The sequence below is a fragment of the Nothoprocta perdicaria genome, unplaced genomic scaffold (genome assembly GCF_003342845.1).
Source record: "Nothoprocta perdicaria isolate Ctin4 unplaced genomic scaffold, notPer1 scaffold_15, whole genome shotgun sequence".
NCBI lineage: Eukaryota > Metazoa > Chordata > Aves > Tinamiformes > Tinamidae > Nothoprocta > Nothoprocta perdicaria.
This window is the reverse complement of record NW_020454649.1, coordinates 1,385,081-1,457,169: the sequence shown is the minus strand read 5'-3', so window position 1 is coordinate 1,457,169 and position 72,089 is coordinate 1,385,081.

The following is a 72,089-nucleotide window of genomic DNA, read 5'->3' as shown; positions in this document are numbered from 1 at the left end:
GCTTACACCCTTTCCTGAAACAGCAGGTATGCRTGACCAGCGCAGGTGAGATTCTTATCTCAAAAAGTTGTATCTTAAAAGTCCTTTCTTTCTTTTCTCATGTAATTTTAGGCTGATACTTTCTAGAAAGACATGTGACAAACTAACCATTTATCTTAGTGTACTTGTCCTCAGCGCCCTTTGTCAGAGGAGATGCTACATTTTCAGTTCAGTTTCCAACTCTCATTTAAAATAAAAGTTCAACATAGTTGATTGYATTTCCCCTAGTCGGTGATCAGAACATGCAGCTATTGATATCACTGAGGCAAAAAACTCTWTGGCTTTTTAAATAGGTCTTATCCACCAAAGATGTTTGGATTCAGAATTTTCTAAGTGGCAGTTCAATTGGGATAACCTCTTTTTTTTTTTTATCATTGATGCCTTCCGTTATAGTTAGGAACATATTTTTCTGCCATCGATAGCAATAAAATTATTTATTAAATAACAGCATTATATATAAAAGTAATTAAAGAGAATATGCCATGCTGCAGTAATAGAATACTTTTCCTTYGTGTGACTTTGTAAGTTGTAACATAAGGCATCTTGGAAATATGTCTCCTTCTCCTCAAATCTTCTTTAAGATGCTCTCTCAAACCGCTCTCTTTTTCATTCACAGTTTTCTAGCTGAGCCGGAATGCCACCTTGCATATCTTTATACTGGGGTTTGCATAAGGATGCATTTCCTAACTTAGTTCAAACAATTATGTTTCAGGACTTCTGTGGATGGACCAGTAGTSCACTGATGGTCCAGCTTTATAGCTCCAGGTGCTAGTTGGAAATTTGTAGAGTCAGTAGAGTAAAAACATTGCAGAGACTGTCTCCAAATTCCTTTTGACTGGTCTGCAGTCACTGGAAACTGGAATACATATTATTTATATAGTAGGAGCTGGCAGGAATCAATTTTTACCTCTGTTGGTATGAAAAAACTGATGATAGCATTCACCAGTGGCTGCCCTTTTGGGAACATTCAAATAGCATATGAATTCCTGCAATTTCTGAGAGAGTTCTGGTAAAGGCTCCAACTGTAGTTCAAATTCAAGTAAAAGTGCTGTTGTGTTAGCACTCCCTGGTTACCCTTGCCTGCAAAATCAATGACAGTAGGAGCACAAAGGCTAGTCAGGGCTCTGCATACACCACTCCCAAGGAAATACACTCCTTTAGTAGTGCCAGGGTGTGCTTTTTTTTTTTTTTTTTTTTTAATGGATCTGTGCTCTATCTAAATTGTGCATATTAAGCATAATTCCTTGTTGAGGAGCCCAAAGCAGAAGGGAATTAAAACCTGAAGTTTCTATGAAATAATGTATCCCATGATACATTATTGTATCCTGTAACCTGGCTTGAAGAAGCCAGGTTACCTTCTAATGGTCTTTGCTCAGTCTGAAGAGGATGGACTTGCTCATGAAAGACAGAATTCATTCTCCCTCTCCCTCTCCCTCTCCCTCTCCCTCTCCCTTGTTTGCTGCTGCTATGTTCTTTAAGAAAGTGCATTTTGGATCCTTAGCTGCATTTCCAGCAGCTTTTAGTGGTATTTCCTGGAGAACAGTGAAAATTCTATCAGTACTACGACTTACAACTTCCTACATTCTTGAGGAGTGCTCATTTAGAAAGTACTTTTGCAAGGTCTCAAAATACTTTGTGAGCTCTGTCTATTCTCCAGAAAGAGGTTTATTTACTCAATCATGCAGACACATTCCAAGGGAGTAATTTCAAGAAACCATATTGTTGTCACCTAACCAAARTGATTCTGTTTGTTTTTCACAGTTGTAGCCTAAGGGCTGTGTCAATACTTCTCTGTGTTTTGAGTAACAATTAACAGAAGGCAGTTTATCATCCTCCAAGGTCCTGGGATGCATATCACACATGGGATAACTAAAGTTCACTTCTAAGGAAAGTAGAGTGTATTCAAAAGGATAAGTTATGAAGGACTCTATTGTGATCATCTTCTTGCACATACATTCTTTTTGTTTCTTTCAAGTGGGCAATACTGTCAACATAATTATTCTTTAGGCAAGGCAGAAATGATTTCCACGCTAATCTAAGAATTTTTCAGTGTATCATTTTGTGGAGGCTGACTGCACTGTCCTTCGATTACGTGTGCATAGCCCCTTGACACCTTGTGTTTCAAACCTACAATTAGAAACTGCATATCCTGTAAACTGTGAACAAGTGCTTCACACTAGGCTAATAAGAGCAGCAACAGCAAATTTCTGGAAAACAAACGCAATTCTGTAGAATCTATCTTGGAAAAACAACAGAATTTGAAAGTTTACCATAAGAAAAATCACATGAAACAAGCCAGACAGAGCCCAGGAAGATACGATAATCTTCCTGTCTGAAGATTAAAGTTTGTAAGTGAATCTGACGTAAGAATGTGCACTTATAGCATAAATTGTCTTTATAATCCCTGAACTTGAAGCCAGTTTGGTGAGCAATGTTCCAGAGAGATGTTATTCCAGAGAGACGTAATTATACTTCATGTAATTCTCACACAGGAAAGTTTTTATTTCTTCTTTCTCTGTTTARTAAGTGGAAGAGTTAGAGTGGTCAGACTATTCATGAGAACTGTAGCTTGGCTTGGTAAGGAGATCTAGTATCTAGGTTAAATTCACCTTGAGGTTTCCCTAGGCAACTGAAAAATTAAATTGAATCTGAGTCTTGATCCACCATTTGAGTGAATTCTGGCTAAATTGTGGATAAACTTGTGTGAAAAATCAGATATACTTGGCTAACTTCTGTTGTTGGATCCTTTTAAACATGAATTTTTCACTCGATTATAAGACAAAAATCTGAGTATAAATAAACAGTACTTGCAGAGTTTAGCTTGTCCAGGAAGAGTGAATCACTATTTGAAAAAAAAGGCTTCCTAGATAAATGAGTTATCTGAACCCATAGTGGTTTTCATTTCTTTCAAGTTCCCAATAGTCATGTGGGCTCTGCTGCATTAATGTGCAGTTGATTTAATGAACGAACGTGATTTTCTCACATAATTGTTCCTTTAAAAACCATTTTTAATGGAACTTGCTACATGAATTATTATAACAGTAAACTTGCTTAGCTGAAGAGGCTGACAGCAGTCTCTTGCTGAAAAGTACAAAGTCTAGCTAGTTAGTTTTAAGGAGCTGATGGTTCACTGGGTTAGTTTATCTATGGATTTTAGTCCTTGAGAAAAAATGCACCAAATAACTAAAATGCTTAATTAAATCTTAACTAGAAAGAAGGAGAAATAAAAAAAAAAGTCTGAAGTTTATCATAGGAAAGATACCTACTTATGAATTTGCTAATAGGCCTAAACACTAAATAGACTGAAACAGATTGGAAGGGGTCATGTTGAAGTCAGGCATATGTTCGGCTGGAAGTGAGTTACCCATTATCCACATCTGCTACGTACTGTAATTTGTCACTTTCCAGATAATCAGAAATCTTCAAATAATAATTACATTCTCCTCCCCAGAGCCCAAGAGTCGTGGTGGAGGTTTAAACTGTGATAGCCTGATGTATATGATGTCCTAATGACCTAGGACTTAGGACCTATGTCCTAATTGAGTGCTGTGCTTCTATTAAAATGAACTATTCTGGTAAAAGTCAGTGCTGACATTTAATAAAAAAATCAACTGAAAGTGTCTCTGTAAAGGTAAATAAACATAAGCATCTTCCATTTTGTATGTGATTAACTTTGAGATAGGTATATTTATTTTGCCTTAAGTACAAATAGAATTTCTGTTACTAGTTTGTAAGCCCTTATTAAGTATATGTATGTTTAAAGGATTATAGTAAGTACTTAAGAATTATTTATTTATATATACATCATTCTACAGAATGTATATGGTGGTAGAAATAAAACAAAACCTTTATTCTTAACAGCACTGAATTGATAGTGGATTTTGCCTTGTGGAAAAAAAAAAACCTTCAAAAACCTTCATGAGTGGTTACTACTGGAGCAACATTGGAGAAAGGTCAGTGAAAATATTCTTAGTAAATACATCATTTATAGTTAACCAGCATCTACTCTGTAGAAGTGTATGCCCTTTTGCATTTGTGATTGTGTTTTCTGACCTAAGAAATACATTTTATAATGATGAGAATAAACAAGTAAGTAACAGGAGGCCTTCCCCCCCCCCCCCCCCAAGTAATTAAGAGGCAGGAGAAACATCTGATCGTAACCTGTGGAATTCTTTGCTGGAGGGTTTCAATAATTCATAGTCACATTTTTCACAAAATAATTTTAATAGGATTGGATAATTCCAGGCCTAATAAAAAATGTATTTTATGCATGATCAGATCAAGATAATCAAATTTCATGCTTCTGGATATAGGCAGACCAATGCAAGAGTAGAAAAATTATCACTAYTCTTGTGATGGAAGCTATTGAGAATGAACTTGGATACAGTTTGAATTTTTGGGTTTATTTTCACATTTGGAGAGAGGGGAGGAGATTGTCCTCTCTACCAGTATAACATTTCACCATAAGATTGTCTGAGAAGACTTTTAGATACTGAATTATTTTCCAGGATAGTATGGCTTGATATATTTTAGCATGCCAAAAAGCAAAAGACCAAGGCGCAGCTAAAGTGCTGAGAAATTGGATTGGGATTTTTTGAATTCTAGTCTAATCATGGTTTGTTTGTGTATTTTATATTAATATTGACATATGAATATTGACATAATAAATACAGGGCTTTAGAGAAGTTGAAATTGGCAAGTTTTTCAGATTCAAAGAGCTTTTATTGTTGTTATTTTTGTTGTTGTTATTCCCTTCCATTACACTTAAGATGTTTTTCCACTAATTTTTTTAGACATTTAATTTGTTTGTTTTGTACCCTCTGCCCTCTGAACCTTCTTTCTCTATTTCATTTTTCTAACATGTAGCCTACACAAGCGTAAATCCTCCTGGGGAAGAAAGACTTCAAGAATAATGACCTGCAAAGTCTCACTCAAAACTGACAATCCTGGCATCATAAATTACCTGCCTTGTACCCTGGTCCCACACAAGCAGGCAGGAACGCAATGGCTGCGTTGTTTTCAGCAGATTATTTCCGTGAATATCTGACCCAAAGTGTTCATTACATGGGTGATGGCACCAGGTTGGCTTGCTGTGCTCAGCGACTCCTGCATCCTGCTGGTCTGTGAGCCACAGCTGAGCCTCTGTGAAGCACCAATTGCTGACACGGGCCCTTCTTGCAGTATTAGCAGTGGCAGCATACGGATGGGTTAATATGCTGCAGTACCAAGTAATGACTGGTTCTTTTACAAGCTTAACATGGACAAAGTATGAATGCCAACAGAGAGAATAGTTCAGCTTGAATACAGGGCATCCAAGCAAGAATAAAACTAGCTCAGGCAAAATTACCCATCTTCATAGTTTGAGTGAAATACTCCTGAGACAGCATGGCTTATTATTTTCTGAACTGAGCTGGAATTTGTCACCTGCTCATTATTAATTAGAGCTCTAAGCTTATTGACTCTTTTGGGAGGAAATCTGTCTTTGTAGGCATTTAGGGCCATGAGAGATCATTATGATCATCTGGCCTCACCTTCTGTATATCCAGAGCTGTAGTTTCTCATATCCAAATTTCTRTGTCTTTCTCAACAGCATACACTCCTTATAAAAGGTATAAAACCACTGGTACTGAAATTGGATTGCATTTTTAAATGTTATAAAGATGTAAGAGTTTGCTTCCTATAAAACTATAATAGCTGCCCTTATTTATAGAGGTGGGGAACAAAAGTGTCTGTCTTGCATAGTGATTGTGAGGAAAATGTCTTCTTAAATTATCATCTTCCAGCAATAATCAGTAGAATGCTGTCAGTGGAAAGGGATTTATTGGTCTTAGATTTCTGTTCAAATTAATGCAATAACATTATCACTAACTTAAAAAGTACTGACTCAAATCTCACTCTGTTATTCCTTCCTTTGAGCCCAAAGGTGTTATATGTTACTCCTCCATTTTTTGCAGGTTCAGTAATGTGAAGAAATATATTTTCATAAAGAGAACACAGGATCCCCATTATGTCAGTCAGCAGAGGTACTGTAAAGTCTAGAGGTAGTTGCAAATAACAGATAATAACACTAAAATCAGTTTATCTCATTACACCATGGACATATGATGTGTTCCTATGCTTATAATTACATTTCTTCCTACACAATATTCCCTGAAATTTTTCAGTGTTGTCATCCTCTGACAAGACAAAATCAGAGCAGTCAGAGTATCCCACAGTATCTTTGGATTTTCCCCATAGAAATAGTAATATAAAACTCTTCTAAAGTAAATTAAATTTTAAATGCCCCAGTTTCTGTAGGTCTTATTGCTCTAATTAGATTGCCGTGTTCCAATACTGGGGATACTATTGTAATTAAGATGCTGGACCTGAATTTAGAAAATCTGAGTTCATTCACAGCTTTTCAAAGYACTTTTTCTAGCTTTGAGGAAGTCAGGCCTTGTTTTGTTTTTTTTTTCCATTTGTACGACAGGGAATGATTTTTATTCCTAATACCTTTATATATTCAGGCTTTAACAGTGGTTAAAAACACAGGACATCTTGCGTGTTTAGAAGAAACTATAAAAAGTCTGTAATTGTTATGCTGGAGAGAAGATTAAACAGGAGACATTAGTGCCCTTAGCCAAAACCGGCAGCAGTTGTGTTAGCTCAGCAAGCAATAGACCTCAAAGCCACCTCCTTTGAAACAATTTTATCTTTTCCTCCTCTCACCCTGTGATGAGGTTACTGTGGCTCTAGAAGGAAGAAAGCAACCTCACTTTTAGTGCCATCCTTATGCCACTACTCTAATGAGCAGTAAGAGGAGTATGAAGCAAGGAAGCTGACCCTCATGCCCAGGAGGCACTATGCAGGACTAGAGACTGTGGCCCAGTTACTGTGTATTGGTATCAGGGCTCTGCAGTGACCAAGCAAGCCCTGTGTTGATTTCTGGAACAGAATATGAGCTCTTTCCCTAGCAGTGGACTTAATTCCAAATAAAGAAGTAGAGCTATAGAATAGAACRATGTTCACCAAAGCGTTAGAAAGTCTTTGGTGGCAGGAAAAGAACCGGGCAGAATACTCTTAGCTAGTCCTAACAAATGATCCCCATGAAGAAAGTGGCAAAATGAATGCCATCAATAACAAAAAGAGCTTGGCAGCATTTTCTTTAGAAAAAAGTCCTTCGTGATCTGAAACACTAGTTCAGCCTAAAGCAAAAATGTGCATGGAGTAAATAAACACAGCTCTAATTTCAAAAGCTTGCTTCAGACAAAACTGCTCATTTGCATTAATGGAAACGTAGTCTAACTACRGACTTGAGAGTATGGGGTCAATTCTGGGGTTCTGTCTACCTGTAGCAACCCTCAAAAACCTTTCTGGCTTACTTGGTGCATTTCCTATTGTTTGTAGTTTAGATTCCCTAAAATCGCTCAGCATGTTGAACTATCTTCAGAACTGATCATTTATTTCAGTTTTTGTTGTCCAAATCATTTTTTTTATGCACCTCACCACAACTACATGCTATCCAAAATGTTAAGTTAAATTAATTAGTAAAATAATTGGTTTTATTTCGTCTGATATGTCATGTTGTAGCAGTTCGGAGAACCACCAAATCTATACTGAATTTATTCAGAACTGGGTGAATAAGATGAAAGACTTTTGGTGTTGCTATTACGGACATTTCTGAGGCATGCAGTATAAAGTTTGCAAGACAGTGCTACATAAATATTCAGTTTGGAATTTGCTTTGTTTTGTAACTACTGTTAAACAGGCTTTCTTTAACCCTCAGTGAGGTATACAGGTGCTATTACAGTCATTCAGGCTCTCAATGTCTCTGCTAAAGCCMCTTTAAAAGAAAGATGGCAGCCTCAGCCCATTGGCAGGTCATTGCCCATTTGAAAATACAATGCATAACCTAAAATTAATACAACTTTTTATTTTTTTATTCAAAATACTACTTTTCTTTCACACTGTGTCTCCTTTCTGTTCTTTGCTCTGCTCTTCTTTCTTTGTTGGTAGATAGAACATGCTTAGAATTCTTAGTGCTGTCTATGCATATTGTTTGAAACTTTTTTTTGGTTCAGTCCAAACTGGTATTTCTAATCTGGTCAAATAATGCCACAGGTCTGTGCACTTGCAAAGGGCTTAGTAAGCAGAAAAATGCTAAAGATATGTTTTAAAAAGAAATCATAGTTTGCACAAATATCCAAATACTGTAAGAAAGTCCCTTGCTATATCTGTAATCTTTCTAAAAGTATCAAGAGATTCGACACACACATCAGCATCAGAAACCAGACCCGTTTAAATTTCTTTTGAAAATTACACTAGCTCTGAGATTCAAAGGCACAATTGTATTTTTATTGCAGTCAATGAAAGCTTAAAGTGAGCAGGAAGAAGCAAGATCTCTGTGTAAGTAATTTACTAGAATTTCCTGAAGGAGGAAGAAGGGGGAAGGAAGAGGAAGTTTTAAAGGAAAAAAATGTACACAGAAGGAGTGCCCAGAGAGAAAGGATAAAAGTAAGCACCTTATTCAAGAATCAGGCTGGAACTGTTTTTCAGTATTCAAATCTGCCCTCTCCAACCTTGATTCAACACTGTAGGAACTCTTCAGCTTTTGCAGCCTGCCCCAGCTCAAATCAACACTGCAGCCTCTCCTGCCTGTGCGCTACTTCCCAGCGGTACGTTACTTGAGTATATCCTATTTTTTGTTCTCTTTTTATTATTATTATTATTATTATTATTATTATTATCTTCCACACACTGTCTATGTCCTGTGGCTAAAAAGGAAGTAATTTTATTTATATATTTAGATTAAAAGGTAGTAAAATTAAAGATGAGCCCAAACAAAAGCCAAAGCTTCATCTCTTGTTATTAGATAGAAATTAACTGTATCTATCTTGGTATCAAAACCCTACAATAAGCTAAATGAACCACTGTGTATGAGTCTGAACTTCACTCTGGGAAGGTAGCTCCATCTCTAATAAAATCAGCTTTTTCTGGTAGACAGGAGAAAAAGAATATAGTCACCTTGAATATGAAAGTAATGTCATCCTGAAAGACTTTTGCCTGACAGACATTTTATCTTAATGGTACAGAATAGGCTGCTATGACTACTGAAAAAATCCATTTCTTGTGCGGTAAGTGCCACCAGATCCACTTTCAGGGTGGAGATTTCAAAACAGAAAATATTCAATAGGGCAAACCCACTGCAGTGCATTTCTGATGCATCGCACCGTGTATTATCAACAGGCTTAGTGGTTTCCTTTGAATAGATAGTAAACTCTGCATGGGTTTCATCACTCTCATTCTTCCACAAAAAAAGAAAAAAAAACGAAAAAGAAAAAAAAAATCCTTCTCGTGCCACTGTGGAATACTTTAGAGAAAGAAACTGGCCTTGTTATCTACATGTACTGCAGTGTTTATTAATATAAGTACCAATTTCAAACACTATAGAAACTTCTAAAAACTTATTAAATTACAGCAATAATTTTCTCTTAGACATGCTACTGATCTCATTTGGGTTTAAGTTATGGCTTATTGTGTTTCACATCTGCTTTATTCACACTGTTTTCTCATTATGAATAAATCAATAAATCAATAAATCAATTAGGGGCAGTGAGCTTTGTATAGAAAGGCGGGAGAGAAATTGAGGATTTTGTGTTAGTTAACCCACGATGCAAAAAGTAACTCTTTTCCTGTCACAGGCCTATCTAGAAAAGAGGAAAATACTGATATGCAAGTTGAGAAAAATAAGACATGTCAGTGAAAGGGGAAGAGTTTGACATATATCTGAATTCGATTCCCAGGCTATTGGCAGGGAAATCTGGAGTAGAGATTCTGGGATGAATAACAGTGCCTTAAATCCACATGAATAGATGAGGAAGAGTATGACCCGGAAGACCTTTCCCATCAATATAGATGTGATAGCTTGTGTGTGAAATGTAGTCTGGAAAGCAGTTCAGTGTAAATGGATAAAGAGTGGCCACTCAATAGGGGACTGTCTCATGCAATGTACAGGGTAAAGCTCAGTTCCCTGTGTGGTGTAATTGCCCTGGCTTGGAAGGTTTGTTTAGCATGGGGTTGAAAATGTGGTTGAGAAACTTGAGATTTAACTGGCAGTGTTGGCCCCTTTCCTTCAGCCTGCCTGGGAAAGGAGGTGCAGAGGAGCAGAAGTTGAGCCTCAGCAAATTCTCAACAAAATGTCATGGATGGAGCACGATTCAGTCTTCAGCTGTTAAATAGGTAGTGAATTTATTTTCATTCAATAACTTTTAAATATTACAGCAACATGTTACAAGACATTTCTTCCTATATCAATGTGTTCCTTCATTGCTGATTAAGATACTCTGAATTAATTATTGAAGCATGAACATTGAAGAGATCTCTTATTTATTATTTCAGAAGATATCCTAAAGTACTATTTGTTGAGGGTTGATAAGTGCTGCTCATCACTGAAGAAGGCTTAGTGAGGATCAGAAGGACATTTGGCCAGGGATATTAGGAAAGGCTTATTTCTTGGAAAGCTCTGTGGAAACCAGAATGCCTTTGGAGATTGTATGCACACTTCAGATTTTGCAAGTTTAAAGCTAGAGGGTGAACACTGCAATGATCTAGTCTGAGTTGTCATACACTGCAAACAGTGGAATTTTGTGTAGTATTTCTTGCAAAAAAAGCATACATACTGTTTAATAATACATAAAAAAATATATTTGAAAAGGTTATCAGATGATCTCAAATAAACTGAGCATCTTCAGAAGTATATATCAGGTTGTTAATAAAGGATAAGGCACAATCAGAAACACTGAGTGAGAAAGTTCATAGTTCCAGCAAATATTATCTCTTTATTTGCAAACACAAACAAGGAGAAAAGRATGTTAGAAAATTATTCAGATAATAAGAATATAAAAATATATTTAAATGAATGAGTAAAAATCATAAGCACTGCAGTAAATGTGTAGTATTCATGGCATGTATCACATTACTGAAAGGCTTATTGGACAAATTCTTGAAGTGATTTAGAAAGTTATTTGTCTTCTGGTATACACAGATGATGGCCATATGGGGAGGTATGATGGGTGGGGAAGATAGAACTACAGAACTGAAACTATATTGTGACAATTGTACAAAAATATCTGACAAAGTGAAGATGACTAATGAACACGATTTTAAATTATTATTTTAGTACAATGAGGAACGCAACACATCCAGCTCCCCACCAAAGCAAATAGTCTGCAATGCATTTTCTTGCTACCAGCTTCTCAGGATTATTCTGGCTTGAGCAGATAAAAGGGCTGGAGTTATATTGGCAAGAATCCTTACACACTCCAGCTTTCTAGGGAGGCAAATTTCTGCTCAATTACTGCTGGGTTGGTTTGTTCTCCTTCCCCCCGCTCCTTGATGTTTCTTTTTGTCCCTGAAATCCACTTACAATATCAAAGAAACAAGCTTATAGGTTCAGGGACATTTTTAACATTCATAAAATGAAATTCCATTTGAAGTCCACATAGGAAAATGTTGYAAGAGTTTATTAAAATCCCTGATACTAAAACCTGAATGGTCTCCTGATGTCTRTAGTGTACCTATCGCTTTTTCCTCTGCTCAGATGTCATGGTGCTTCCTGGGAATCAAGAAGATCAAAGCAATTTTTGACCTCAGGTAACTCTTGTGTTTGTGAAYTATGGTAACAACTACAGCTGCCTCAGAGACTGCCACATTGCCTGGAGTTTCAATTGTGAATTTAGTAGGATAGTAGAGGAGAGGACAGAGGAGAAGGGAATAATGCTCATGGGAAGAGGAAAGCCTGTGAGTGAGGTTCTTTCTGAGTGTTCAGCTTTTCCTGAACACTTTTCCTAAAAGAGATTTAATGCCTTAAAAAAAAAGGACTTGTTTTGAACCAAATCTTACGTAGAAATGCCACTTTCCACAAACTCCCTCATATTTCTGAGATCCGAAGTTTTCTTTTTGTGGGCTGAAAAATTGTATTCTCTATGTAGCTATAGAAACAAATTTACTTGTTATTACCYATTCTTATCAAGATTTTCCATTCAGTCTAATGAGATAAGGTTCCATTCTAGACTTCATCTCTTATAATGCCGCAGATCTATGTGAGGAGTCTGCCATGAAATCAGACTCCGAGGAAGAAAATCTGGTGTGCTATCATCAGTGCAACTAGACAAATGTTCCTTGGCTTCAGAGGAGAAAGCAAGTCTGAGACACAAAATACAGTGCCATAGAGCATAACAACCACAGAATGACTCTTTAGCATGCCAGAATTGAAATATTCTATTTTTCATTTATTTGTCAGCATTCAGATATTTTCATGGGGAAAAAAAATCTGAAAATCTGATTAACCCATTGCATATTGATTGTTTGTTAAAAGGTAGCACAGTTTGTCTGAGCCCGCCAGTTATGTATTTAAATGAATCAGGCACCACTCAACATATTATAGCTAAAGCTATAAACAGACACATTCTTCTGAATGTATGATTAGATGAAAATAACAAATCAAATGAGCAAATCCTGTTGTACATTTTTTTTTCTTTTTTTCTTGAGATATATTGAAAAAGACCCACAAATTATGTGGACAGGCATAAATTAAAAAAAAAAAAATCTAAAAAATTATCCCTTCTGTCCTGTTCTCTGTCTCTTTCTTTCCCATGAGTTCTGACATCAACCTTATCTGAATTCAATAGTATTCAGCTTTTTGAAAAGCAGAAGCTCCAAGAACAGGACTAAGAACATCTGTTTACTATCTTTAATTTGTATCAAATATTTGCAACGGGACAACCAGTTCACCATGTAAAAAGGAAGAGATTATCAATATATTGTTCAAATAATTTTGCACAAGACATTTTGTATAGGTTCCTTAAAGAAAACCAAAAAATACATATCAAAACAGTGTTTTAACAGCAGTAGTTTTGCAGAGTACCTGTTAAGGGAAAAAAGTAGTAGTAGTATGATTTTGTAGTATATTTGTAGTGTAGTAGTGTAGTAGTGTGTAGTGTAGTGTAGATATTTTGTATCATTTTGTATCATGATGTAGTATGATTTTGAATGCTAGTGAAAAAATGTGCAATGACATAGAATGCCACTGAATTCAGTGGAAAATACAAGCTTTTATACTTACATTATCAAAATGTGCTGCAAAATCTATCTGCTGTTTTTTAAACTATCATTTAATTTCTTGATTTTTTTCACTGTCTTCTGCCTGTAGCCATGCAAAAGCCATATTTGCATCTGGCTGTGATTTCAAAAAAAAAGAAATGATGTGTTTCTCTTGGTAGTCCTAAGTGGCATGGGGCAAACCATATGCTTAAAAAAGGAAAAGAAAAAGACATTGTCCTGGATTTATGACCAAAAGTGGTGATATGGGTTATTTTAGCATCACTGGTTCTTTCCTTATTTCTGTAGTCTGTGTGATGACCATGAAATATTAATCAGCAGCTCTCAGTACTGATGAATAATAATGATCCTTCCCTTAGGATATGTTCATTCATCCATCCATCCATTCATTCATTCTCTATTCTGGCATGCATCAATGTTTGTTTAGAATAAAAAGGCACTACCGGAACTGATAGTCAAGACAAATTTAAATATTCAAATTAGAAATAATAAAAGCACTTTTAACAGTCGTAGCAATTAAAGGTTGGAACATCTACAAAAAGAAATACTGGATTCACCATCGTTTCAAGTCTTATCAAGCCTGGATACTTCTCTAGAAGTTTTGAGGACAAAGACTATTGTATGAAAATACACTAGTTTGTTTAATAAAATAATCCTCAATAGATGATCCAGGATTTTTTTCTAACTTAAGTGGTTAAAAACATTTCTGTGATATATCAATGAAGGACTGTATCACTCAATTTCATATTCCAAACAGAATTGCTGGCAAAATTCAGAGAACACTCTGSCTCCTTAAAGTTGAAATTACTATATTCCTAGTGTAATATTTGTTAAATGTTTGTTATATTGATACTTAATCTTGCTACTATTCCAAATTTAGCTCTTGTTCCCAGTATCACAAGCTATGGGAAATTAAGAAATCTAACCTTCTACTAATTTACTAATTTTGTCTAAATTATATGACTACACTTTAAATTCAGCATTATATGTATTATTTATTGAAAAAAAAAATCAAAGCAAGAGCTCATACGAGTCAAAATATCTGAAGAACCAAAATTTTGTGTGTAAGAGGACACAGACTAACTGGTTTGGGCTTTCCTCCATCAGGGATGCATGTGTGCCTCTCCATCATGCACAAGAACCTCAATATTGACTGAAACCTGAACATCTGGGCACTGTTTAAAGTATAATGAAATCAGCTCTGTTACCACTCCATATAGGTAACCATGTTTAGTGTTTCTATTAAATACTTTAAGAATGTTGGATTAGCTGATAAGAACATTTCCTTGGGTTCATTTTTCTTCTCTCTTTTTGTAAGGCAACTTTGCATTTACTTATGCACAGAATAATATAAATTCAGGATATTTGGTACTTATTTCTTTCCCTTTTCAAGACTGCCTTTAAACCCCTCACTTTCTGGAATTGCCAGCCCCTAGTCAGCTGAGCAGAAAAGATCCCTCCTTCCCACCCCCTGCCAATGATTCATCAACTCAGTTCCCTGAAGCAGTTCTGGAAAGTTTGCATGATACAGGATAGCAGAAGGCTTGTCCTCTTCTTAAGTTCTGTAGGCACTTTTTAATGTCCTTCACATTGTTGCAACAAAGCTCCTTGGTCCTGGCTTACAACGCAGTTCTCCTTCTAATTGATCAAAACTAATTGGTATGTCAATAAAGACAACTTAATTTCTGTTGTAAAAATAAGTCTGAAAGTAAACACATGAAAAGGCATATCTGGGGTGCTTGTTAATTAGAAAGTTTGAGGGAAAACTATGGATTTATTTTTTTTTTTCCCTCCTCTTTTTTCTTATCTTCTTTTTCCCTCCTCTTCTTTCTTATTTCTAGGTCAGGCAACCCACTTAAATAAATATTATTCACACATGAGCAGAAATACATAATCTAGATGGATCAATTAATGTGTATAGATAAATCCATCTCCTGTGGGCATGGGTCATAGTTCTGAGAAGAAGCAATTCTATTTACTACTAAACCAATCTGTCAGTTTCTGTTTTTTCTCTACCCCTGAGGCCAACATGATGTGAACACAACTAGCACAAAAGGACAAAGATGTTCCTGTAAGATGAACCATACATTGCAGTAAAAACATCTAATTCAATCTTCTTCAGAATCACATTTCACACTTGTAATGGGAAAAATTAAGACTTGTTCAAAGCAAGAACTGAGCGGCTTAGTGTGGTGTTGTCAATTGAACATACACATWAAACCTGATTTCCCAAAAAGTAATGGCATTTTCTATCCAGAGAGAGATATTAACAGATGTCTATCAGGACTGTCCCAGGTAGAACTGTCCTTTTGAATATTTCCAGTATTTATCTATTGTTGACATTTTATACACATTTTGCTTGAAGAATCCATTAGCCAGCTCTGTTATCAGGGAAAAAAATCTGTTTGCATTAAAAAAAAATCACAATATTAAGATAGATATCATTGTTGTAAGGAATGAAAATGAAAAATATGACAGTGAAGAAGATCATCTGTGTGAAACTAGTTTCTATTGGAGACCTTTGCACAGTGAGTGAATAAATATTTGACTATATGTTTGTTAGAGAAATTTTTTTTCTTCTGGAAAGATTTTCCAAAGCAAAGAATCTTACTGATATCTCCTTAAATATAGAAATTTTTCTTTAGGACTAAATTTATTAATCTAACACAGACTTTAAGCATTAAGACTTAAATTGCTRTCACTACTTTTTGGAGAATTGTTTAAAAGAGTCTGCTCTGCACTCTGCTTTGAAATAAAAGCAAAAGAATGTGCAAAACCTGTGTTATTTGTCCAGTACATTATGAGTCTAATCTTTCTCTATATAGTCAGATACTTTCATCAAGGGGCTGAATCAGAGCACTTACACTGGTTTCCTGTTTTCTGTCTTTTTACTGTTGACTAAATACGGAGYTTAAGAGATGATGTGTGTCCGAGGATCTCTCTACCTTTCCCTCTCTAGTCAGTGACTTCGCTTTTCATCCATTTTGAAGCCTGCAATGGGAGATATAAAAAGTCTTCTAATATTTATTAACACACACATGAGAAAATGGAATTCTATAGCTAATGAACTTACATTCATGTTTTATTAGCAATAATCCTAYATCTCATTATCATACAAGAGTCTGATAAGATATGTAAAAATATCAGTTCTGATTAGTGTACCTTACATCAGCCAGGAAGACCATGATAAACAATATAATGGCCATTTTCCTTCAAAACAGGATGACTTTCATCATTCTCCCATCTTTGTGTTATCTGCCTTTTCCCAAAGACACCTTCTTTTTTATGTACTTGGATCCAATTATTCTGCTCAGTGACCAGATCAACATAAAAAAGCTAAATATTTGTGGTAGGCATTTTTGCAGGCTGTGAAACTAGCAGTGCTCACATCAGCATCCTGGTTTCAAAAAATCCTCTTTTCTTCAAAATGCCACCTCTGATCCACACATATGAACATAGCTGATGTGGCAGAATGGCTTTAAATGAAAAAAAAAAAAGGCAAATAAGATCATTTTTTTAAATGTCTCATTGAACTGCCATTTTAGTTACCCAATGTACATCACTCCATAGAACAGCCTGGCAGCCTGCCCTAGGGCAATGAAAGCTTGAAGCCCCAGAAGTAAATCTCTGAGGAGTTTCCTTTCTATTTGCAGTCTCAAACTGAAGCTTTTTTTATCTGAAATAGGAGTAAAATCAAACTTTGAACTATAGAGTTGTTTCATAACGTAAAATTCAAAGATTCTGTTGATCTTTGAAAATGAACAAAGTAGCAAATACACTACACTAATATTTCTATTAAAATTATATTTTATATATATCATATCAATTATACAAGATTATATATATTACATATTATATTAATTATATATTTTATATATGAATATAAATATTTTTAAATAAAATAGTTCTTTTAGAAAATTAATGAAAGCCTTACATGTGTGACTTTCTGTATTTATTTAGCCTAATCTAATATTCTCTGCAAATAACAATGTACAGGAAAATATGGGCCTGAGGTTAGCGCGCACACAGAGCATTTTTACTGCAAGACATACTATAGAGCTATAGTTTCCTTCTTTGGCAAGCCCCAGTTAAGGAGTTCCCACCTGTTCATTTCTGCTCACACTCAGCCAGAGCTACAGCTTGATCAATGATATGATAACAAGAAAAAAAAAATTGAGTTCATCTATCTATTTTTTTTTCAGAAGATCCGGTTTACAGTACGATCCCACAAAAAGTAGTCTGGGTGCAATTTGGACAACACAGCATCTGCAGCATGGTTTGACATTTTAATAGGTGACAGAGGTTTAGCTTAGCTGGCTTTTCTGTCAAAGTAGGATTATTTAGAAACTATGACCTGTTTAATTTTCTCTTTGTGCTCCTCAAATTCAATTTCATTCAACAGAAATTTAAAACCGGTAGAAATCCATATAAAAGAGTTTCTGGCTGTTAATAGATATCACTATATGTTATAACTTTATATATATCTCCAACTTTTCTTCCATTTAAGTGTTAAATGCTTCTACTAATAACAATCTGTGATACAAAGCAGAATGATAGGAGTAAGACAGATGCAGTGGTGATATCCATGTGAGGAATTCAAGAGGGAAGTGTCCAACTACATTTATCATCTGCCTTTATCACAGCACTAGCCGTCTGTCCTCTAATCCATCTTCACTTAGACTACATCTAATATTCCAGAATTCTCAGAAGCTTCCAGTGGCTAATATTTTTAACTCTAGTAAGTCATATTGCATTTAACATCTTGCTTTGTCACCTATTAATGTGGACTTTCCCCTTCAAAATTACATAGAACTGAAGCACAGAAGTGGTATTTTTCCCAGTGACATCAAGATGTCTGGATCAAGATTTAATGACTTGATCACTGAGACTTCACAAATAACAAACTTTTCAGTTCCCTTGTTAAGTAAAATGTTAAAAAAAAAAAAAAAAATTATAGGGCCTATAGTGCCTATACTGCTCTATGCTTTACCAAACTCAAAGAAAGAACTATTTCTGCCCCAAAGACCTCACGGTATAAACAGTTAAGAAAATCTAAAGGGAGGGGAAAGTGAACAGTATTATTTCTATTTTGGAAACAAGAAGATAAAACTGTTTTTTTTTTTCTCTCACAAGAACACTGCAGTAGAACTGGAGTAAATATTGCACTCAGATTTCATGGCGTTCATTGCAAGTGGTTCATCAGGAATCCCTAACAAGGTTTGAACATCTAATAGATAATCCATGATAGTTTTCAAGATTGATCCTTTATAAAGGAAAGGCSTGACTTACAAAAGAGTGAAAAATGATGGCAAAACAGTTCACAGGAAGCATAAAGCATTGATCAGGCAACTCTGCATGTTTTCGTATGTTAATTTGACATTTGCTTGATTCAAAAGTAAAAATATGCATGATAATTTTTTCACTTCAGCAGGTGTACAAAGAACCTGAGAAATAATCAACAATTGAATACAGTGACAGAACTAAAATTTCTAGAAAAGTAGTCCTATTCTGAGTCTATTGTATCAGTGTGGTCTCCCTGCTAAAAGCTCATGAGCAGAAACATTACTACTGAGACTTAGACTTAATAAAATTACACTATTCTGCTATGTGAGTGCTGTTTGTCTTCTTCAACCTTATTTTTAGCCTCTCAGAAGAGGTATGAGTATGGGTAGCTATCTTTTAGTGTGGTGCTAYCTTGGAAAGCAAAGATTAGGCCTCCTAGAAAGGTTTTTCCTCCTGATCAGGAAGCCCTGTGTGGTTTCTCCATGGTAGTTTGATGTGTCAAGGAAGTGTTAAGGTGCTATTGAGAAAGTCAATACAGAAAATAAAAGTTAAAAGGTGACTGTAAAACTGATTTCAACAGAAATAATTTTCATGGAATATAATCACTGTCTGAATGGGAGTAAAGAAGTTTTGTTTGTTAACTTTTGGGGGTATGAAAGTTTGACTGGAAGGACTAAAGATGAAATGCTCTTTTCAGGACTGCTATACAAAATCCTTTTATCTCTGTTTTTCATGCTGTCTTCAAACATTTTTTGACCTTGTGAACATTGCTGTGAAGTTCAATAAGTTATCATCTTGCTTAAAACAATGCCATATGTAGAAACATTCTCAGAAATTACAAAGTCTTAGTTCATCCTCTCTTTTACACTCTAATCAGCAGGTAGTCAAATTTTGCTGGAGTTTGGAAGTCTTACAAAACTTTAGCTTGCTTAATTTGGGGTATACTTGAATTTTTTATTAAATAGAGAAGAGTTCCTATTACTTTAATGGTGCCAGTTGAAGGGAAAAGCATTTAAGCTCCATCTCCTCTGACATTTTGAAAATTAATGGAAGCTTCAACATATCACTTCTGCTGCTTTAGCCGTGGCTGTTTACATAGTCCAAATAAATAGCTGATGAGCTGTCAGATCTCCAGAATTTATCAATACCTATCAGCTGCCTACATTTTCAACACATTTCTATTCATCATTGCTTTAGTTTCATTGCTATTTTGATAAAACATTTATTTCATTTACAATTTATCTACAATCTGAGAAATGCCATTTGAAGTTTCCAAGCAAATGTAGGGAAGGGTGCCCTCGGGCATAGTTTGGGCATGAGCCAGTGGGAACCTTTGCATCATGCTGAGTAATGCTGAGTATTACAGTGCAGATACTGAATAAAGCATCTGCTGTACTTCTTGTTTCAGAACAGCAAACACTGAGCAGCATAGGAAAATGTAACTATTCCTTTATAGACTGAACTTTGCCTTTCTTCCCACATCTGGGAGGAAACATAAATCATTATAAAAGAAAAATCCTGTATTTGTAATTGTTTAGACTTTATTTTCAACTTCTTTCACTTCTTTTCTTTGATGGAAATAGGTAATAAAGAAATAGAGGGAAAAGGAAGATAAAAAGAAAATAAAAAATAATCAGGCTTCACTGAAGCAGAAAACTGTGCAAAATGTGAAACATTTGGATTTTTTTATAAATATTTTACATTTTGTCTTTAAATGTATTACTCATCATATTTAACTAGCCCTATGTACACTCAACTTTTTAAAAAATAAATGAAAACTGACAGAATTATCTCTTTTAGGATTCTCAAATGTCCTCATATACACATATACACACACAGGACATCTCCATATGCATACCACTGTAGATATTATTTGAACTATTCATCTGAACAAATATTTGCACAAGTGTCTGTGGAGCCCGTGTGTTTTCCTTTTTTTTCTTTTTTTTTTTTTTCCCTAGCAAAAGCCTGCTGAGGCTCAATCCAAGCAGAGAGTTGCAGGGACTTACAGGATCCAAGAGTTTATTTTACCACGAATCTTTGCCAAATGGTGGCTCATTTCTAAATTTATGCTACACTTTTACAAATGGCTGTAGGGTTATCCCTGCGTCTTGGCAGAGAAGACTGGCATTAAGCAGGATGGGAAAGAWATACTTCTGTAATTCTTCACTGTTTGGGGCAAACAGTGTTTGGGCTCATACATATATATATATCTTACAATATATATATCTTTCACAAATCAGTTTTCCAATACTATTGGACATTTATAGTGTATGTTAAATAGTCCTTTCATCAAAAAAACAAGTATCGAACTGAAGACAGCCAAAAAGTAGCTTTTAGAAATTAAAAATAGTAAAAGTCAAAAGGCACTTCACTCAACCTGAGAACCAGCAGAACTATGTGGATCAAAGAGCATAAAATGAACTGCACAAAGAAACTATTCATGCTGTAGAGGTGTCTGCTGGAGTTTCAGAGCTAGAGCACATTTTAGAGTGAAAAGTACACAGGTGACAAGAAGTTCCTTCTTCAATTTGTTTAGTTTCATTAACTGTAAGTGCTCTATCATCTTAGAAAGGCTAGGGGGGGATGACTTGTCTAAGCAGGAATGCACTTAGCACTAGGCAGAGAAACCTTTTAGCTTAAAAAAAAAAAAAAAAAAAAAAAGTAGTGCTGAAGATTTTCTTTTTAATCTGTTGCTTTTTCTCATGTAAATAGTCACAACATTCAAATTGGTCTACCATTGTCTGAAAGAAGTAAGATTGTCTGAAGGAAGATGGGCCTAGGCTTTTCTACACAAATTTCAGGTTATATAAACAGCTAAATATGTTGCTAGCAGGTAAGCAGGAAAGGGGCTGCTGCTTCGTCCATTAGGATTGTCCTTAGTGCGCCTTTCTCTGCAGACTGTCAGAGGAAAGCCTGTTGCCCTGACTTCTGGGACACAACTGCAGCAATATTTCTCAGTGGTAACATCACCAACGTAGTTGTACTGGTAACAACCTTAGCCAATGTAGAGTTAAAGGGTCAAAGTGGGACCCTGTTCCCATTTGACATATGGGAACGTTGCACACTGAGCACAACGGTACAGCTGAAGTAGTAGTCAGAATGGATTTATATTTCCTCTGGGGCATCCTGAAGAGGTTTAACCATGTATTGCAAACACAGAAACACAGCTTTCAAGAGCAAAATGTGTGGCAAACACTACTAAAATCTATCTATAGTGACTTCAGTATTTAAAAACACTGTTGCTGCTGGCAGCACAGCTGCATGGCTATTAACAATTTTGGGTGCCCTGCTGACATTTTCATCATGCAAAGTTAAGTGACACAGGTCAGAAAATATCCACCAGAAGCAGAAAACTTCATTGATTTCCAGTGCTGGTATTTACAGAGGAGAAGTACTCGTGTAGTGACGTCGTTATACAAGCTGACATGCACTGTAAACAGCAATTATTTCAGTTTTATGGAAGAACCTGGCATTGACGATTCATCCAATGGCTACTAAGTGTTACCATGACAGATCTAGGATAAAATTAGTTGATATTCCAAACTCAGCTAATGAGGGAGAATACAATATAAAATGAGTAGCAATACAAAATGGCTAGTAAAGACAAGCAATGTCTGTGAAGAAGTCAAAACTGAATGATTAATGGCAGCTGAGCTGTCCTTTCACTTGCAGAATTTGCTTTCAAGGTAGACTTGAATAAGTTTGGGCAGAGATGGCAGAAACCTGTCTTGTCATTTACTGTTCCCTCCAAATGGAGAGTAACTTTTCAGTCTGGCACTTTCACAAACTCTCTTATATAAAAATCTCTTTAAAAAGCTGCAGTCCTGAGACGTTCTGAACTTTTTGACTTTGATAAAAGAAAACACTCTCTTAATTATTTATCCATGTGCCAGAAATATGCAGAAAAGAAGAATTATCATTTCCCAGAGAGCTATCTTAATAAATAAATAAATAAATATCAGGAGTTCTTCATCTGCTGGCGCTACAGAGAGTATATAGCCAGAAAGTGCATCCACTCGGACTCCAACAACAGCCTTTGTCCATTAGACATGAGACATCAGTAACAGAGCACAGCTTGTAAAGCAACATCGGGCTATTTTTCTTTCACAATACTTTCCAATTCTCTCTTTTATTTTTTATTTTATTTTATTTTATTTTTTTTTTTTTAAGATCAGGCATCAATTGGATGTTATAATACCAGCCACAAATTTCATAATATGGAAAGACATTGAAAATTTAAGAAAAACATATTAAAGAAAACAGACAAACGTGATTTTTTTTGAGCACTGGCTTTCAGCTCCTGGCATTCGAAGCATGAAACTGCTTTTAGAGAAACTTCCCCCTTCCCCCACTTCCTTTTCCCGCTTCTRGTGAGAGTACAATATGGTCTTTTTAGTCTAATCTACTTAAAGTGTTATCAAATTTATTCTACTCACTGTAGCTGTTATTATCCATTATTTGTAACATTGGTGATATGTGACAAGGTTTTAATGTAGGAAAGTCTTCTTTATTAATTTTAAACATGCCTTTAAAACACTCTTACGGCAGCTTTCTTACCCCTCTGAACATTTGTGAAAACAAAAAGCCCTGAAGACACCACCACTGCACAGAGAGCAGGATCTGACCCACGGCAGGGCCAAGGTGGGCCATGCTCAGCTGAATCCTGGGCAGGCAGAGTCCAGCAGAGCCAGGGGACACCAGCAGGGCCGGGGGGCACCAGCATGAACCTGGGAGGCATCAGCAAGACCTGGGGGACATCAAGGACCTTGGCAATATCAGTAGAACATGGAGGCCACTAGCAGGACATAGGGGGGCATCAGCAGGCCCCGAGTGGCAYCAGAAGGACCTGAGGGGTATCAGTAGGACATTGAGGGCACCAGCAGCAAATGGAGGGACATCATCAGACCCTAGGGGACACCAGCTGGACTGGGGAGAAACCACAGGCCCCCAGATCCCAGGTGCAGGTGCAGATCCCAGGCCCCCAGATCCCAGGTGCTCAGAGCAGGCCCAACACGCCACAGCTGGGCTCCATTGGTGGGGTATTGTGGCCAGCTGTGGAGCAGAGCTGTGAAAAGCTGCCTCACCTGAGGCTCTTTCCCCTTCCTTGGGAGCAGCACGCAGGCCCCAGCTCTGCTTGAGCGGTGTGCCAGCAGCTCGGTGCTATCTCCATGTGCTTTGGTGGCCATGGGCTAACCTGGATCCACTCGCTCTGGTGACAGGCTGCAGCACTTTACCCCGTGTGTCTGCCCACGGTAGGAATTGTAGTTGCTATTTTTTCTTCACTTGTTTGAGAGTAATATAAGGGCAATTTTTATTTTATATATATGTATATATACACAYACACATTAAYATTCAGTAGTAAGAGAGAACTTTCTGAATCCAGGAGCACAAGATAAATAGAACAGAATGTATTGTGACCAGAGGCTACTTTGGGAAGGTTGGCCATGAAGTATCTTTTTCTTATTTCTGTTCTTGCAATGTGATGGAAAATTGCTAAAAAAAATGTCTGCAATTTCAAGGTTGCTATGAGAAAAGTTAACTCGATACTAATCCTGAACTGCTGTGGCACACACATGGGCATCTGATATCTGACACTGAGAGGGGCCTATGGCTCTTAAATGTAAATTCTCTTCACAACACAAATTGTCCTTCTGTTTTGCTTCTGGTTAGTTGCTTGGTCTGGCTGATTTGGGTTACAGTGTCGTGGGTTGCATCCTGGGTTGGTGTGAGACTAGAAGCGAGCTAGTCTTTAGTAGCTTGTATCAGCTTTTCCTCTGAGTGTCTGCTCAGGGCACTRTGTAAAAATACCCTGGATTATTTATTTGTTTTAAGAGGCACCAGAAAGCCTTGGTCTGTCCTGGTCTCAGAAGATTATCTAACTCCGAAGACCAGTAAAGAGCTAAGCCTTTGTCTTAAGGTCAAAATTTAAAACTTTCCAAAGCCTTTAATGGCAAAGTCATTATTATATGAAAATTGCTTCATGGCCTGTGTTACGTGAGCTTTAAACTGGATTCATATAATCTTCTGGCAAAAAGAGATTAATATCACAAAAATCACCATCACTATATTTGCCCATGTCAAAAGAAATGCCAAAGAGCAGCATGTTGGTGGATGAAGGCATTGCACCCTGAAAGGAGTGCCTAAGAGGGAATTAAGGGCATCACAAAAAAAAAAAAAATAATGTTGCTGCTGTTATCATAGCTCAGTAGATGTGAATGTCAGAAGCCTGAATACCTCTTACAATCCTCAGCAAAGTTTTGTTTGGAAAGTCCTTGATAAAAGTTTTCTGGAGATAAGATGTCTCTGTAAGAAAGTGCCTGTCATATTGCACCTGCCATAATTCTACTTTTGTTCATTTTCTGTTTTTTTTGTTTGTTTTTCTAAAGCAATCTTAAAAGGAAGGTGCATTAAAATTTTACAGCAATTTCTCATTTAAAAACTCAACCTAAAGCTACAGTTCTGATGGTCTATTGCTAATCTTYTTTTGTATTTATTATAACCTTATAAAGTTGGAAGTATTACCTGGGTTCTAGGAGTTTCAGAATGTTACTGATCCTTTAAAAATGAGGCGAAGGTCTTTAAAAAGCATTGAATGTATATTAAACATATATATTTTTTCTCTCAGATTTATTAACATGTATGAAATATCTTGAGGTATAACTAGAATCTCTAGTCTGTTTTATCTAAAACWGAAGTTTTTCCTCCAATCTACATGCATGTAGGAATATGTGTATACATATATGTATGTCTGTATGACTATATGTTTGTAAATGTGGACACCCATAACAACCTTGGCTCAATGAAGATAATTTCCTTCAAGACACAGGTGTGGCCAGCAGTCCATGTGCTTAAATGATTTTATGTTCCACTTTATGATAACTCTTCAACACTTTCAAGATAAAAATGTGGAAAAGATCATGAAAAAACTGCCAATGGGTATCTAAGTTAAGAAGGGAAAGGAGCTTAGCTGTTTAAATTACTAGACATCGTCCCTTTGCAATATTTATTACTAAATATTTACTATTTTTAAGTCATATATACAATGGGCATTCATAAATACTGAAAGAGTTGTAAAACATGACAAGCATATCACCTGTAAGGAATTTATGATGAAATGATCAATGCTGCAGGATTTGCATTAGTGCTGCACAAGAAATCAATAAGACAAGATATTAAGCAATATTATTTTGTTTCTGTAATGGATGTGGGTTATTTAGCAAAAAAGATTCAAATAGCAGGAATAAAAATCACTTAATTTTCTCAAAGTGTCTTTGAGTTTCTTAAACCAGTTGAAGATCATAAATAGTAATTTCCTCACTAAGTTCCAACAGTGCATTTGTCAGCAATAAGTAGGAAGCATAAAACCCTGTAAACTTTAGTGCCGAATGTTTGTTATCTACTTCAGACAAGCAGTGTATATATTAATGGGATAAATCCATTGCAGGTGTAATTTGAAGTTAAAAAWTTACATTAAAGATGAATTTGGCCTTTAGCTTCAAAGACTTCCATGATAGAGAAATTTTTAAATAGGAGTCTGCTTGCTAAATAGGTAATAAATAGGCAATTCCAACAATGCTCAATATATTCTTCTATAATTACAGTTCAGAGCTAGCATTTGTCATTTTCTATCTGCAAGAAMTTTGAAGAAAACTTAAACTATCATGCAAAGCTAAGCTATCCACATGCCATTGACTGTTTCTTTGACCACTTTGTGTTTCTTTATGTATTTCAGAGTGTTTTAATCAGCAAGAAACTTTCCTTCATATCCAAGTTATCATTGCATTGAAGGTCATTTATCTCAGATTTGCAGTTCACATTACTTAACATTGGCCAGTTTTAGCACCTTCTGTGAGCTTGGCTTTGGCWTGTTAGCTTACGTTTTTGTGATGTTCCTCCTCCTCAGYCATAGAATCATAGAATCATAGAATGCCRAAGGTTGGAAGGGACCTCAGAGGTCATCGAGTCCAACCCCCCTGCTCACGCAGGGTCACCTAGAGCACGTGGCACAGGGCTGCATCCAAGCGGGTTTTAAAGATCTCCAAAGAAGGAGACTCCACAACCTCTCTGGGCAGCCTGTTCCAGTGCTTTGTCACCCTCACAGTGAAGAAATGCTTCCTTAAGTTCCTGTGGAACTTCCGATGCTTCAGTTTGAAGCCATTTCCTCTAGTCCTATTGCTGGCCACCACTGAAAAGAGGCCACCCCCTCCTCCTCACTGCCTCCCTTGAGGTATTTATACACGCTGATCAGGTCCCCCCTCAGCCTCCTCTTCTCCAGGCTGAACAGGCCCAGCTCTCTCAGCCTTTGCTCATAGGGCAGATGTTCCAGGCCCCTGATCATCCTSGTAGCCCTGCRCTGGACTCTCTCCAGCAGCTCCACATYCCTCTTGTACTGGGGAGCCCAGAACTGTCTTTTGTTGTTGTTTTGTTTTTAGCTTCATTAGAGAGATAGACTTGATCATTAGACTATGAATGAAGGCTGAAGCCATAGTCTATAGCAGACAAGGGATGAAATATAATCTGGGAAAAAAATTTAAGGGATTTTAGTCTAATGCATCCTCATATGTATGAGATCCCCATTTATGTTAACCTAGTTTCTATTTTTAAGCAGTGTTTCAAGACATGGGAGTTAAATTGTAGCCAGCTGAAGAAAAACAAAACTATTCTGTTCCATAAAGCAAAAAGCAAGCACAGAAGATAATCTCTTGAAATCTTTTGTTTTGATTTATAACTATAAAAACAGTTAACAGATATTAAATATAAAATAGTAACTTTGCTTTAATACATAAATAATCAAACTATTTCAAAAAGTATCAAAAAAGCATCTTGACATTATGAAAAACATTTTCCTTGCTCTTGTGGGAAGAATTTTCACTGAAATTTAGTTGAGCTTGCAAACTTTAATTGCACTGAACTCTGAAATTCAGCCAACTCTAAGCTATACCTCTTAGAGAGGATATGACCAGCAGTTATTAGGACAAACCTCTCCTCTACGATCCCTGACCATGAGAGGAAAGAATATACCATTGATTTCTACCAGCAATAAGCCTCATTAATCTCTAACAAACATCTCCATAAAATGTGCAGGAATTTGACAGGTTTTTAATACAGCACCGAAGTGTAAGATGAAACTGTCTCTAGGTTTCCCTCCACTCAACTGTTGACGGAGGCAGGACTACATGCAATGGGACCTCGTGCATGGATGAGGGAGGTCCTTCCAGTGGCCATGTCATAGCTGCAACATGCTAATTGTGTGCCACAAGGAATTGCTCCACTGAAGGAAGCCACACTTATAAYGTGCTATAGACTCTAACAGGTCAAGAGAAGGTAGTCACACATATCCTGCAGGTGTGTGCTTTCCTTCGCTTGTAGGCAAACTGTACTCGTGCTCTGGCTTCTCATACTTTCATTGCTATCTAAAGGTACTCTTTTAACACTCTTGGGAATTTTGGTGCCCCTTAAGAGCAAGCATTGGGAGAAAATGCCTTTTATAAAACAAACCAGGAAAGCAGATCACATTTTCTGTCAGTGATCTAACTCTCATCAGAATTTACCTAGGACAAGATAGAACTACCATAGATGTCTCTCTTGCAAAGGGAAATTTCTAACTGTTTCTGACCTGTGGCTGCATCACCAGAAGATAGTAACGATCTGTATTTAACAGGTCAGCACTCTTTGCTTGTAGTCTTTTGATCCATTAGCTCAAAGCATTATGGAAATAAAACATGAAAAAAAAAATTCTCCAATGAGTATCTTTAAGTTCAAGGATTTTAAGACCTTTCAGTTTTGAACACTGTAGGTTTCAGGACCATTTGCACCATGGAAAAAGAGTCCACAAGCCTTCTTAGTGATGAATATGTTTCACAATAGCCATTTTCTTGGGGTTGCAGTTTCAAGCAGTATCACAGCTTTCATCGTATACATCCTTCTATTTTAGGTCATCAGAGTTCCCTGAAGCATAGGCTTTTCTGTGTARATTTTTTCAATAGTCAACCTATCAAATATTAGAAAAATGGCAGCTAAAAGACTTAGTCATATCTTGATAKTACATTCATCAGGAAATGCTTGAGGGAATTTGGCAGAACTAAGATTTCCTTGAGTCTGAGGCAATTGAAATAATTATTTAGCTCCATTTTGAAAATGATTGTAGTACAGTTTCACACCTCCCAAGTTGTATAGGTCTTCTATAASTGAAAAATTTGGAGGCACATGGTTCTCTTCACTTTTTATGTGCCTTTTATGTTTTAATGCTCATTTTAATGAATCAGCAGACTCAATCTAAGAAGGCCTTTGTCTGAGATGGTCTTTACATCTCTAATCTAATGTCAAAGCTTTTTGTCAAAGTTAGCATGAGGTAGTGGGAATGTTGATATAGAAAAAAGTCCTTTTAAAATATAAAAGGCATAAAGCTTCATAAGACTAAATTCCCCTAGAATCCTGGGGATGGTTTGAAATGAAAGGCCTTCTATTTCAAGATAAATGATTATTTATAGATTTCTTTTATTTTTATTTTAAAAAGAGAAAAGGCAGAATCTATATTTCACCGAAGGAAGAATGCAAGTTCTGGCCTTCTGGAAAAATAAAAAGCTAGCCATCTGAACCAAAAAAAAAAAAAAGTTTTGACAGTATTGCAAGAGGAAAGATGAATCAAACATAATGAAAAACATGTATGATCTGAGGAAAGGTCATTTTTGATAAAAACATAACACCTAAACAAAAATAATGGAAATAAAATAGAGCAAAAAAGCAATGTGAGCATAGTGAGACTTCCAGATCCAGAAATAATGGAATTAATTTTTCCAATATAGTCTGGCACAGTCTTTTGACCTTTACGATATATAGAGAGATTTATCTAGTACTGTATCAAGGATTTGCTTGAGGGAGTGGCTAGTGTTTGACAGGAGGAAGATTGGTAGCTGTTTCTTTTCAGTTAAACTGTGTGTTTGTATACATACTGAGCTACCTTCGTGGAATGTAAAATAGAACCAGTGTATGGCAGAGTGCAGAATTCCCCTTGATAAGACCTTAGAAGCTTACCTTGAGACAGAATCAAATATATAAAATGTTTCATATGTCTGCTGTCCTTACTAATATTAGCATAAAAGACATGCAAGATTTTTTTGTTCTGCATASACTTTATATTGACATTATGCAATACTGCAAAAGATAATACATGGAAATAAAAAAAACATACAAAGAAAACAGTGGAACTTATTACAGTTGGATAAATACATATTTAATTCCCTTAATCAAGCAATGAATATAAGGCCACATATTCTGCTTTCACGTTGCATCAAGTATGGAATTAATTATGAAGTACCAGATTTTGTAGTTAGATTGAGGAAAAATCAGAGAAAGTCACAGAAGTTTAGGACAACTTGAAAATCATCAGTTCAAACAGTGAAGTGAATAGGAGAAGGAGCAAAGAAAATTGCTGAGAGAATGAAAGTATGTTTTATAGAAGGAAAAACAATCTTTTTGATGGACAGAGAAGGAGAGGAGATAAGGCAGGAAATAGTTAKAGAGGTTATGAAATGAGGCATCCACACCAAAAAGTGTGTCATTCCTTAAAAATTCCACCTCTTGTTTGCATGCTTTTATTATCTTTTTTTCCTTGTAACATAGCATTAAAATAATAGCTGCTATGATGGTATATTTTGCTAAAATAAGATGTAATTGAGTCAATATTGATTTCAGTGAACCTGAGTTCATGCATATGTTAAACACACAATGGCTTTGCTGAACCTTCCCTAAAGCAAGGAAGAAAGGAAGGAAAGATTTGTAACATGTTCTGCAAAAATAGTGTGAATACTTTACATTTAGTTACGCTATGGATTTCTTAAAGAGACAGAGCTGTTATACACTGCTTTTGAAAGCTACTCATTTTCTGCCTCTTTAAATATTCAGAGTGTTCAAAGACAGAAATTATAAATATTTTATTTAAATTCAGAGACTTGGAAATGATTTGTAGTTGTACAAAAGAGGTTTGAGATATTAACTAAACTCTCAACTGAAACCCATGAGAAACTCCTGTTGTGTGTATCTGCACTCTTGTCTTGCCAAGCCCCAGTTCAGTTCTTCTGCATGCCAGACTTGAGCTCTTAGGAGCATCTTCAGCTTTTGAGCYCTTCAGAGCCTAAATAAAGATTTCTTGTTCCAGTCACTGAACTAGATGCTCAGCCTTCAGTGAAGACACATTCATTAATGTCAGCGTATTCTCCAAACTCTTTTTGTGGCAGTGGAGAAAGTCTCTGAAAGGGAGAATGGAATTYATGGGGGTGGGAGGGAAACAACTAAATAGCAGATGAGAACAAACAAGTAGCAGCCTCCCCARTTGTGAAGGTCTGAAATGGCCTCAATTTAGTTTTGTAACAGTGTGAGTCAGTTCCTATCTTGCTTCTTTTCCTTCATGTTCATTTTGGGCTGCTGAGAAGTTACCCCATTAGGATCCTTATTGCAGGTTATGTCTTAACCTTCTCTTTGGCTTGTAAAGTTGTGCCCTTTGCAGGCACAGAGGTGCTGCCTTGCTGGACTCTTGTTGTATGAGGTGGCCCTCATCCTTAGTGGGCCAGGGAAGAGTTGACATGGGCTCAAATTCTTTATCTCTATCTAGTGCTGAAGCACCAAGCACAGCTTTTACGTCTCAACAGTGGAAAATAAGAGAAAAAGACGCCCTTATTTTTATGTATCATTATGTACCATTTATTATTGGTGAAAGGACTGTGGGGAAGGAAAATTAAAAGGGAGAACTGATGAAGGGATGGATGAATATGAAGACATGAAAGGATTTAATATGCCAGGAATTTTTACAAATAGCACTTCAAAGATAGGAAAAATGACTCAAATTTCCTTACCCTTCCCCCCTTTCTGATATTTCTTCAGTATTTGATGCTGCTTTTGCTTAAAATATGGTACAATTTATAGTAGTGCAAGGAAAACATTTCTTTTTCTATACTTGGGACATTCTGGAGAGAAAGTGAAGCTTTTTCTTCTGCAGTTGTTCTTCATGTGTTAACAATTGCTAACAGCTGAAACATTGCCATATGTAATTTTTCCAATAAGAAAGTGGCCCAGATCAAAACATAGGAATTTCCATGGTACGCATAAAATTAAGTCTCTATCTGAATTTTCCAAATGGACCTTAACTTATCTATGCTCAGCTGTTTAGTGGAGATCAAAATACAGACTTTGAACTAAATGCATTTTCACTGTAGGTTTTTTTAAAGTAAAACTCATGTGGTGGTTTATTCTTTTTCAGTCTTTTTTTCCTGAACATTATTTAAGACAGTAATTTGTACTATATTTTTTCTGAAACTATTTAATAATTGGACCTGTTCTCTCTGCTGCTAATATATCTGCAAGACATTACGCACAGTTCTTTTTTTCATTTACACACAGTTTGTTCAAGTTGATCACTGGCAGTAATAAATAATTTACAGGGGACAATAGGTATCACTTAAAATCTTTTCACTGATGCGAAATTATGAATGTATGGCCTTTTGATTGGATGTGATGCCATAAAAAATGCCATACTGCAAATCCTACAAGATCAACTGTTTTAGGATATGAGCTCCTTAGAGGTTTCCATGGCATGATCTGTAAAGATTTCAATTGTTAATAGTAAAGGATTCTGAGAAAGGACACTTGAATGCAAGCCCTGTCTGGAGCACCTACCTTGATATTAAGGATCTTTTCCTGTGGATCACGGAAGGGAAGAAACACATGAGGGTGTATAGTCCCTCTATGGTCTAGTTGTAATCTATACAGCTATTACAGACCTATTGGGTCTCAGGGACACATTTAAATTCAACTTRCAAGAAGAGGCAGGGAATAAACCTGCAGTCTGTGAATTCTGTAAAGTACAGGGATTTTGGTAAAATAGTTTCAAGATTTATTTGCACAGACTGTGGTTCGCAGCTTTAAACAAAACTTATGTGGCTTCTGTTGTGTAGCCACCAGATTTCTCACACATGTGGATAGAGGGCTAAAATGAAGATTTGTCCTAGAAATAGATACCAGAGTTGGCAGAATGATTGCTGGCAACTGAAGTCTGCTTTTCATGCTACCCATGGTTGAAGCTTCCAGTCCTTCTTTGAAAATGTTTTTTATTTGAAACTTCCTTCAGTTAACAGGTTTTAAATTGGTTTTATGATAAAAGATTTATTTTTCAAAGTTTTAAACTTAATAACAAAATTTCATTTTTTTTATGAGTTAATCATGGCAATTATGAGACAGTAGCTTGAAATAACAGTAATAACAACAACAAATGGAAAACTTGGAAGGTGCTTAATAAATGTTCTTTCCAAGGAAGCAATGTGACTGTGGCTAGTTCTGTTGTGTCCAACTTTGTTTGCTGGGCTGGAACTGAGCATGGCCTATACCCTTCCTGGCTGACCAGTCCATTGACTGGGGCTGCCACAGAGGCCTCAAAAGTGACAAATCTGAATGATAAAGGATATTTATGAAATTGAGGCTTTGCAAGAAGGCAGCAGAAATGTCAGTCTGCCCCTGAGTTTAGTGTTCAGTTGGTGTTTGAGGGAAGCGTAGTACATCATCCTAAGGATGTCTATAGGCACAGACAGAGCTGCAGTCTCACTTCTAGGTTTTCATTGATTCGGGTTTATCTGAGGGCAGAGCACGCTGCCAGCAGATCTATGTATACCAGGGAGTTTTGTTCCACCAGCTTGACAAGGATTGCAAAGTAGTGCAAGTCTAAAGGTGTCCTACTATGAGGYGAAGCATTGGCTGTTTCTCTTGGGAAGTTAGACAAAAACAGCTATCCTTGGAGCAACTTTCTGCAACTTGCCAGGAACTTTCAGTTCCTATTGACATTTTTAGGTGTCTTGCAGAACTAGAATAGAAGCCTTTTATGGAAGACATTGATTTCTGGAAAAGTTAGCCTTATGTAATTAGAGAAATTGAAGAAGTAAGGGAAAAATAAGGGATGGATTATCAGCTACAGTATTTTCACAAGTTCTATTTGGAAATAAGCATAGTTTTGGATTGATTTCTATCAGTACTATATTTAGTTCTGTAATATATGCAACTATTTATGCTGATAAACTTTCTGGAAGGAACTGTATCATTTACACTATTTTTTGGCATTTCTGCTTTCTATAAATTCTGTAGAGAAGCACCCCATTTTGCAGATAGCCCTATGTAGAGGTCATATTGTACACATTGCTCCTTTATGCTGACAGAACAGGATTGAAGTCTTAATCTCTGTTTTCTTTAAATAAAGCCTCACACACCTCAACAAGTGAAGTTTCCATTGATTCCCCAAACTACAGTGTGCTGGAACTTCCATGAGAAATTACAGTTTGTTTTATATAAATTACCTTTCAGAACTGTATGTGTGTATATGAATTAACGCACACAGCCTTCTTTAGAAGTGACAACCAGCTGGTTATCTTTAGATTCGCAAGAAGCCACAATAAACTCATTGGTGTAATCACTAGTTACTGTTGCTAGCTATTTATGATCGTTCATGGTTTTACCACCTTGCTCCCTGCATTCAGGGCTGTTCTGTGGACTGCCCCGAGATGCACAAAATGTGCTCAGAGGCCCTTTCCTACCTAGTGGAAGGAGTCCAGGTCCTGGCAGAGTCCACAGCTGGCTGAAATAGCCAGTATTTTTTTATGAAAGCAATAGATTATTTTTAGAACTCAAAATGATGCTAATTTTTTTTCTCCCTTTCATTTTTGATCCTGAATGGAAGTGAGGTACAAGGTTTGGAGAAGAGCACTGGAGGTAAAAAGTAACTTCAGTGAGAACAGTGAAAGTACTGTTCTGTACTGATTTGTGTTCTCCAGTGATTGTGGGATTTCCTGCAATTCCCTTTCCTTGCTATAGATTCCAATAGAGCTTATTGCTGTGCATATGCTTTTTGTTTGAAGAACAGAGACAGAAAGTGCAGAAAGTGTTCTCTGCCTTTCAGAATGAGACTTTAAGAGTTGAGATGCTTCCACATTGATTTTCAGTATTAGAATCTCAAAGCATCCCACATGGCCGAAGAAATTCCATTCTGGTGTGAAATTAGGACAGCAACAGAGACATGGGCTTAGTGAGCCACCTTCTGTGGCTAAAACTTACAGACCTAGAGTCAAAACAGAAATGAAACTTCATCTCTGAATGCTTTTTTTTGTCATATTGCAAGTCCAAATCAAACTTAAAATAGTATGTTTGATCAGTATTTCCTAAAATTTCTCCAGTCCTTATCTGCTGTATCCTGGCACTTCTTCTTGTGAGGCAGGGACTGCTTATGGTTTAGGGTCATATAACCAGTCTGGCACTATAGATCACTTTAGAGTTAGCATGAAAACTGCTTATGAGCATTGGCAAAATATACCCCAAAGTCATAAAATTCAGTGAACGAAGATAATGGATGCTGATGTAATGCCCAGACTATGTGTTAAAAAAGTCAGAAACAAAGGCATAAATCAGCACTATTTTATAATTACTACTTTTTGCCAGTTTAGAGAAACAAAATGATTAGACTAACAAATGATAAACATGTCCATCAGGAGCTATTAAACAAAGCTGGACATATATTTTAACATTAAAATTTATTAAACTACAAATAGCTGGAAGCTGAAAAAATATGTCAAGGAAGCATCACTTTATAAATTTCCCTATTCTGGTGTGCCTTCCCTAAGAATTCATGACTAGCCATTTTCAGAAGCAAGGTATTAGGCTAAATGAATCCTACATAGCTGTTGCACTACATATTATTTGGCAGGATAAATCAATCTTAAAGAAATATTATTTTAACATTCTAAAATGCAGCCTTCTCTGCTGTTACACAATGCTGCAGCAAATGAAAGTTCAGTTTGAATGTACAGCTGCTTGTAAATAAACCAATTGCATAATTAATCCAATTTAAGCAGTCTTGCTTGTTTCACAAGGAAYATCTTTTAAATCCAAACATCATAAAATGATGCACAAGCAACCAGAAATGCTTCCTTTTCCAGTCGTTTCCACTTACTTGAAATCGTATGAATTTGTTGTAGATCAGTTTTCTTTTTCAACTTATGGAGTGCTGAGCAGTTTTATTTCACAAATGAGGACTTTGTGGAATGAGGCTTGAGCAGCTTGCACAGCAAGCTAGCAGTTAGGGGCAGTGGAGCCTGTGCACTCACTTTCCTGTTCTGTTGGACTGTGCAGCTTCTCTCAACATGAGCATCCAGGGTCCCCAAGCCTGGTGGGCTTACTATGCATATCCTTACATATCCTATGGCAGTTATGCACTAAAGATTTCTGCTGGGAAGMGTTTGCCCTTACTCTGGAAATGAATAATATATGGGAGGTTATAGAAGAGGAGTTTAATGTAGCTTCCTGGTATCTCTCAATGATAGCAATTATATGAATACCCCGTGGCACATGCTGAAAGTATTTATCAAGTCCTGAAGACTTCTGTAATTGAGGCTGAATTTTTGTTCCCTATTCCACAAGCAAGCAGCTTACCTACTGTTTGTATGACATTTGATTTCTATAGGGACTTTTGCAGATGTCATATAAAAATGTGCATGGATTTGTCTGGCTGATTTCTAGGTACTAAAAACTTTTTGCATTAGTTACAATGCAGATTCTAGTGACTAAACCAAAGTCATCTGAAATGACTAATTCTGCTGTGATGCCTGCAAGTTTCAGATAGTACTTATAAATCATTGAAGAATGGGTCATCATCACCTATATATTGGAGAGCTAATCTTTATAACACGTAATGTGAATGCAGACAATATTAACTCAGTAAAATAGGTAACATTTCATTATGTCATTTTACAGTGAAAGAAATGTTTTCAGTACTGTAGGAACACTTAAAAAAAAAATTTAAATAAACCCAATGCCATTGGGTTTACCACTCTTGGTGATGTTCTACAAATTGGTTTCCAATATTTAACTGCTTTAGCAAGTCCAAATTTATTTTTTTAATTAATTTCAGCACTTCTGACATGGTGATCTCCATTGTATTACTGACAGTAACGGGATTTTACTTCCCTAATTTATCTTCTAAGAATTATTCAGACTTTAGTAAGTCTCAAAAAATTTTACCATGGTGATTATCTTTGCTATAGTAAAGGCACATGGATTCATAAAGAGATAAGGTTTTGCGTTTTGCTGTGATTTCTTTTTCTTTTATGATGCGATGATTTGTATTGCAATAACTTTACTACGTTACTCCATAACCTTTCCCATAAATACTGCCATACACAACATACCACGGTCTATGCTTACCTCCTTTAAAATGATGAAATCATTTTAATTCCTGTAAAGAAAAATGATCTTGCACCTCAATACAAAGCCTCAAATCTCTTGAACATCTCAAGACTTTTCAACAAAAGTGGATTAAGAAAAATACACTAGTGAGGGATTTTCTTTACTATTAAGGTATTTTTGAACACTGTTTCTGCTTAGGAGTCAAGTATACAAAATATGAATCTGAAAGATCTTGAAARTATTTGTTAACTATTTAGTTAACAAATGCCTGGAACAACTACAATAGTCTACAATAGTGTAGACTACAGCTCTTTCTGTTCTCTTGTGTTTTTGGTTCCAAACTGGTATAAAATATAGGATTTCTCTAATCTAATTTCAAATGTCTAAAATGTTTCAATATAAGCTAGTTGAGTAGCTAAGTTAAAAAACATTTATTGTGAGGATCTAGACATTGTAGATAATTGGTCTGTGTTGTCTTGAAGGCTCATCTTCACTGAGCTGAATCATTCCCTGAAGATATTTATTTCTCTCCATTGGCTCTAAAGGAGGACTAGATGACTAACTCAGGTGTTAACTTGTAGTTTTCTGATGTTCAACAAGGTAGATCCTACACAAAGTTCCTGGAAACATTTTAGTTTATAAACTCATGGAAGCATTATTTCCAAAAATAGATTCCCAACAGAAATGGTCTACATGTCCTTAATTCCCCACCATCAAAGTTGATTTAAAAAGGTCTAGATTTTAAAGAACTTGCATATAACTCCATTTAAAATAATATTTTTTTCCCAAAGCGTTTGGATTTGTTGTTAAGTAACTATATTATGAAAACAGGAATAAAATGAAAAATGGTAAGACTGCTTTCAGATTTTCCTGATTTATTCCGCTTTAGCCTAGAGCTATGATACTGAATAGATCAAAATCATCTTGCTGGCTTAGCATTTGCCACCAAACCATACTTAATACCAGCTTTCAGTCATCTGCAAGTCACTTCTTAATATATGTGATTCAAAGTTAGCGCCTTTCTCTCTTGCTTGGTGTCTCCAGTGTGTGTTGCAAGTTCTGAATAGTTCTCCTGAAAGTTCTTAGTGTGGGGGCAGTATCCTCATGGACAATACTGGGACATCATTAGCTTCCTGCATGAGCTAATTTCATAGATTAACTGGGATCCCTGAAAGAACATGCACTTGGGGAAGCACAAAGGCAGGGCTGGWATATGATAAGTGTGTGTATGTGTGTATGTATTTATGTATGTATACACAGGAGTTATATGATATGGTGTGTAGGGCATGGTGTATGGTATGTAACCCCATTTGCAGGGTGCCGTAATTCAGAGAGCTGTTGAAGAGGGCTGCTTAACTTTGAAAATTATTAAAATACGCCTATTATCTTTAAGTTATTAATTTTCCTGCTAGTAAAATAGAAAAATGCTAGTGCTTTGACAATGGGAAACTTATTGCACACAATATTAATAGAGTTAAAATATTTCTCTTGTATATTAGTTGTCTTCCTTTTTCATACTTCAATTAGGTAGTAGTAATAATTAACACTCAGCTTGTTTGTTCACAAGCTACTAAAGTTATCAGCTGCAGTGAATATTCAGCATGATGTCTCAATGAAGCAGATCTTGATGCTGATTAGGTTTTGTAAAAGCTCAATTTATAGTACAAGTCTCAGTGGAGACATTTCTGCTGGCTGGGTACTGAAGAATAGGACCTACTGTCATATTTTTCTAGTATCTTGCAGAAATCAGTTCTTATCAAGGATGATCTTTAAGTTACATAAGAAATGGAGGCCCATTGTAGTTTTCTGAAAATAATATTATGCAGCTAGGATGCTGTTACGCAATTGTAAAAGAAAGCAGGCCAGGGTCTACTTCAGTGCTTGCTTATTTACAGTTGAATTTAAAGCATCTGCTTAAGTTCAAAAATATATATCAGTGCATAAAACAAATTCCAGAAACTCTAATTTCATTCAAAGTGCTTTAAATAAGATGGCCCATCTGCAGCCCATTGATGAAAAATGTCAGAGTGCATAATAAATCATGAAGATTATAAAATGCCATGCAGCAAATCAATTTTAAGCAAAATTTTGACACACTTTCTATCCTCTTGAGAAAAAAAATAAATTTAATATTACTGAATACAATGCTAACTATTTTAAATATTTGGGTTGGGGGAGGGTGTAAGCATTCTGCAAGCAAAATGGATAAATTTATTTTAGGCCTGTCAGGTTATATTTAGGTTATAGTATGTCAGGTAGATGGAGGGGGAAACACCTTCATCAAAGTTAAATTGCTGTAGTCAACTGGGATATGTCCCATGTTTGCACACAAAGATTACATTTTCTGTTCTTCTTTGTTATTTATACAGAGATAATAAAAAAAAAAAAATCAAGGATTACATAAGACCTAATTTTAATTAAATAGCATCCTGGTGAAGTTATATGCAAATATAGCTTTTGAGGAACAGCTAATACTTAGTCTAGACTATGTCCAAACTGACTTATCTATAGTTATCTCATGTATTTCACTRAAGGTGAAATGTTAAGGAGAAAATAATATCTTCTGTGCTATAGTTTTAATCTCATCAACAAACCACAGGGTAGCTCMAAATCAGTATATTTGGCTCCTTTATTAGAATGGTTTTAACTGTGGCAATATGGGATTTTTAGCCTACAACATTTGTGGCACACTGCTAGACAGAGCTAATGGGTTTGCTTATAGTTGAGGGAGTYGCCTATCAGAGTCAAATGTGACCCAGAAAGGTTGAACTGATGTATCAGTTTAAGATGCATCAGTCACACTTCTTTTTGCAGGCTTGAAGACCAAGGAGAGAGTATTCCCTTTATTACTTCTTGCTTTACTGTTACTAATTTTACTTATTCATTAAGAAAGTAGTGCATATTGAACAAAGAGTAGTATTTTGAACAAAATCAGTTCTTATTTATCTTGATAGTTAATGTCTGACTACTCTGAAAAAGTAAAAATAAAAGTTTAGAAAACACATTCTAAAGTTTTAAGCTTTTGTTCCTAAATTATCCTATCATGTCAATATTTCTAGTAAAATATTCATTATGTATTAAATACATTTAATTTGTTTTACATAATGTATTATTCCCACCAGCCTTTCTTTCCACATGTGAACGGGTTGCTTGTATTTAAATTCTATATACAAATATTTTGCACTTTATTGCTTTATTGTGAATACCTCTTTGCTGTATCCATCTTCTAGTCATGTATGCTTCTAATAGTAGAACTAGGAAATAGGCCAGTATACAATCATGGATAGAATTTATGGTTGTATATCTTTCCCACACTGTATTTAGGACAGTCACTTGCTGAACAACAAGATTTTATAGGAGAAATGTTGTATGGTAACAAGAGATTGAGCAAGAGGCAAGTAGATAGAATGATCTTGGAAAACTGTCAACATATCCATCTTATTTCTGAAGGAAATACGCTGGTATGAGTTGATTGGGTCTAATCTGAATATAATGAATATGAAGTTTTAACGCTGCATATGACATTTCTTATCTTGGCAGCAGGCTCTCGGGCCTTGAATACCAATTGTCCATAGAAGCACAATTTTATATGGTTTCTAAGATGTCTGTGAGGCAGATCCCCATTACAACAGCATATTTCATAAATATTAATATGTTCAGTCAATCAACACCCCTATGAGGTAAGGGATATAATGAACCTGATGTTATGGACAGGGAAGTTAAGGCTCGGGGTATTCAGCAGTCACTGGTGAGGCATTATTTATTCTAAAAAGTAACAGACAAAGTATTTTCTCCAGTTATTAACWGTTTCTTTCCTATGAGGTGCATGGGACAATCCTGGACCTAGCAATACTGTGATCTCTTGAACTTMCAGAAAATACCTTTATTCCAGCAGAGCCCTTTTGCTGCTGATCACTGACCTTTTCTACCCATTGGTGAGGCTGGATCAAATTTATTGTGAAAATTAATATATGTATTCCCTGCTGARGGAATGCAAAGTTCTTCAGATTGACAGAAACCACCCTGGTTCAATACATAGGAAAAAAGGAGAAAGTTCTCTTGTGCCTCTGGCACTTCTGATAGTAACATGCCCTCTCAGTGGCACTTGCACTACTGGCATTTTTATCTCCTGCCATCATGCTAAATTCCTCTGAGACCACCACAGGCATGAGGTTTTGTGCGGCTGACAATGCAGGAACAAAATTATGCCAAATATTAGTAGTTTTGCTTCTGCTATGTGAATCATTTCAGATAAAATTCATCATTACTTGTAGGCAGCTCTTGCATAAGAAAATTACTGTGTATCCATTACTTAATAGGAAAATATTTATCTTCTCAAAAAAAAAAAAAAAAAAAAAAAAAAAACCTGCGATTGGGGCTAAATAACTTCTAAAGCAGAGATCACCATGGTAGAAAAATATGGTAAAAGGCAGATTTGTTCCTAAAAGCTGTAGAGAAGTTGAGAAGCTCTCCATGCCTGTAGGGTACCTGGGGGTAGGAAATGCATCTTTGCCAGAAAGAAGGGAGGAGGGGAGGAGGACACACAAAATCCAAGATCACACATGGAGCAAGCACATCATCTAACCCACTGTGCTTTTCGCAGCTATGGGCTCTCATCTCTTCTTGCTCAAATTCAGATGTAGTCAATTTCTTGATAATAACATCTAAATACAGTAAATGCAGCTGCTAATGTGTTATTCTCTAGTCATTTGTTGCAGCTGATTAAGGAGAGAAATGTAAAAGGTTAATTTTCTAATTACATACTCCCCTGAGGTAAATTATCCATGCTATCACATCCATTGACACTCTATAATGGGCACTTTTTTATTGCAGAGTGAGTTTCTATGAAGTAGTGTGTCTTCATGTGTGTTTTTTTTAATACTAGACAAGGGGATGGGAGGAAGGAAGAAAGGACTATCCTTTCCATCAAAAATTACTTYTCATTCTGGAGAGGTTACTATGAACAGGATACTGAAGATGGCTGACCTCCATCTTTTATCTTTTTCTTCTCACAGTTTATTTGCAATTTCAGTAAATCTCTAATGAATGGGTGAGGAAGCAGTGAAATGGATAAAAAGACAAACTAATTTTGGATAGCTCTCTCAAATGGTTATTGCTGGCTCTATAAAATTCATATACTAGAAAGGAATTTCCTTTAGTGGAGTAGGCTGTTTCCAGGAAGGAGTTGCATATGTCTGTATGCTGCCCATTAATTGTCAGCCTTTCACTGTTTTCACTTGTTCTGAAAGCTATTTGTAATGCTTAGAAAGAAAGAAAGCGAACAGCACTGCTGATACATGTATACCTTCTTGACACATGAATCACATAAAAATAAATAATAAAATAACAACTACAATAACAACAACAAAAAYGCCAGAATGCATTTTATGAGTCTGAAACTTTGCTAGTAAAAGTGAACAGAGTTCAACTGAAGCTCAACAGAGCCCAGTTACACCAATGGAAAATTTGGCACTTCGGTCTTTTCAACATTGAGATAAGTCTCTCCTCTTCCTTTTTCTGTCCTATTCCTCTTTCTTTATCTCTCTTCCAAAAAAAAAAAAAAAAAAAAAAAAACTCTGAAGAACAATCTTTGAAGCTGCATATGCTTTATTTCTCCCATGTCAGTTTGCCTTCAACTGTTTATTACAGAAACAAAACAATTTATTCCCAACTCTCAGTGTTATAGCTTATGAAAATCAGCCTGTCTCCTCTCTCTGTCCTCCTGTACATCACCCTCAGAATAGTCAACTAGTGGGGGGGGGAAGATGCCAGTAAACTGGTAATGAATGATGGATGAGCTAAAAGGGTAGAAGGACAGAACTAAGCAGACAGCAACTCAGGAGGGAAAGAAGCTGGGTAGATGTGGGTTTCTCTTGATTTATTTTAAGTTAAGCTTATATGAGATGCAAGTAGCAGAGTATTTATAATTTAATCTAAATTTAAGATAAGATGCTAGACAATATTTCAAAGGATCTATTTATGCTTCTTGCCTGTAACACTGATCAGTCATCTAATTTATCTAAAAAGGTAACTCCCTGCTCTTCACAAGTAAATGGGAGTTTCATAAAGTCTTTATGGGAGTCTTTCTGTGGTTCCAACAGGTTTGGGACCAACAGAAGGGAAGGGCCCTTGGAGAGGCACTCCACTGACAGCTCCGAAATGATAGAAAAAGCCAAAACCCATGCGTGGTCACTGAAGCAAGAAATCCACAGCAGGGTGTGATGAGACCTTCACAATTGTTGCTCCTTGTCCTTCATGCCACTGCAACAGGTCCTTGGCCTCTCTTCTGGACACAAGCATCACAATATGAGAATAGTCTTGGGTAGGCCTGTCAAAATGTGCATTATTTGCTGAGTTCACTAGGCCCACATTTAAGGGATTATTGCTTGATTTTTAACAGGCTACTTTCCATTTTTTACCCTGACTAGCTTGTGTCAAATTCCCAAATTAGCTGTTAACGGGTACATCATATGAACAGCATAAAAAGAAAGCAGTTTTATGATGGTTATCTATTATGAAGGATTTCTGTTGTTTAGAGAAAGAAATTGATGTTGTGCTTACAAAGAAAAAGCAGCAAAAAGATTTGGAAAATAACTACGCTTGTCCAAAATAGTCCTAATTTGAACACCATACCTTTTCAAGCACTAAATGACAGGTATGGGTCAAATATGTATATATACATATGTGTGTATTTACTACTCTTAGAATTTCTTTCTATTGCATATCCCACATCTTCATGGAATGGATGTAACATGATAAGTTGCCACTGTGTGTACACTCATCCACCAGCAAACTAGTTTGCTTCTTGGTGTAAGCATAACCATTCTAATAGAATTACACAAAACATGAATTTGGCCCATGTTACTCATTCACACAGTAAATGCTATGACTTATCAAATCAGCCCAAGCATTTACCCGCAATCCATTCCCAGCACAAGAAACATCGCTACACAGCTGGGCAAGAAGCATGACTGCAGGGCAGGATGCTCTGATACTCCCCAGTTTATAGGCAATCCCCTGTGACTGATACAGATTAGCTGAAAAAATCCTAGAGAGCAATAATCAGCTTACTCACAGTGCCACAGTAGGAAGACTTCTAGCACAGAGGAGAATCTGAAGTCTTTTTTCCCCCACTGTCTCTCACTTGTCTTTTTTATAGGATTGAAATAAATAATTCTGTTCAAATGTGGATGGCATATATGCACGATAAGGAAACTCTTTATTCTCCACTCTTTATTCTTCTAATTATTTTGGAATTATAAAAAGTTCTCAGTTTTGGTCTTATTTCAGAGCTCTCAGTCTTCAAGTCTCATGTGTTGACAGATTCCAGGAATCCTTCTGCAAAATCCATTCCGACTCTGTTGTGATTATGTTTTTTCCCCAGTCCAAAGAGTTCAATAATTAAAGTCTTCAAAGTAATGTCTGAAACAATATCATTTAAACATCTCCATGCTTACAGCTGAAGCTATTTACATCATATCTGCAAATCAAGCATTTAATCTTATTCTTGCAGCCTGAAATGCTCGAGCCAAAAGTGTTGCGTAGGACAAGATTTTATGTAGGGTTGAGGGAATCTTAAAATCTATAGGCTGATTGCTCTTTTTTCACTCTATCCAATTCATTGCACGTTCTCGTTACTAAGGTGTCTATATAATATTTTTAAGCAGGAGTTCTTTATCCAGTTCCCTCAAAAGAAGATTTTGGTTTTGTTTTGTTTTATTCCTTCTGACATAATCTGACCATACTGAGAAAGTGGTAACTTCTGTGAGTAAAGAAGAGTTCATCAGAATTTTAAATCTAAGAAATTCACAAGAGTGATAAGGTAACTTAAGCTAGGAAAAGTCATAGCTGTGTTCTTCATTTAACAGGAGTGTTTGTTTGGAGTTGCATAATGCAGTGGGCCATGCTTGTCAGCTGCCACCTGTGCCTGGAGAAAGGATTTTAAACTAGGTTGGACCTTTGGGGAGAGCTATATAAATAGCTGGATTATTGCAGAAGGAGCAACAGGATAACACTTGGATGGGCCATTTTTGTAAATGAGTCATAGACAGTATTTGCCTAGAAAATGCTCTGGAGAAGGCAAGGAAAGAAAGCTGTTGTATTTTACTCAAGACCAGGGAAATCAAACTGCCTAGAATCCACTGTAGTCCCTAAATGCCTCTGTTACTCAGTATCCACTAGGCTGTATGTGCTTGTTGCAAGCTAGCACAGAGTTGGGGATCTTTCATTTATGTGCAGTTATCCAAATTTATTCAGAGGTTTTGAAATTCAGAAGAGCAATAGGATGTCCTAGTCTCTTTAGTTTTAACTGTACGTATGGGCAAACATTGCTTTTCAGCATTAAGTCCTGATGCTTACGTGCTTACCTGAACTCTCATAAATATTCAGCAGTGTTTTGTCAGGGAGGAGGTTGTTTCTTTACTACTTTTGCAGATTTTGGAAGCAAAGATCAGAAATTAATGTCAGTTTTACTAGTGCTTTGTGTTGTATTTTGATTTGGTTCAGGCTTAACCTCACTTCATTCTGCAAATGGGGTTGGCTGGTTCAGAAGATGAGGATTTCTAGAGATAAACGTCATTTCATTTCTGTCTAATTGGAGGATGAGGGGGGAGAACCCATTCATGTAATGATGATCTAATTATATGTTTGGCCTGACTTTTAAAATGCAAGTGCAGAAATACATTGTTAATAGATTTACTAACCTTCTAATTCCTTGAAAGGCTTTTTAAGGTCTATTTCAACCTATTATTTTGACTCCTAATAAGCACTCCACCTACTTTCCAGGGTGTTTTTTTTTTTTTTTTTCCTTCTCTCTTCCCCCTCTTCTACTCAGATGCTCCCTAACATAAAGAATTGCTGGCAGGATTCTCAGAGCAAAATGTCCAGTGTGTCTTTAAATATAATGGAGATGTTCTTTGCTTCAGCCCTGCCAAGTGGCTGATTGCTGGCAGCTGAAACAAGGGACAGATGGCCATCCAGCTTTATCTGCACCCTATTGAGATGAACAAGTGACAATCTGCAAAATGCTCAAAACTAATTTAAACTGTTTCAACCTCAGGAAACCCAAGAGTCTTTAGGTTTCTTGGTGAAGTGTAGGCAGATTTTGTGCTTTTCCATGCAGTACTGTCTGTCATAAGGAACTCAGTACTCTCACAAGTGCTTCTGGTCTATCATGCCTGAAGTGCAATGATACCAGAACTGCTATGAAAAGTTGCAAGGGTGTTTGGATATTCAAGGTATATCAATATTCAAGAGTGTTGAATAGTTATATTCAAGTAAGTGATACTGAGCCCTGTACATTCTTTCAGAATTCGTCTATCCATCAGAATTCTTCAGAAATGGCAGCTTTTAAGGTAGAGTGATAGTTTCTTAGGTCTTGTATGAAACCCAAAGCTTGAAAGCTACTAAACCCTGGCCCTACAGAGCTTAGCAGAAGAGACGGAAGAGGAAGAATAAGAGATGGAAGAAATATGGCAATACTTGGTAGGTTAGGCAGAATTTGAACTCCAATGGATTTAACAGGATAAACAGATTCCAACTACTGTGTTATGATACTTTTGTTCCGATGCTGGTGGCKCTGGAAAGTGTTTGGCAGCTGGTATATATTCTTTTCTACTTATTCTGTTGCATGATACATTTTTCTGTTGTTCTTGTGTTCAAGTTTGGAAAGAAGATGCTTGAGATAGAAGCATCTTATATTCTGAGAAAGTCCTTTCCTGTGTGCATCCTTCCAGGCTATGGCTTGACAATTATTAATATTAGATATTTACCTGGTGAATCATCTAGCAGGATCCAGATTAGGTGGAGAGATATGACTGCATTTTTGTTTCTTTAACAAAGGCCCAAAACAAGGATTTCCTGAAGCCATTAGACTTTCAAACTATGTTCATATAAGAGAACTTACCAGCAAATTTTGTGTGTTGCATTATATGTATTTACTTCAAAACTTAAATGGTCAGAGAAAGCATACACTAGTTCAGCACTGCTGATTGTGACATCATTATTCTGGTCAAAGAACCCCTAACTCTGGATTCCTTGCATCTGTCAAACTTCCTTAGCCTTTTTGCTAGGAAGCATAGGAGTCATCTTGTTTGGGAGGTGCACAGCAAATTAAAGAGTGTTCATTAGTCCAGCTTTGCTTGCAACTTATTTTGAAAGCTTTCAATAAAAATGAAATTATCATTTTTCATCATCTGTGGTGAATGGGGGAAAATTAAAGACTTCCTCAAGGGTATCGGATGAACCCTCCAGATGCTGGGGAATTAAACAGCTCTAATCTATGTTCCTTCAGCAGGACTTTGCTGAAGCCTATTCAAAATCAAATGAAGCAACAAAGTCCTTAAATTTAGGGGCAGAAGTATGCTTGCTGTGCTTCATAGCTGTCTGTGCCCTCTGATGAGTGTTTGATATTTTGTATTTGTGAAAATGAAAGAGGGRTGGAAAAAGGCAAAAAAGGAAGAAATTTCAACTTTCTCCTGGAAGGACCCTGGAGTAGATTTGTGAAGTAAAAGTAGATCACAAGTTTGAAAAGCAATGTTAAGTTGCTGGCAGCCTTTGTCAGTAAGGAAATACTGGTTCTCTGTTGATTCATAAGAGATGTGATGCAGACTACATACATATCAACATGCCTGGAGATTTTCTTTTCCTATGAAATAGATGTGCCACAGGCAAAAAATACCATTAGCTGTCCCAGTGGCTGGTTTAAAAATATACACAAAAAATAATCTATTAATACATTGCTGTATCAATAAGATATTAGTACAGGAAAATCTACTTAAATTGATTGCACTGTGAAAAGTTGCATTGGGTATTTCAACTAGTACCTTAAAAATACAGCTAAGGACAAGTCCAATTCCTTSTTGTTCCAGAAAGTGGCTCAGACTAAGATTCAGTGATGGTTTTCTGAGTATAACTTGTCCTTGAACAAACTTAAACATCAACTGAATTACAGCCTGTTGCTGACAATCCTCATCAGCAACAAATTAYGGTCTTTTCCTTGTCATTTATATGTCCAAAAAGGAGCAGCAATTTGTTGTGAACTCTGACTTCCTCCTTAGCACTACATGCCCCTGAGATGGATTCCAGAAACAAATCAATAGTGAGCATACTTGGGACAATTTGACACCTAGTATCCCTTGCTGTTCTTGTGGACACCTGGAATAGATCATTAGTGTGAACATTTCAGGAAAGATTCCTGACTCCTAAATATTATCCATCTCAAGGTTAAGCACCTTGTCTAAGTGGACCATCAAGATTCTCTCTAAAATCAATGGAGAATTGATTCTAAAGGCAAATTAGTACCAGTTTCAGTGGGGAGATAAATATAGATAGGATGACTCACTCAGTGACTTACTGATCTCTGTTTACTAGGCAAGCTGAAATGAGCATCTTAAACTAGATCATCTTAAACTTGAAGGTGTTTTTAAATGATACATGATATATAGTCTGTGCTCTCTTCCTATTTGATCCTTCCAAACCAAAACCCCTGGGATTTGCTGATGCATTTTTTGTTGTTGTTGTTCGCTTTTTTGTTTTTTGTTTTAACCTTCTTATAACTGTTTATAAAGAGCAAATTCTCTTGTTTGTGTTTAGGATCTCTATAAACATCACATTCTTGTTAAATAGTTGARAGAGTTTTTTGTACTCAATGACTTATATTCTAAACTAATGAGTTTCTTGATATAATTTTTGTAGTTAATTTTTTTTATGTATAATTGGCCTAGGTGTGTAGTCAGACAAAACTCTTGGAGACCTGGGATGGGACAATGTCCTATATTTCCTTTGTACCGAAATCCCCCTTGGAAACTGCTAGCAGCATGTGCGTGCTGAACTTCAAGWTTAGGGACATGTTTTCAAATGGTACGTAAATAGATGCTTTAGTTATGCAGGGATACAGGTTGGAAAATTATTTCTAGTCAAATATTTCTGATAAAAGAGGGGCAATATAAAAATATTTCATGTCTTTAACTTGTGTTCACCCATCTGTTAACACAAGGAAGTAGATGAAATTGTAAAAGTGTTAAGTGTTTCAAGTGTGTCATGTTAAATGGTTATATTTTCACTGGCTTTCAAATTACCYGTTTTTCTTAAATTTTAATATGATCTTGATATTTATATATCTTAAATTTTTATATGATTTTTAATTGTGCTGGAATTGTAAATGAAACTTTTGAGAGGGTTTTTCATAGGTTTTTGAATTCTTGAAATAAACATTTGGGGATTTTCAATAACAAATTATGATTTAAATAGAAATTTCCCCCAAATATTGATGTGGTACAATCCCACCACAGACTTAATTGTCTCTACTTGTCTGCAGAACTGAAACAGGAGCTGTTTACACAGCTTCAGGATGAACTGGAACTTTATGGGTCCTCTGGTAAATGCGATGATGAGAGAAAATGATTCATGTTAAGCCTCTCATTTAACTTCTAACAATAATGTAAGAGATTACATTAGTATTGCTTCTAAACAGTGGATAAATGCCAGGGTAGGGTTGTGTGCAAGCCTGTTCAGGGTAATTAACAGGTGTGAATACATGTTGCTTGGGCTGAGTTTCCCACTGAGCAGCCCCTTGTTGGCTCCAGGCYGATCCCCTGCTGTCTTACAGCTTCTAAATGAGTCAATTCCACTTTAATGTAGTATCTTACACATGTTAATTCTTAGTACACTTGTTTATTTTTAAAGCAGTTGAGGAAATAACAGTGGGAAAAAAAAAATAGGGCTTCTGATTACAGTCCCTGCTCCAGTCTTGGAGCAGTTTGCAGTTCAGTTTAAAGGAAATGCAGTAGTAACTTGTGGGATCATCAGTCGAACTCCTTATCTGAAAGACCAGAGCATGTTTTGAGGTCTGCAGAATCATAAATCTGCCCCACTGGGTTCTTACCCATAATCATACAAGAAAAGTACAAAGAGTCCAGGCAGGTCTATGCAATTCTGTTTCTACAGGCTCAGCTCTAAAATGAAATTTTTAATTTTGGCTTTGAAATTCCAATAAATCTTTGCAAATCTCAATTGGTGTCATCTGTAAAGATGTAAGAGCAGTCTTGAGCTTAAAATTTTGGGTTTTTAGAAAATCAAAATACCTTATTGATACTTGTGTGAAATACTATTTCTCCATCAATAGTTTTTTTTCCTCCTTTCAAGAGGATTTCATCTCATGTCTTTTGTATTATTGTATATGCCTATGCTTAACGCTTTTCCATAAATATTGCTATTTTTCCTACAATTCATATTTAAATTCAGTTGGGGAATATCAGGGAGAGAAATAAAATCCAGATAAAGTAGTATTTTTTCCCCTCATATATCTTTCACATAATTGTTATATTAAAGAATTTTTAAATGACATAATAAAATTTAAAGTGTTATTCTACTAAGCCATGATTGTTATTTTAGTTTATACAACTAAGTTGATAAATGAATCCATTTATTATGAACATCAATGCTTTAAAGTACTTTGCATTTTTATTGCATTCCTTGCTAACATAGGTCTGAATACTTCCAAAGAATGATATTTTGCAGGTTTAAGACCAGAGAGTTAGATATGTAATCTCTAGAACAAAACCAGAGAATTTTAACCACAGAGCTCAAAAATTACTCCAACAAGGACAAGGCAGTGTATATAATTTTTAAACTTCTTTTAACAAGGCATTGGAACCATCACTTACCCTTGCATTTCTAACTCTGTCTCATTGTGCTGATGACTTTTTCTGCTACCTTAGTAAATTCAGTCTGAAGCTTACAAATAAAGATAAGTGCTATTGTTCTTTTATTTCCCTGCAAGCTACTGTAACACCAGTAATTTAACGTTGCTGAAAGCCTGATATTTTAGCCAATGTGTGGGCAGATTCCAGGAAAACTGCTTTTCATCAGTAACTTTGGCACATATGAAATATTGGATTTTTTTTTCTGTTTTGGAACTGAAAATGGGCTTTCCATATTCCAATGTAGTTAAAAGGCTTATTTCTTTCTCCTTTCATCACACAACAGCATATACCACAGCAGAATAGTTATTCTATGGAAAAATTAAATATTGAAGCAAGTTAAATGCATTGTCCTTTTCTATTAATTATTTTATTTTAGATGTTATTTGTCGGACAATGGGAAAAGAATGTACCTTTTTATATGAACACAAAACAATACTGAGTTGCTGTTACCCTCAGGYTTCCAGTTCCGGAGAGAAAATAGGTATTTATAACGCAGTGTTTTCTTTCCTTTTTTTTTTTTTTTTTAATTCAGTACTAATTATCAATGGACACTGTATAGTTTAGGCATAAATTGGCTAGAAGACTGTAACATGGACAAAGCACTCAAAGCTCCTTACTAAGAGTTAAAACTTTGATCTAAATGAGGGCAAAGATATTCAATTAGGGAGCTGAAATCCTCTTAAAAGTGAGAATTCTGTCTGCTTAGAAAGCAGCTTTTGGTTTGTTTAATCTGACTTAAATGTAATTGTACCATTGGAGTGTTGAACTATTTGTTAACATAGAATAAGTTATTTTTCTTACATCTTCCTCTCTGTTTGACCAGGGTCTATCTTCCCTTTCTGTGTTTCTCATGGACAAATATCATATAAAAATTGCACAGGCAATAAAAAACATTTCTAAATGGTAGCAATGTTCAGATAAGCTACCCAGTTAATATTTTATAGATTACTACTTAGAATGGCAATTGTTAACGCAGTTAATGCAGACCAGAGACTAATGCCATCATAACATGGCAATTTTCTCTGCAGAAGTTAGGACAGACTTGCAAAGTTTTTGGGTGCTAGTGCAATTGCAACAGCTGTGTTGCTGGGTGCCCTTGTGCAGTCTTCCTTGGACACCTCTGCACAGCTGCTTTCCAAGATCCTTCACTTAATGAGGCAGCGCTGCCTGACTGCCTCCATTGGGGACCGGAGACAGCTCTACCCTCCCCTATCTCTGGTAGCTGTTGGTGCCTACACAGAGGAAAACATAGAGGAGAGGAGAAGCCTGTGAAGATGGACAGGTATCAATACCCGTCTTTGACAGGCATTAAGATGACATCTTCAAGCCATCAACTAGTGCCATAAGAAAAACTTGAGGCTAGGCTGAACGTTAGGATTTTTCTCATCTGACTTTTCTGTTTCTTAGTATAGCTGTTGACTATCATGATGATGACTTTATTAAAGAAAAAAAATGAGAGGAGAAACTTCCATCCATTCTAATAAAAGTGCTTGATATTAGGTAGAAGTTCTCACCTTTCATCAAATAACTTTACTAATATTATTGGGCACTGCAATATAAAGTTCTTATTCATAACACTAAAAAGAACTCCATATGTGGGTTATATTACATATGCGTTCCTCACCTCCATAAATTAATCCTGGCTATCGCTTCTAAGTAATGCTGTTTTACCGTATCCTACTTAATTTCTTCTCAATTTCTTCCCATTTTCTCATCCTGCTTAAATCCACCTGTGCTCTGAAAGATGGGATAATAATTGTTGTTAAATATGGTCCTAAGAAGTGAAAATAGAGAAATTTTCTTTTTAATAAAGACTATTTTTTCCCAAAATTTGATAATGCCTTTTATATCCATACTAAGACTGGGCACTTCTATTGGCAAATAGTTAATAGCTGAATTTGGAAGATGGTAATCAGGGAGAATGGAAATATCTAGCAGGAATGTATCACTGAAAATCCTTAGGAGAATCTCTCTAAGTTACCAGCTTGTTGTCATATTTGTAAATAAACAGAATTATTTTTATAATATTTCAGCACTATGTGACATTTATTTTAGCTGGAGATCTCGAATGAGCTCGAAGAACAGCTTTAGGGCTGAGTAGTGACTATATAAATATAAACACCGAGACAAACAGGCAGATTTGCTCTCTATATCCTAAGAGCACATATTGTGCTGCTGCCAAACTAGCAAGCTTTTCATATATATATACAAGAATGTCCGTCCTTTCCACAGCCCGTTACCCCCTCTCCCTTAAAAAAAAAAAAAAAAAGAGAGAGAGAGAGAGAGAAAAAGAAAAGGAGATAACTTTATGTGTGTCTGTATTTTTCTTTGAACAAATGTTTCTAGTCTGTACTGCACACTAAAGGGGAAAAAAAAAGCTATATGAATAATAGCTTGGCACGCCCATTCTTTAAAGTTGCCATGTGTCACAGAGGTAATCGAGTGTCCCATTCCACCCCAGTTTGATTTATTGGGGCAAGCAGAATTACTAACTGTAGGAAGAAAAATATCGTATTTTCCAGTACTTTGAATGTAAATCAATTTAAATATAGAATGTTTTTGAATGATATTTTGCATTGGAGAGGCTGTTTGTTTTCTGTGTTTTGGCAAGGATGTTCTCCAGCAAATTTGTATTTCAGACAATGAGTCCTGCAAGTATTACTGTAGATACTGAGGAAAAATCTTGGATCTCATCCTTGCTACTGAATCAACGTATTTTTGGATCCTGGCAAAGCCAGACTGAGTTTGTGAAAATTCTGACTGAGGTCTGCTCTGTTTCTGCTGCAGGAGTGAATTTAAGAAGGTTACTGTTTATGAAACACTTCATGCTTGTCTTCAGAAGCACAGGTGGCTTTTATTGCAATCCATACCCATTCTAGAGTCTTGAACAGTGGGTAGAGAAATGCATTTATCTGACATGACAAAGTGGTCATAAGCATAGGGTGGAGATTTAGTCAAGTGATATAGTTTACCCAGACTCCCCCATGAGCCTAGGAGCCAGCTCTTTCAGGAATCAATTCAGAGTATACTTCATTTTGAGTGCAATTACTTAAGCAAGTTCTTAAAACACCTAGTTGAGAACAGCCCAGCTAGGGACTTGTCTCTTCCCTAGCTCCAGAATTATTCAAGACACATCTGCTTCCCAGGCTAACCATTGTAATTACCTTGTCAAGATATGTAGATATTTTTATACACCATACGTCACTGAGTGCTCCTCTTGTAGGAGATCCCTAAGGGCAGCAAAGTTTGAATGTAGAATTAAAATGGAAAGATAGCTGTGGAGCTGGAAAATCAATATTAGCAGTACTGGAACTTTGTGCAGAGTTCAATATATATGTGTTTTCTTGCTCTTTACACATTTAATGAGAAATGCTGGCATATAGATCTCCTCAATGACATGGGCTTTGCATGTTAGGATAGACCACCACACGACTTCATAGCAAAGATCAGCAAAGATCTGTTGCCTTTGCTGATTCAAGATTTGCTTGTTGTCTTGCCCTGGGCTGATCTGTTTTGAGAAAGACTGGAGAACTCTGCTTTAGTTATATCTAGATGTTTTCTCAAACAAACTAACAGAGATGAATCTCATGCTTATTCCAGGCCTGGAGAAAAAAATTCTAAAAGTGGCATTTAACAGCCAGTCTGCCCTCTTCATATACATGGTTCCTGAGGGCAACTCAAAGAGTAAGAAGCACTTTGTTCTGATAAGTAGGGAAAGACTGAAGTCAGCACCGAACTTCTGCCTGCACCAGCCTCTAGAATGGAGCAATTAACGTAGGAATGAAGAATAAATTTGCTCTGGTCTCCATCTTGTGGCTTGGGAAAATGCTTTTCCATAGGGTCCTGTGTAAAATCCACAGCTGAGTTCATAACATTGAAGCAGTATCTCTACTAGAAGTAATAACTCAGAAAAATAAATTGCAGAGCAACCTTGCTCACTGTGCAGAACATAATTCCTACATATTTATTGGAAAAAAATCTTAGTGGAAGGTTGATTCTGGTGATATATGAGTTAAAGTGGTGCCTTTGTATTTCCGTGCTTATAACACTGGTTATGAACATAGGAACTGCTACTGCAAGGCATTAAAACTGCTATTTTACGTTTACCGTACTGAGGTGGCAGCTAGCTATAGGGCAAAAATACCATCAGTGTTAAACCTTCAGAATTTACCACGGTAACTAGTATACCGAGCTTCTTCTATTACCAGAGAGTAAGTTTTTCAGAGTAAACCAGATTGCTTGGAGGTTGGGTTCCCTTATCTGAGTCTACATAATCTGTTCAAATCATGTAAGCAGTGCAGAGACCTGTGAGGTCTGTAAGCTGCCACTGCACTATGCAAGATGAAATTAATATTAGTGTGCTTGAACTCAAATGTAAGAATACAAAAACAGTGTTGCTAACAACAAWATGTATCTTGTAACACTATGATAGTGTGGACACGCCCAATGTTATAAGCATTTTATATAAGTATGTGAGCAATGTCAGCAACTATTAATAATAAGTATGTGAGCAAAGTGAGCAACCATTAAGGGCCAGAGACATGTGAGGTAATATCAGATCACATGATTATCCTCTGCTGAAGAGATTTAGTAACTTTTTTCAAATTTTATACTGGCAGGATTGTGGTTGTAACTGTTTTTCAAAATTTGTCCAATTGTTCTTCTAAACACTTCCATATCTAACATCTAATTGCCTCGCTGATGCACATTTCCTAACATTCAGGTGCAACAAATTACTATCCAGATATTTTTTCTATTTCCTATTTAATTCACTTCATTAGTCAGATATCTGTATTTTCATATTAGACCATTTGTGTGAACCCAACTAATAGCTGTATTTTTTTCCAGGTTTCCTAATTCATTCTTAGTGGCATTTGGCTTTTCAGGAATGACAAGTGGATATATCCTTTCTTGGAATAACAATAGGTTAATAGGTTCTACCAAATTCAGAAAAGTGAAAAAAAAACAAAACAAAACAAAAAAAAMCACACGTAGTCACTAGCATTGTGATGATGATAATAAGAAAGATAGCAAACTGTGTTAACAGGTAATTCCTTAGCTACCCATTGTCTGGGCCATAGAGTTGCTGACATTTCTTTAGCAAAAGCTGCCCTTGAGTAAATGAAGAGCCTTTATTCCTATTAGTGACAACTGTACTTGCTAAAGAAGATTGTTTTATGCCTCTCTGTTAGCAGCCATGAATGAGCACAAAATGTGAAGGCCAATAAATAGGAAAGTGGCTGTTTTGTAAACACAAGGGATATGGGATGCTCTCCTTCTACAGCTGCAACTGTTTGAAAAATGTGTTTAATAAAGCCTCACACATTTTTAAACTGATTAGTATTTTAAGACACAATTCAACAGCAAAGTTCTGAACCACTGAGCATAGTGGGAGGCTGTATGTTCAGCTTCTTAAATAAGCCATCAATTTAGGATGGTGGTTGGAAGACTATATAGAAGCAGGATGCACTACATTTTGTACCTGTTTGTCCTCCCACAAAATATGTATATGTATGTATCATTGACTTTTACTGAATGACTGTCAAACATTTTATCACATGCCTCTTATGACCACAGTTTAATGTTAATTTAAACTTAGATTCAGCTAAGTTTATCATGCAACATGCACAGAAATGTTTTAGGATTATGTTTAGAAATAGATTTTTCCAAGTTCACAATGTGAAAAAAAGCATAAGCATACTTTATTAGAAGAGTGACAGGCAATTTGCACAGAGAAGAGTATCAGCTCAGAGACAGATGGGATTTTTGGAGCTGTTGTGAAATAACTTTTATTCTTATGAGTACAGCCAGAAGTTCCTTAAGATTTTTGCTCTTCAGGCCCTTCCACGGCATGCAGTACATATACAATGAAGATCTAAGTTAATTTTATTCCAATTAGGTTATATGTACAAGGCCTTTTAGCTTTAAAGCTGAAGTTTTCTTCACTAACTGAAATAGTCTGTTGTCTCTTTTGCCCAGCAACTTTTGGGTATCACCTGCGCACAAACACATATGTCCTCTGCCTGTTYGGTACTCACAGAGCTCACACTTGAGTGAAATGCCTATACAGTGCTTCTGACTATGCCATCACAATGTTATAAATTAGTTATATATGGTTGTTAGTTACACTTTTTTTTATATACTTTAACATATGCTAATATTGTTAATGTAACTATACTAAGAGTAGCTATATCCTACGTAGTGTCCTCATAATTTGTAGGTGTCACAAGCCTCTGCTTTGAGTCTTCTCCTGTTGTGTTTCTTCTATCTTTGACGTGCAAGATTATGCCTTCACAGGTATTTATATGTTTAATATCCACTGAGATACATATTTTAAATTTTTTGAGATAATCTTTGAATCTCAGGTTTTGCAGTGTGGCTTCCTTTCTGAAGGACTAAATGACACTACATATTTAGTCATCTATCCTAGGATTCGTCTTGCTTAACTTGAGCTCAGATTAGATGTCTTATTTTTAGATGACTACTCTCTTATGCTTCATCCCTAGTTGGGAAGAGAGGCACAACGAGAAGTGATTCATCTCTAACGAAAATAGATTTCTCAAGTAGGTGGGTTTCATCGCAAGTAACCACAACTTCAGCTAAATAAAAATCTAAATTTGATAAGAAAGGACAGAACTATCCATGAAAGAGGATAATAAGGCTTTTGACCTTTGGAGAGCATACTGAAATATATGTAAAATAAGACTATGCGTTATATTGTTCTCTATCATTTGGCATGTGCTAATGCTCAGTTTTCATTTCTGCACTGAATAAATCATATGCTCTGCTATTTTAAGAAGTGGATGAATGATACTGCTTTTTTTATGGTCTATAAAAAGGTTCCATAATTAACCCTCACCCTAGGTACAGACAATTAGTTTGGTAAAAGCTGATTTTCTATCAAAGTGATTCAAATCCAGAGTGAATGCAGAGATTGAAAAACTCTAATTCATTTGTTATTTTGCCAGTGCCATTGTTACGACTACTGGAGTCTTTGATAACTCAGAATGTTTAGACAGAGGTTGCACGTGGATTCTTTCCCACCAAATGAGCTGCATGAAAAGTAACTGACTTTGTACAGAGACTGGCTCTTAAAAAGGCTTTCAACACATTCTCTGAGCTGAAGAGAAGCTCAGATAAATGAGTTACTTAATGCTAAGGCTGCAAAGGTTATTCCTCACTTGAAATAAAATGCAAAGAAAGTGATAAAAATGTAGACAAATTTTACAGGGGAACTGATTCTTCTTCCTCCATAAAAAGAATAATTAATTAGTATCCAATAATCCTAAGACAGCTAATTCAGGTTCTACCAGGGTGAAAGTATTTATACTTTTATTTCTGACTTTTAAAACTTGAATAAAAAATTCCAAGTCATAGTGCAGTTCAGATATTGCACTACTAAATCTTTTTTTATATAAAAAAAGACTATGTTACATTTCACATAACATTCAGTTGTCAGCATTGCTTTTCAGAAACAAGAGCAAATGTCTTCTTTTTCCTGTTCCAGCATAATGGTAAAACTGTTCTTAGCAGTTTCTCTGTTCTCTCTCTTGCTGGCCATACTGTTTTCAGATTAATGCATGAGCACTTTCTCAGAGAGCAAATGAGGCATTTTTAGTTACTATTACAGCAAATACCATTTCCTACTACACAATTTCTGCTTTTGAACATGGCAGAATTTTTCTTGTTTTTTCACTGCAGCTTCACATGTTTGGGGTTTTGTCCTGTTCTGCTTTCTCTGGAAGTTGCTCAGTGTGTGAGTGCCCACTGACTCAGACGCATGGATTGTGGCAAACTTAGTGGGTACTTGAGTAAATGTATAGGTGCTTCCCAAGTGGTCAGAGTCTCCTTGAAATAACAAAATGTCACATTTCAACCTGAGTGCCTGTTTTAACCTTTCCACTCCTGTTAGCATAAGGATGGCATAGTTAGAGAACAAACTGGATTAGCAGGGAGTAATAACACAAGGAGGAATGGCAGGAGGCATGGATGGCACCAAGTTTGTCAGGCACAGCAAATCTACAAGCAGTGGCTGCAGACTTTTTGGCTGACGAATCAGTTATGTTGCCACTCTATTTAGTTTCTCATACACATATCACCCTCACTGTTCTCCAAAGGGAATTAGTTATCTCGTGTTTCTTGAACTGAAGAAGTCCTATAATCTTTTCCTAGCTGGCATATATTGTCAAATGTATTTGTATATTAGACTAATCTGAACATAACTCAAGTTCTTAAACAGATTTTAAATGACTCAACTGGAACACAAATTGTGTGCTTTATGTCAACTTCCAGTGAGAAAACAAATGATAATCTTTCATGGTTGCTTATTTTGGTAATTATTTATATTTGCTTGCTGTGATTTATTCATGGAAAAGACCATAGTCTTCACTCACGCATTGGTTTGTAAACATTTCTTTGATGCCTACAGAATTTGGCTAATATACCAGGTCTAACGCCATTGTAATGCAAGAGGCAATGAAATAGTGGTAAAACAGCTGTGCACACCTTTATATCAATAATTCTGTTTACTTTATTTCAGCTGTGAGATTAGAGCTACCAAATTATTTCCCTCTCATCCAGAGAGAAATAGTTAATTAGACTTTCTGCTCATTTAGTTGTGTAACATTTTGAATGAAAGACTTTCAGRTTACATTTAAATTTTATTTGACACCTGAAAATATCAAAAAATAAAATAAAAAGTCCTCCATTATTTAGTCATTAAGTAAATGTTCTTATTGACTTAATTTTCTCATGTTAAAAAAAAAAGAGAAACAAATAACTTAATGAAAATATTTCATACAGTTACCTTGGCAACAAAAGTTGCTCAAACCACAGAAGTGATGAATCTTTTAAATACCTTAAATATATAATTTCTTAAGCTCAATCAAAACTCAATTTTAATATAAAGAGATTATTTTCTTTGCAGTAATATATCAAGTGTAATAAATTGTGATTTAGCCTGTTAGCATATATTGGATAACTGAGAATATTCTGCAAATTAAAAAAAAAAAAAAAGAAAAAGAAAAAAGAAAAAAATTAAATTACCTTATCATGATTTCACCACATCTGTTGGCTGCCTTACCTAGGTAATGATCCCGCAATAACCCATATACTCTTCATAAAGAGAAGAATCAAATGCTGTTAATTGGAAACAAAGTCCTTATTTGGGCACCAAGCCAACTGATGTATATTATATTTCTGAATCATTCTGACTTCCAGATAGGTACATTAAATATCAAGATTAGATATATTCATGAAAAACAAGCATCAGAGATGATGTGGTGGTGAAGTGGCAACTTCTGAATTTGACTAATACACTTGGGTAAAAGGAAAGGGAAGACAACACTGCCTAGTGCCATCAAAGGAAGGTTTTTTTGGTTGGCCTTCGTGCATTAGGCTGCTTATCAGTCAAGGTTAGAGACAGAAAGATGAACTGAGCTAGCTGATTTTCCAAAGTTTCTTCCAAGCTTATTTTCTCTGATTGAGATGCTTGCAAATTTTCTCTGTGTTTGTCTTATCTACCATGTCCCTGTAGCTGTTATGCATATCGTCTTCTTTCCCTCCTCCAGARGCTCCAAAGGAGGAAAATCAGTTAATTCAAAAAACATTTAAAATTTATCAAGTTAAAACTGAAGTTAAGCAACAGGGCTTTACCCCTCTTTTACTGAGAACAAGACATAGTTGGAAAGTTCATTGCAGAATTGTCATCTTGATAATGTCCTCACTATGTGTACATTTTAAAAGACGGACAGAAAGAAAAAAAACTATGTTAAAATACTTCTACCAGAAAAAAATCACTTAAAAGACTTCTTATCCCCTGCCTACACCTCTAAGAGAATGAATTCTTTCTCTGCTGAAGAAGGCTTGTTCTACTCAGTAATATTATCTTTGTCCCCAGGGTAGTCTCYGACTTTCAGAGCCTGACAGCTTCATCAAAGTTTTCAAATTGCATTTTTTTTTCCTCTGTTTCAAACTAGAAGATTTTTGCTAACCTCTAACTGGAATCAGGTCACCAGCAGTTCTCAGCTGCTGAGCCCCAGTGCTGAGAAGGATTTCATTTCACACTATAGCAGTTGGTATTGTCTTCATTTTTTTAGCCATATCCGTTGCAACAGATTTGGAGTCAAAAATAATCACCTAAACCTGGGTCGGATAAAAATGACAGTCATTTGGTTAAATAATGTTTTTTGGAGAGCTCATTGTGTCAAATAATGTACTAATATATAGAAAGATGCCACTACTGATTTAATGAACACACACACACACATATACATATATATAGATATGGCTTGTGATACCTTTCTGTGTGCAAGAGTATGTGTGTAGAAATCATGACTAAGCCTTTCAGTGAACTCTAGTTGCTTATGGTCTTCTAAACTCTGAGTAACAAAATATTAAAATCTGTGACTGGAAGAAATTTGCTGTTTCTCAGAATCACAGAAATTTGTCTCACTTGCACACCATGGTTGTTTTCTCTTGGTCAGGTACACTAAGAAAAATGTGGTGCAATTGAAAAAAATATTGGGAATGGGTTGCTGACTAAAAATCATGCAAATAATTTTTATCATTATCATTATCCAATGACAAAAATAATTCTATTCTGAAGTTTCAGTCAGTCCTTCTGAAATGATATTTTAGATGCAATTTCCCATATTGCCATGCAGGGAGATGGTCCTAGGCACTCCCAGAACATGGCAAGAACATGGCAAGTCAAACATGGCAAGAACATGGCAAAGTCATCTCTAGCTCATTTGTGAGTTGTGACTCAGGATTGTCATCTTCACTATGAAGCAGCTTGCTCTGAGGTACTTGAGAGCCTTGCTGAGTATTTCAAAGTCATCATTTTAATACTTTTACTACTTTGTTTCATTTTAAAATCAAATAGTGCRCGCCTGTGATTTGCACTGTTACAGTTACTGACTGGGACTTTAAATCAGGGCCCATAGTCTAGAACGTAGAACACATCTTGCCTTGGGGCTTAGCATGACTAGGTTAAAACAAGGAACAAGCAGAACATAAAATCAGGATATCTGTGAAATTGTTCACAATTCCAGCCCGTATACATTCATGATGAGTTCTGCTAAAATTGTTTCAGATAAAACATACTACAGTTTGAACCCAGACAGTCAGTCTTTCATTCATGGAGAGTATATATCTTCTGGAAACTTTTTATTTCAAATACCAATTCTCTACCTTTGCAAATATTTAGAAGTTTGTTTTGTTTTTCTTCGACATCTGCATCCAAAATCCAGTCAGGCTTCTTGAAAGTACATATCTGATACTATTTCTTCTATGTATATAGCTTTCAGTTGGGCATTATTCTTACCACTTGCATTTGGCAGACACTGAAAAGTAAACGCATATGTGTTTGCCCTACAAAGCCGTATGCTGAGAACATTTGGTAAATATTTGAAAACAAATCTTTTATTTATGGCATTTGCTGTAATCTTTTTCACCTATCACTCATAACTTATCAATTCATTCTATAATTTCTTTCTTCATTTCCTTCTTTGCCATCATATTAAAGTTCTCAATCTCACCTCTGAAGCCCTGCAGAATTCTCTGTGATTTCATATCTCAGATCTCACTGCATCCTTTCTCTCCTATGGTTCTTTATGATGTTACTGCTACTACATTTTTTTTTTCCTACTCTTATAATCAAATTTCTGCTGTGCTGTCCCACATACAGAAAACAATGCATAAAACTCTGGTCTGGCAAGTTTGGGGCAAGACTGAGTGTTTCATGCTCTGGGCACTGCAGAGGGAGAAATAGGAAGGAGAATTTCTTCTTTACTGCACGTGGGCAAATGACCCACTGTTACCCAATCTTATTTCTCTTTGTCTTTCAGACTAAAAGTTTTCTGGGCAAAATGTAGCAATATATACTTTAAGCATTTATATTAGTTAAATTTACACATGTAAAAATAGGTATTTTTGACCAAAATGCAAAAACTATTATTTTTTTAAATCTGTATATGATTTATTAGTAACAGCATCTGCTGTTAAAAGGTTTCTACCCTTTAGAAAAAAGGTAGAAAGGATTTCTACCCTTTGGAAAAGACTGACTGTAGAGCAGTGGCTTACTCTCTTTGGTGAGTGATTGTGAAATATATCGAAGATTTTTAAAAGGAAAGAGCTTTACACTGGATTTTTAATGTAGGAAAATATGACCATGTCACACTGGATGACTCACAAAATACTGAGTGGTCACATTTAGGCTATTAATCTAATGTAAGGCAACTAGTGATGACTAAGCATAAATATTACCAAATAGCCACCAGCTGGACTATACAAAATCATGTGTGTGTCATTCTACATGTTAACTGACAGGAATATATTTCACAAAACCCTGTCATTGAACTTGGCAGCAATTTTCAATTGGCAGTCTCAGAAGAGAAGCCAAGACAGAGAAGAGGAGCCTGGAAAGCATTGCAAATCTTTCATCAGTCCCCCCCTCCAGTGGGGACTGCAATAGTTTGGAACTCCCATACCCTTGCTACACAGATTTGATCCAGAAATGTATTGGTTGTGTTTGCAGGTCTGCAGGTTGGTGCTGACTGCATAATTGATCCCCGCTTCGTAGTGTGACTCATGTGTAGAAATAGCTCGCAGGCTGTGGGACTACTCATACATTAACAATCACATTTAGGTGCTTAAATTAGGAAATTAATCTGCATATGTGATCTCTGTAGCGAATGAAATGGGAGAAGCTTTTCCAGACTAAAATTCAGAGCAACTAAATCAACTTCTGAGTTGGGGAACCTGACTCACTGGGTTGTAAAGGGAACCCATAGAGATTAACATTGAATGACAAACTAATATAAACTAATTTAAGGGCTTAAAATTACATCTTCCTATTTTACACCAGGTTGGCTATTTTAAAAAATCATAAAGCTAATTGCAGATTTATTTTCTTATTTCCTTAGAGCCAGATTCTGCTGAATATAAAGACATTTGGTTTCATAAGAGTGTTTCAGAATGATTTTATATAGGTAGCTGTAGACAGTGGCCATCAACTGGTGTAAAATTGGTATAACTGTTTAAGGAAGTAGGGTAATGGAAAAGCTGAAATGAAATTAGGTTAACAATTATATTTGCTATTTATAAGATGAATAGTCAACTAGTTTATTTTAGCTGTGTATTATTTATCTGGACAAAACCCAGAAACAGCAGAAGCAATGTCCTTCTCAACTTTTGCAGAGATAATAACCTTCACTCCTCCATAATTGATGTTTGAGCCCATAATATGCATCCTGGTACAAAAAGCCAATAAATAACAAAGCAAATGCTAAGTCACTTTATTTCTTTACTCCTCATCCTTTCCAGAAGCTATTAAGTATCAATGCATCATACACGTCTTCAGGTGGCTTCTTCTCTTGTAGCACAAACTCAGTAGCATTAAATAGATTCAGTGAAGTGTGGCAGCACTTATATTACTCATACGCAAACACAAATCAGCTCATTAGTAATAGAGAAATCAAGATTAAACTCATTTTGTATGTTGTCTATACTCAGTCCTTTAGGGTAAAAATGGAGGTTGTTTAGTTATTATAAAAAGCATAAAATGCTGTGTGGAAGTTTGACAAACCATGTGCGTATTAGGCTCTGGTTTATACACCAATCTGGCCAAGTCATCATCAAAACAGAGAGTGCTGGAGCACCAGAACAAATGCAGAAGGTGAGAGGAGGACAGTACTGCAGCCCAGCAGTACAGCTGGCTGCCCAGCTCTGTAAGCCCTGAAGTGAGGGGAAAGCATAAGCATAGGAGGATGCTAAGAGGCCTGCAAGATGACAGGATCAGTCTCTTGCAATTGGACTGGACATATCTGAGGAAAAAGTGGGCTGTTAAAGTACAAACCCTATGAAAAAAAAAAAAAAAAAACAGTATTTCCTTGAATAACCTTTCTGCTGAACCCTGCAATTACTCCCTCCACAACAGTGTCCATGTCTTCTCTAGATCTCCTTGGTCAACCACTTTGGTTTTCTACTTCATAAAGAGAACATTTTCAATAATATTCTCCAAGTTCTGCATTTCTGCATGTCAACAGAGAAAGGGAACTTGACATTTGTGGCTGTACGTAGCTGGGCATGTTGTTGCAAAAGGCAAAGCTTCTATTCATATTGCTTTATTCTCAGAATTTTATTTAATTTGAGAAAAGAAAAAAAAATTGCCTGAAGAAATGGTGCCAATTGTGTAGTCAGGCAAATTCAAGTTGATCCCGAAGCCTCCTTCAGCAAGGAATTGATCTTTTTTGTAAGGATACTAGATTTATTTTTTTCTGATTGCACAAAACATTCCCCTGGGCACATAATTCAAAGAACAAAGAATGACCTCAATGAAATAGCCTCTACATAGAAAAGCAGTGATGGAGGAGAGGAAGGGGAGAAATTTCCACAGAAAATTTTGTGTTGAAATTCCATTTTGACTGCTTCATTCATTACATGTTGCATTGTTTCAAGCCTCTCAAGGAAAAACATACCACCAGAGGATTCTAGTAAATGCTTAATGTCCCAATGGCAATCTCACATGGTATCATTCATGTTTATCTTGAAGATGGCATCTGTTGCTGTGGTGGTTTTAGTAATTCCCTGAGGTGAAATTGGATGACAGAACCATCCATTTAAGCTGCCAGAAAGAGAAAAATCAACACATTTATGATAAGTGGATAAGAACTTTCTTGTTTTGTAGTTGACATTTGGTTTATTTGATAATTTCTACTGCACAAGCCACTAGTGGGATCAACTTATGACACTATCTGCTTCATCCTCCTCTGCCTAAAACTGTGTCCAATTAAGGAGCTTTTATTTATAGGGCTTATTTGGGGCTTCTCTTATTTCCAATTTCTCAGTCCTTAGCTTAACTAAAGTTCATGTTCAGATTCATCTGAAAAGTACCTCTTACATTCTAATAGATAATACATTGGTCCTAAAAAAATTGGTGGTTTTTTTAAGTCAAAATTGTTTGGATTTCAGGGTGCTCATATACTGGAGTCATGAGTATCATTTAGAGAGGTAAGGATAGAATTATAGAATCCTTAAGGTTGGAAGGGACCATTAGAGATCATCTAGTCCAACCCCCATGCACTCACAGGGTCACCTAGAGCATGTTACACAGAATTGTGTCCAAGCGGGTTTTGAAKATCTGATAGGTGAAATAAATTCACTGAATTCAGATTGGGTTTATGCTGCAAAAACAATGTCTATATTGTGAGCATTTCACATTTTTAATTATAAATAATCTTCTCATTCATCTTACATTTTATATTCTATGATTTAATGTGCTTTTCTTCACTCTTCTTTTAACCTCTGCATTCTGTTGAACAAAGATCTGATCAGTCAATTTGCTTTTATTTCTTTTGTGATTACTGTTACTGCTGATACTAAAGCAGTCTGTTATTACTGAAGTTGCATTCTTTCTATTCCATGATTGATTTTATTCATGACTTATGTCCTATCTAGTAGGCAATAAACAGGGTATGGACTGTTGTTCTCTACCAATTTGTATGGAGTGTAGGACAGCAGGCCTAGAATTGATTGTGACCCTTGGTATTACTGCAATGAAAATATGAGCATATTTTATGTTTGCAGAGCTGTAGGGAAAGCTGATTTTCCTTGKCTTGCTAGCTGAACAAGACAAACAAACAAGGAGACAAAGGTTTTTCAGGTCAAACAATTCAACCTGAAACTGAATGCTTCTTCTTTAACCTTCTAAAAAGTCAAATGCTTAGACTAAGCAACATGGGTTCCATCTATAATGAATAGAAACAGGTCYGTTGAGATGATGATTCACCTAGCTATGTTGGACACATATATAAATCCACATTTAGAGATAAGTCTCTCACTCTGGCTCTCTTCTCAGTCACTTCAGAGCTAAAGATGAAATAGACTGTTCCTACAGAAATGTACAGACCTAGTATTGCTATTTATATAAATAATACTATTTATATAAATAATACTATTTATAATACTATTTAAGTTCTGCACTAAATACTTCATATTTCACAAACAGTTGCATCTGAAGTATATGCCAGGTTTCCATTTTGGAAGAAACAACCCACTATTGATATTTTTTATTTTCTTAAAAGGGTGGGATGTAGACTCGACAGTRAGTTATCGATAGGATCTGGTGGAGGATATTTGTGCTTGAGACAGCATAAAAGTACCTTAAAAGTATCTTTCAAAAAAGTAGGAGGGTGTCTAAAGGAAAAAGGTTGTTTTGTGAGTCCTGAATCACACTGCCATCAGATTTACTTTCAAGGGAAAACCATTTTTCAAGAAGCCCTATGTTTTCACATTCATTTTATTAAATACTATAATTTTGTTAGCCATTGGACCGAAACAAAGAAGATATTTTACCACTTGCCCTAAATTAAACATGTTTAGCAGCTCTGTTGTATGGTGAATTGCATACAGCTGGGGAAGTCACTTTACTTGTAACTACTGCATGGCGATACAAACACACACTACGAGAATAACATTAGCTAGTTACATAAAAATCTTCTGACAGCATCAACCATGCCAGTATTCATGATACAAACCTAAATTATTTTTATATATATATATATGTATATATATATATAAAATATATATTCTTGCAAACTATCCAAAACATTCAAATGATGTTTGTTCCAAAGGAAACAAAAGTATCACAACATATGAAATGTCTAGCTCATAAGAAAGAATTTATCATAATGATAAAGAATTCAAAAGCCCGAAAGCAGCATGATAACAATAATTACATATGTTCACATGTATTATAGCAGACATTTGAAGAATAGTAACTGAATCATAAGTATGTGTGATCAGAAGATGTTTCTGTAGTGCTGAAATGAATTATTCTGCCCACAGACTTCATCACAAATTTGCTTCTAATAATGGAGGTTGGCTCAAAATGCAGTAGGGAGCAGTTGAACATTTTATTCCAAAATAAGAATAATTTCAGGGAAATACTATGAATCCAATGCTATAATGACCAAGTGTATTTTTACCAGCTGGTTACTGTTACTGGTTTAAAAAAAAAAAAAATAAACCTATGACATACTATATCCCATATGGGCTAGGACTAGTTAATCTATCAAAGCATAAATATTGTGKCTGGTTCATATGTTCCAAGTTAGCCATTAAAGACCTAAGTAGACAACAAAAATAGTTAAAAAAAAATTGATGGTTTGACCTCAAGAGTTTCCTTACATATAGAGATTTCAGACACGTACTTTTTACTCTAGCTATTTGAGGTAGTTTGAGGGAAGCAAATGACAAGTCTGTGTCCTGACACAGGTGTCTTTCTTGTGAGCCTCCCAACATCCCTTCTGCTCAGCTCTGCCATTGCTCAGGTGCCAGAGCAGAATAAAGTACGTGGATAAAACTCACCAAAAAGCTGGTACATGATCTCAGAAGGCCTTTGAAGCTCTTGAAAGCAAATTCAAATAGTTTGGTAAAGTTTCTCTCTGCCTTTTCAAGCATCTCTCTCTCTTTTGTCTTTCTTACCTACACAGCAAAATCTCAGAACACAAAATCCAGCTTCATTTCAATGTAAATATTGTTTATTTTCAGAGAGATTGATTTGATAGCCAATTAGGGAACAYACCTTCCTCCCACTGCTTTTAATAAACGCTACACAACACTCTTAAGTTAAAGGAGGTTTCAACTTTTTTTTTCCCCAGTAGAAATCAGCTTCCCATCTAGATTCCTTTAGAACAATGATGAAAATAATTACAGTTAAATTATATTTTCTTTAATATTTCCAAGATCATAATTTGACTCAAGTGTCTTTTGTGTAGTATCTGTTTATGCAGAAAGACTTCATAAGATTAATAAAAACTACTTACACAGATGAAGACTAGTCATATAMGTAAGATATTTAAGACACAGCCCCCAAACTATAAGCTATCAAACTGGCCTTCCTGAAATAAATATTTCCTGCTTGATGACCTTCCTAAATTTAGAAGACTTTTCCCCCATTTTTTAATAAAGTCATCTCCAACGCTTTAATGAGTAAAGTTTAACAAATGACATTTTGGTTGCCATAGGAACATATTTTTTCTTATATACTGCCAGGCTGAAAGCCTTTCTTTTTTTCCCCTTGCTTTGTTTTAGCAGGGTAAAGGCCACAGCTATAATAAATGCAATTTCACTTTATTATAATGAATAAATAAATTTAAGAAAAAGGATATATGCCCTAATAATAGAACATGTTCATACTTAATTACCGGCTGCCATTATTTGGAAGGCATAATGTTGCTGACAAACATAGTGGCTGTCTGCTCCACAGAGTAATTAATAGTGTTGTTTATTGTACTATAAGTTTTTCTCTTTTGTCAGACACAATTTGTTAAGTAAATTAGATACTGAAAGGCATATGGGTTTAAAAGATAGTGAATAATAAAGTATTAGCAAGGATTTAATGATACTGAAATAGCTGGAGGAAAAAGTAGTATTCTGATGCAAACAGTTTCCATGGTAATGACTTAAAGCCTTCAATATTGAAGGGAAAATATCATAATTTAAAAATGTTTATTTGTATAWCTGTTCTAGAAGGAGGATAAAGCAGGCATAACAGTACTCCATTTTACACAAACTCTTCCATCTTAGGACTCGCTGAAATGCAAACCACCACCAAGGGGTAGATACTGTTGTCCTAGAAGATCTCTCACACAAGAATCAATGCGTTCATGCTCCCGAGCACAGCTCAGTAGTACGGTACATTCTACCAAATTCTTCCATATTTCAAAGAACCATTGTAATACTTCATTTTGTTCATGTTAAGCCTGTCTAATTAAGTATAATCTTCTAGCTATAGAYGGGTCAAAATCCCTTCTTCACAGATTTTCTGTCAAAATCTATTATCCATTCAACTTGTGAAATATGAATCATGTGGAATGCTTCTGCAGCACTGCAGTTTGAACCTCTTAAATACCTTCTCTATATCCAACCAATGTTTGAAGCCAGGATGATGAAATAACTAATTATAAATATATATGAAAAAAAGAGGCAAATGTATGCTCTGAATTCCTCTATCAGATCTTAAAATTTCTCTTTCAAATATTCTGTTCTATTGTTATKGTTTTTGAGAATAGTGGTTCTATTGTATAACAATTGTATATTGTATACAATTCTATTGTATAACAATAGAACCACTGACATTTTCTTTTTCATGCACAGGAAATTAATTTATAAGTTAAGAAATGTAATTTTCAAGTTTTTCAGGTAAGTAAACACAGTATTCAAATCTCCTTCTATCTCAGGTGAAGCTCTTGTTTCCATTTCATTTCYGGATCATAAACAAAACAACATTAACAAAACTAGTTTGTTGTTTCAGCATTTTTGTGCAAGGAAGTAGAGCAGGTTATTTTAAAACTTCTCTGCTACAAAGACCAGTRGCAATGCAATATTCTGGCTGGAATACCTCACAGGGTATACAAGCCCCTACTCTTCCTCCAACTAGAGTCAGAAAATTTCACATAATGGATTCAGAAAAGCATACTTGTTATCAGCTTTTTTTACTACTACTTCTGTTCCTTGTGAGGTTGTCAATACTTTATGCCATTACTTTGGGTCTTATCTTTGAAGAAAAAAGACATCTAGTAGAAAAATTATGTGCTCATACACAGAGAATGCATCTAAAATCTTTAATTATCTATTTTCTTTCAGCAGAAAAATCTATTTTAGTCATTTCTATTCAAGGAAAAGTTATACTGATTAAAGTGTTCTAAGACTTCACCAATACCACCTGCCAGCCACTACAGTAAAATCCTCAAAGAACTCTTACAAACGAAGAATGAAGTAATAGTTTATAGATGTAGGTCTGAAATCAAATATCTGTGGGGCTTTATGGACTAGAGTTCAAGGAAAACATTTTTTTTTTTCCCTGAACGGTTTTTGTCTGTTTGTTTGTTTTCAACTTGTTTAACAGGACAGAATAGCCCAGTATTTTCAACAAATCTTTAAAGATGATAACTTTTAGTTACTGGTAACTGCACTGGAAATAGAGGTAAAAATAAAGGCATGTACAAATTTGATTTTGGGTTCCAACTGAGCASCAAATTAAAGCCAGAGGTACAAATTTGTGTGTGAGAGTATCTTTCAGGTTATTGACAGAGAAACCAGAGGCCAGAGAAGATTAGRCTGAGCTCAGCCATTCTGTAGTTAAAATTTCTCACAGATATGATTATGCAATGTTCTTCTGCATGAGTTACCCAGTATCTGTGTATTAGAAAAATATTCTTTTCATATCAAGGATCACTCTTGGGAAAATGAATTACTTAATTCACGCGCTAAAGCATTAAATCATCYCTCATACCTTTTTAAAATGGATGAAATGGATCCTAGGGCTCGCTGTCTTTCATGCAGCTGAATTGCTGAAAGGGACGTCAATGCACCAAGGTTAAAGATCAGAGACAGAAAAGGACTCTGCAACATGTTGAGCTGTTCTTTACGGGAACTCTCCTCTAGCATCACCTGTAAAGTGGTTTTACTGCTTCTCCAGTTGTGGCTTAATGAACAAAAGTACCTATCAGAAAGAGAATAAAAGGCAGCTCTCTTGCTTTTATACCTTTTACAGCAATCTCTTGATGATTCTTTAAGATGGCTCCTGAGCTTTGTTTGCAAGTATTTACTGCAAGTGCCACACTGCTACAGTACTGAAATATTCCATGGCAGATCAATTGCCTTCCTTGGGTATTCAGAAGAATTCAGCCATATAGCCAGTTTTACACACACATACAAAAATGAAAATTGAAATTTGCAGATGAACTGCTGGATAATTGCTGAGGACAAAGGGATCACAGCTGTTTTGATTCCTACTTAACATGTGAATATTTGAAGGCATAATTGAAGCATGGGCTTTTTTTTTTCTTTTAATGCCCTTTTTATGCTTACAATTTAGAATGTCACTAAAGAGGAACTGGAAAGGTTGTTAGGGAATGAGCTTATTTCTGCCAGTAAATTCAAAAGAGATTTGATCATCTAGGATATTAATAACAAATAGAGTCCTTTCTTCTCTCAGATGCCCTCGCAATTCATTTCATCTCTACCAAGTATGCCTTTTGGGGAACAACGACTTACCTGCTCCTGACTAAATAGGGGCTCTGGCTTTGTATTGCAGTTGCTCGACAGGGAGGAACAGAGGCAAGTGCTCACAGGAGCCAGCTTCAGGTATCCACAGTAATTGATTACTGAGTTAAGTATGTAAAGCTGGGTAGAGTGACTTTTCCTTCTCTTCATGATCTCCCAGGGCAGCTTAGGGATAACAAAATGTACCAGTAGCAGACAACTCCGTCTTGGCTCACGCAGAAGGAACAAACCCTCCCTTTTGCCAGGTTTTTTAAGGTCTTTTGGCACGAGATCAGACATACTTCAATCAGCACCGTAAGGTTTTCCACACCTCCAAAAAAGGAATGAAGTGTTTTGGTGAAACGCATCAACATACAAACTTCAAACTGACTGAGCTAGGTAAGGCATTCTGAATTCGGGTAGCGGAGAAACAAAAATCTCGCATGCTTAAAAATGTCACAGGTCTGACACTTCTTTACCGGACAGACCCTGCTGCTCTGTAGCAAGAAATTGAGCCGTTCTTGCTCCTCCAAACAGTTTATTAAAGCCTGCATTCAGATGTGTTTAAGGCCAGGAGGAACCATTAGATCATTTAGTTTCACCATTACTGATCATTTAGTAYATGCTATATAATTTATTAAGCCTAACATTTTTAATTAAGCTAAGTTCTCTCAAGACAAAAGTTAAAGTAAGTACCTC